General features: G+C 35.9%; 4 protein-coding genes and 1 long non-coding RNA gene across 8 annotated transcripts; 3 read left to right on the top strand and 2 right to left on the bottom strand.

Annotated features, from left to right (window-relative positions):
* Positions 1–2,640: 2,640 nt before the first annotated feature.
* LOC136064042 (uncharacterized) lies at positions 2,641–5,132 on the bottom strand. Its single transcript, XR_010625687.1, has 3 exons — positions 4,720–5,132; positions 4,144–4,237; positions 2,641–3,362 (listed from the first exon to the last, which is right to left on the bottom strand). It is a non-coding gene; the product is annotated as an uncharacterized LOC136064042 (long non-coding RNA).
* A 27,254-nt stretch (positions 5,133–32,386) lies between these two features.
* Positions 32,387–36,717, top strand: LOC112034266 (plasmodesmata-located protein 2). 3 transcript variants are annotated; one of them, XM_024067081.2, is made up of 4 exons: positions 32,387–33,478; positions 33,706–33,816; positions 33,923–33,973; positions 36,353–36,717. In XM_024067081.2, exons 1-3 carry the CDS (start codon positions 32,704–32,706, stop codon positions 33,928–33,930), a joined length of 894 nt encoding a protein of 297 aa, XP_023922849.1. In that variant the 5' UTR covers positions 32,387–32,703; the 3' UTR covers positions 33,931–33,973; positions 36,353–36,717. The 3 variants fall into 3 exon arrangements, with proteins under 3 accessions (XP_023922849.1, XP_023922847.1, XP_023922848.1); XM_024067079.2 differs by having other exon boundaries at positions 32,390–33,478; positions 33,700–33,816; XM_024067080.2 differs by having other exon boundaries at positions 32,390–33,478; positions 33,700–33,816; positions 36,308–36,717.
* A 2,858-nt stretch (positions 36,718–39,575) lies between these two features.
* Positions 39,576–45,067, top strand: LOC112034264 (putative pentatricopeptide repeat-containing protein At5g52630). Of its 2 annotated transcripts, XM_024067077.2 has the most exons (5): positions 39,576–41,500; positions 42,241–42,313; positions 43,457–43,754; positions 43,910–43,973; positions 44,557–45,067. In XM_024067077.2, exon 1 carries the CDS (start codon positions 39,738–39,740, stop codon positions 41,430–41,432), a length of 1,695 nt encoding a protein of 564 aa, XP_023922845.2. In that variant the 5' UTR covers positions 39,576–39,737; the 3' UTR covers positions 41,433–41,500; positions 42,241–42,313; positions 43,457–43,754; positions 43,910–43,973; positions 44,557–45,067. The 2 variants fall into 2 exon arrangements, with proteins under 2 accessions (XP_023922845.2, XP_023922846.2); XM_024067078.2 differs by lacking the exon at positions 43,457–43,754.
* A 7,943-nt stretch (positions 45,068–53,010) lies between these two features.
* LOC112034246 (uncharacterized) lies at positions 53,011–59,928 on the bottom strand. Its single transcript, XM_024067054.2, has 4 exons — positions 59,624–59,928; positions 59,301–59,541; positions 57,338–57,490; positions 53,011–53,968 (listed from the first exon to the last, which is right to left on the bottom strand). The coding sequence occupies exons 1-4, from the start codon at positions 59,798–59,800 to the stop codon at positions 53,268–53,270; spliced, it is 1,272 nt and encodes a 423-aa protein (XP_023922822.2). The 5' UTR covers positions 59,801–59,928; the 3' UTR covers positions 53,011–53,267.
* Positions 59,929–61,208: 1,280 nt separating this feature from the next.
* LOC112034271 (uncharacterized) lies at positions 61,209–65,696 on the top strand. The gene is made up of 5 exons (XM_024067090.2): positions 61,209–61,471; positions 61,586–61,678; positions 63,838–63,966; positions 64,065–64,160; positions 65,260–65,696. The coding sequence occupies exons 1-5, from the start codon at positions 61,456–61,458 to the stop codon at positions 65,520–65,522; spliced, it is 597 nt and encodes a 198-aa protein (XP_023922858.2). The 5' UTR covers positions 61,209–61,455; the 3' UTR covers positions 65,523–65,696.
* Positions 65,697–72,089: the final 6,393 nt, after the last annotated feature.

The raw sequence follows: 72,089 nt of genomic DNA, 5'->3' as shown, positions 1-72,089 counted from the left end.
GGTTCTTCTTCATAATTGAAAATATTAGAGTTTGTTTCACATTTACATCTAGGGTGGTGGGCTCATAGCTTGCATGTCTTACATTCCTCACATTGATTTGTGCCCTTTTAATGTACCTAGATTTCGCAATATGGCACAAGTGAGCACCTACATTATTTACTCATCACAGGGGTGGCTCATTTGATAGAATTGGCTCATTTGATATAATTATATATATAAATTTTAAGTGATTTATAAACACACTTATAACCATATTGTTCATGGTGGGCAAAACCAAACACTATAGGGGGATGATGCACTGTACAGTGCCATAGAATTTTTATAAGAATAAGGTCGTACCAGTAGATGCTGAAACACTTATTGGGTGGGCAGAGCAAACTATAATAGCTAGATGGACTTGACTATAAAGGTAATAATGGTTAGGTTCTTTTTGTTCATTATTACTAAGAAACTGTGTTTGTTTGTATATTAGTTTCCTGTGATGGGACTGAAATTGTAAGTGCAATTTTTTTTTGTTTTTAATTTTTTAAACTGTGAGTGCAATTGGTTACATTATAATATGTGAAATGCTGTGCAATTGGTTACATTTCACAATATGTGCAATTAGTTACGTTATATTGCAATTGATGTTGCTCTAAGCATAACTAGTCCCCTCAGCAAATAACTTGTCCCCTTAGCAAATTTGCTAAGGGGACAAGTTATGATTAAAGCAACACCAATTTTCACACCTATCACCAATTTTATTCAAAATAGTTGAAGTTTGGTAGTGTGAATATATGTGTCTCTAGACTTATTGCTAGATTATTGTTACAATATTCTATGTTGCTCTTGGGGTGCTGAATATGTGTTATACGCGGTATGGGGTTGCAGGTTTCTTGGTATTGGTATCTCATTCCCGGTTTTGTGGATGTTCAAGGGAATTATCTTGGTGAGTAATGCTATGTTAACCCACTCACATGTGGTCTGACATTATTAGTCATGTAAGATTGATATAAGAGGCTAATTATTGATGATTTCATTTTTGAATATTGTGCTGCTATGGTTTTGAAGTAAGGAAGATGTAGGAAAACAAGAATCCAGCTTAACATCTTTCTCAATGTTTTTGGACTCACCTTAATAGCAAAGCTTCAGGCCGAGCAATATATCAGGAAATCTGGTATAAACTACACAATAATAAGGCCTGGTGGATTGAGAAATGAACCTCCTACAGGAAATCTTGTAATGGAGCCAGAGGTAATGCCATACTTTGTTGGAAATTCAAACCATTTCTTCATCTTGGTCATATATTAAAAATTCAGTCACTTCTTGTACTCTCTCTCCTTTTTAGGATACTCTTGTAAGTAATAAATGTGAGAAAAGCCACTGGCTTCACTTATTAGCAAAAAAAAAAAAAAAAAAAAAATCAGAAAAGATGAGCTGACCATGTTATATTTGTAAGAATTTGGAATTTAATCATGAGAATTTGTCACAATGCATTTCCAAAACCAGAACAAAGTAGCATGTTAAATAAATCTCTAGTGTATAAGTTTTATTGCTATATAGACTTCTTGAATTACTTGTGTGACATTATTGGATTGCTGGACAGTAGCATGGGTCATAGTTTTGACATGGTTCTTCCTAGGCACTCGATACTCCTTATGGCAGTTATTCGGTGTAGCCCTCTATGTGCTTGGCCTTGGTTTACTGCTCCTCTCTGATGCAGGCGTGGTGGAGGTGACATTTTCTCTCCCAACTACTTTTTCCATTTTCTGGGTACTTGAAGTAATGGTTGTCTTGTTCTTTAGAATCATGTTGAAGTATCCTAGTGGTAGTGGTTAGTGCCTTGACAGGGAAAGTATTCTATGCATTGAGCAATGTTGGTGAGGTTGGTGAATTGTCTCAAATTAACTTTTGACTAACTGAAGTATGCCATTAGTAGTTATAAAACAAGAAATTTGGAGTAGCAATTAGTAATTAAAGTTGCAATTGTGACAATTGAACTCTTGAACTCCAGAAGTTTGATTTGTGGAACATCAGAGACCACCGAAGCCTGGATTTATTTTTTTCTCACGTTCTTTACGTATCTTTCTAGCAGTTTGGCCTGTATTAGGTACCTGTAGCCCTTCTTTAGGTATCAATATCATGGCTTTCAACTTAAACAGTTTCAATTTCAACTAACACCCTTTTTTCTTTTTCTTTTTTATTTTGGGGCTAGGAGGGGTCATAAAATTGTGAGAATAAGACTGACGTCCTAAGCTCTAACTGATCAACTGAAATTCTTTATAAAGCCTGCTGATTGTACATTTCGGGACGTGCCAGAACATATTTAGCATTCAGATTGATATTGGCCACATTTCAAGGTACTTTGTGAATTTGGTATCTTGACTTGATTTTATTCAAATTATCTTTATAGTCATACCACGTATTTCATTTCACATGCTATTTTTGTGGCAATGGTTAGGGTTGCGTTGGTGCGATTGATGGGGTCCACATCCCCGTGGTCATACCAGATGATGAGGAGCTCCCGTACTATGGTAGGAAGGGGACCACCACAACAAATTGCATGTGCGCATGTGACTTTGACATGAAGTTCACATTCGCATGTGTTGGATGGGAAGGGTCAGCGCATGACACGAGGATTTTTTTAAGCTGCCTCAATAATGAGTGTTACAACTCCCAAAAGCTCTAGCTGGTTTGTAAATATGCCGTCTAATTACAATATTAAAGTATGTATTAATATAGTGAAAATGCTAATGTAATAACGTGTTCATTTGCAGGAAAGTATTATTTGGTTGATTTAGGATACCCTATGAGGAAAGGGTTCCTTGCACCATATAAAGGGGAGAGGTACCACATTGGAGAATTTCGGCCTTCTGAAGTGCTGCATCGTCCAGAGGAGAGATTTAATTATCTCCATTCATCACTCAGTTCGGTCATAGAACGCACTTTTGGAGTTTGAAGTAATATGCACGCATAAAACCCCATACCATCTCCACCATAACCCCATATATAGCACACATTAAAACCATCCATTTGGCTGAGTTCTAAATGGTGGAACAGTTTTCAACTCTAGGGTTCTTTGAAGTAATACGCTGTCTCCATGCATCAAGTGAAGATCGAGCCTTGATAAACAGCTTTGAAGAGCTGGAATCCAAATTGTGCAGCACACACTGAAGCAAGAGATGGCCCTAGTTCAACCTTGAGATTTCAGAGCTAAAGCATTGCATATATTGAGCAAATTCACACTGAATAGGTGGAAGAAGGGATGGGGTAAGTCATGTGAACAACTCATGTCAATGAAAGTCATTGCACAAGAAAGTTAAAACGAGCAGGGATGACATTAGAAAAGCAGCAGAAAAACCATAAGACAAAGCACCAATTTCCTGCACCATATGAAAATAATTAATACAATTGGCTCATTTTTGCATGCAGCATAAACAATTCCTTGAGACAACAGGAAAGTAATCATTTCAGCAAAAATGTTTCTACCAAAACACCTACCTATGGATAATAACTAGAACCAAACAAAATACTCAATAATGAATTCCATTTCCATTTTGTGGATACTAGTGCAATTATCATTCTGAATATTTTTCAGATTTTAATAACCCACCATCAGGAAACAACAACAACAACCATGCCATCACAAAATTTCTGGGTCGACTATGTATCCTAAACAAAGTAGCCAAGATCCACCACATGTAATCATTAGTTGATGAAAATTTAGATCTTGCACATTTCTTTTTTCTTCTCAGTAATATATATAACTAAGCTAGAACAACTCAAGCAACAAACAAAAACAAATAGTTCAAAAATTATTAAGCCCCAACATTAAAGCAACATTAGTAAATCCTTTATTAAGCCTTGCCTCTTCAATCCTGGGCAACCCTATGTTCTCCGGTTTATCCATGTGATTCATACTCTTGGTGATTGATTAAATTCCTATCTACTTTTTTTTTTTTTTTCCTTTTAATGCAAGTACTGAACTTTGCATTGACTGGACCACATCAGATTATCGCTGCAATGGAGATGAGACTGACATTGGAAGAGGAAGGTGTGAAGAGTGGAGAGAGCAGATATCAGAATACACAGGCTTTGAAAAGAATGGCTTTTACAATTATAAGTCCATAATTCAACTATCGCGGTATGAATAACAGCTTTTACCTTACAGCACAGAAATTCCAGAAGAAATGTAGAGCTTTAAGTTAGCACCACCACTAATTACGCTGTCACCTTTCCACCAATCAGCACATAGTACCTGAATTAACAAAAGAGGCCACCATATTAACAAAAACATTAGAATCTTTGCATTAAAGAAAGATGAAACAGAGAGGCTAAATTTATACCTTGTCCATAACCCAAAAGAAATAATCCCATGTGAGTCTACAAATCATATTCATACAATAGATCTAGGTCCCATAATTTCCATTTTCACAGAGGTAGTCTCATGAACCCAGCTTTCAGCGCAAAACCAAAACCAAAAAATTGAAAGAGAAGGCTTCCCTTCTCTTCTCATACGTTTGTTACAAATTTACAGCAAATAATTTTTAAAAAAAAATGAAGATCCAAAACCCAAACCCTCTTCTTGCCAAACAAATTATATACATCAACGGCAAAAGGTTTCAACTTTCAACCATAAATTGCTTGCATCCAAACATATACCATCAGAAATTAAAACAGAATCTATAAAATCATCCAAAATAAAGAGACAAAAAATCAAAATTAAGAATAAACACATACCGAAAAAATAAAAACTCATCTAACAGTAACATCTATGAATCAGAACCCAGATTAGGCCAATCTGACCCACAAATTTCCTCTGGATGTTACCAAAAGAAAAAAAAATGTCAGCTAACAAAGTATAAATTTCCTCTGGATTAGGCCAATCTTGACACCTGAGAATTCTTTGGGATTGTGGGGAAGAAGGAATGGGGCAGGTGGGTGTAGGCTGAGTTGTGTGATCCCTGTTCTGATGTGATATCCCTATTTTGAAGGAAGAGTACACGCCGGCGTCGGACTGGGGTTGTCTTCCTCGTGGATTTCTCACCTGAGCTCTTCGCCGGCATCGGACCGATGTAGGTGTGGAACTCTGGTGGGCGTGGAACTCTCTTGGCACAAGCGTTAGCAAGGGTATGGTGAGGAGTGAATGGAGAAGGAAAGGAAAAAAAGTGTTGAAATTTGGTATTTATATGCTACAGTACTTTCACCTTTGCTATAGTACCTATGTTTAATTACTTCATCCGCGTTTTTCCAATTATTTGCTATAGTGTTTTCAGCAACAAGTTTTCAATTTCAGCAAAAATAAGTGCTGTCAAAACGGACCCATTATATGAAATATATGAAATTGTTTTACTGAAAAGTTAAGAAAAATAGAGGTGATTGTATACCTTAAACTATACCCCAAATTACACTTTGCATCCTAAACTTTCATAATGCACGGTTAGCATCCTAAACTATAACTCGTATTACAGTTTGCACCTTGCTATCAATTTTGTTGTTATTTTGGTCTAAAAATTAAAATTTAAGGTGAAAAGTGTAATCGAATGTATAGTTTAAGGTTGTAAGTGTAATTTCCCCTTTGTTTTTAAAAGATTAAGAAGAGGGACAATTGAGTTTTTTCATGTGGTTCGGTCAAAGATAATGGTAGAATTAATGGCTGGGTGCAAAATGTAACACATGTTATAATTTAAGGTGCTAATGTACATTCTGAAAATTTATGATTCAAAATGTAATTTGTGGTATAATTTATGATAAAAAAGTATAATTTTCCCATAAAAATATTTTAGAACATGAACGTCTAGTCTTACAAACTAAAGTACAACATTTGATAGTCAAGAGTGTTGTGATTTATTGTAATTATTCAATTCTCTAGAAAAAATCATTTGAATTCAAACGCTTACTACCCTACTTGTTAAATATATATATATATATATATAAACAAAATTGAATGAGAATTTCACCATGAAATGGAAAATAAATAACATACAGATAGCATATACATATAATGATGATCGATCAAATGACTTTGTCACCGAAAATGAGAAAGCACAAGAGTTCCTTCAAATTTTAACTTAAGTTATTCTCTAAAAAAAAAAAATCCTCCTAATTAACTCTTCTTACCGATTTTTTTCTTTGGATTAATTCAACAATTGAGAGAATATATTAATTAGTATATAGTACTTAGGTATGTATGTTTTGGCTACTTAACCCTTCCCTCTCTCTCAAACATATTGAAAGAGTGAGAGGATATAAGATATTTTAGTTTCCCTCATTTGTGTTTGGTTGAGGGTGAAAGAGTGGAGAAACTCTTTTATTCAGTTGAGAAGAGATATAAGAGGATATAAAATAAATTTTGTATAAATTTACTATCATGTCCCTATTAGATAAAACAAAAAACAACATGTTATATTTTTATTAAAAAGTTGTGTATGAATGACCACTTTATTTTAAATAAATTTAAAAAGTACAAGGTCCAAAACAATTTTTCTCTCAAAAAATTAAAAAAATTAAAAAAAAACCGTTAAGAAAATAAAGGATAAGCACAAAACAAAAGAAAGAAAGAAAAAAAAGAAAGATAATATCAAAAAAGACAAAATGGCAAAGGATGAGCGCGTAAAAAAAATACAAAAAAAAAAAAAAAAAAGCAAAAGACAAAAAGGCAAAAAGGAAAAAGATAAAAACAAGTTAATAAAAATTTGAATTTAGTTGTGCAAATTTATCCTTAAACCCAGCTCCCTATTTCACTCATGTTCTCTCCCCAATTTGGGGAGATTGAATTGTGGAGAGAAAACTATTAGGCCCCACCATTTTCTCTCATCCATTTCACTCTCAACCAAACACACATCTCCCTCATTTTCTCTCCTCTTTCCTCTCCCCAATTTTCTATCCCTCTAGTTTTCATCCCAACCAAACGAACCCTAAAGGATTTAGAGGAAAATACAATAAATCACCGCAACCAACATATCATGACTACCTAGTTAAGTTCATGAACGCAACACTTATCAATTTATCTAGCTCATGTTCTCATGCACATGCTATCTATCATATATTTATTTCTTGCACTTACCACTCATTTAGTACGAAAATTAACTATTTATGTCATTCGACAAAGTACAAACCCTTAAATTATGTGTTGTAGTTTAGCAAATCCTAAAAAAAATCCCAATATTTTGTTATCCCAAGTAAATAAGTCTCATCTCTCAAAATTATGTTCCAATAAGATGCCTTATTCTCAAATATGTTGATTCCAAGTTTTCATATATTGATTAACACTTTTTAGGTTGAATAATTAAGATATTGGAGGAAATTAATGGTAGAGTATTGGGTTTGTGTTGTACGACAAAAAAATTTGAGTATGTTCTTATCTTGTTTGTTCTTGGTATCATAGGAAAGCTCGCACAATATACAATTCGAAGATTTTAGCTTTATGTAGTTTCGTGCAATCTGATACCAATAATGTACAAGATTTTGTTTATCAATTTTAGTGAGAATTTGGGGGGAAAAAAAAAAAAACTATTTCCCATTGAATTGAAATTAACAATTACAAGTGCTTTGCCTTATATAAGGTGGCAATATCCATCAAACCCAGTTACCATCCAAACCCACCCAATAAAATGAGATTTAAACCCATCTAATTAGTATGCGTTTGGATACATGTCTACGGCAGACGTCTGCGTTTTTTTTTTTTTTTTTTTTTCAATCTCTCATAGAGTGGATCTATTAAGAGGGAGAGAAAAAGGTAGTTTATTGATGCATGTCTCTATTCCTACCACTAATGTCTCTTTGATTTTTTTTGTGTATTCTTTTCCTTTCTCTTTATTCTTTATTTTCTTTCTTTTTTTTTTCCTACCTCTCCTCCCTTCCGTCCCATGTTCCCCCCTCGTTTACTGTTTATAGCTACTCATTTTTATACTATTTGCCATGATGGAATTTACTATTTTTACCCCTCAATTGCTTTTGGCTCTTTATGGGTGTCCTTCCAAGACTACCTACTGGCATGCGGCTGCTCAGCCACTACCATTGCTCTGAATGTGTTAGTTGCACCATTCTCCATTCCCAAACAAAATTGCTTGTCTTGTTTCATATACCTCTCTGTTTTTCACTTCCCTCATCCAGATAAGGATTAAGCATCTTCATTACCTACCTCTATGGCATGCATCAAATGATCTTAGCTCACACTTACCTCTTTTGGGTGAGATGCCATCCCAACAGGACATCTCTCCCCAAAAAAGTTTTAGTGAGAACCCAAAATAGACCCCCTCTTTCTCCTCAATGCTAGACCATATCCTCTGAAAGCCTTGACCCGTGGCCCACCTCCCATGTATTGGATGGATACAAGTAGGTGGTGCCCTAGCCCTTTGTGTATGCTCCACTCCATCTGAACTATATTTCTTTTTGGCCTTCACACCATTTCTACTGCCCCTGTGTTTGTTTGATTTTGTTGTACATGCTGGTTGTGTTTATCTTTTGTGGCGTGAAGGATGTGTGGGCTTTTGGGCTCATATTCCTTGTCTTTTACCCCTTCTTGGACTGGACGTTGCTTAGGCAAAAGCTCTCATCTTCCTGCCAAGCCTATGTTTTCCTTTTCTATGTCTGTGGGCTTTTTGGTTATTGATCCTGCCATATCACTTCGTCGTGCCTGCTATAACTTTACCTTTTCCTTTTATTGCTTGTTACCCTATGGGCTTGCGGACTGATGTTTCTGCTGTGCCAGCCCACTTCTTCATCAATTTTTTGCTCAGGACTCCACATGCCCACTTTTCATATCTTTGCCTCTTTTGGACTTTATTAGCCAACGTGCCTGTTGTTCCAGCCCATTGCTTTATTTCTCGTGCTTCCCCAGCCCATTTACTTCCTCTTTACCTCTTTTACTCCCATGGGTTTTTTGCTAGATTCTTTGGCTTTCTTAGCCCAATGACCATGTCTTTACCTCTTATTACTTTTTTTTGGGCTTATTGGCCTTTAAGCCAACCCATTGACTTTACCAATTCAATTTCTGGGCTTCCTTGACCCATTTACTTCATCTTTACCTCTTATTATTCCCATGGGTTTATTACTTCATTCTTTGGGCTTCCTTGACCCATTTACTTTTTCTTTACCTCTTTTTTATTCTTGTAGGTTTGCTGGCCATCAATCCTTTACCTTATTCTCTATATTGTTAGGCTTCTTCTGCTGTTGGGCCCTATGTAAAAAATGGGTAGCAACAGTCATTTTAGAGTTTAGGGGGTATTGTGGTCGTTTTAGAGGTTTCAAGAGACTTTTGGTCTTTTTAGAGGTTTCTAGGTATTTTGGCCCACTTTAGATATTTTGGGGGTATTTTGATCATTTTAGAGATTTTGTGGGTATTTTGGACATTTGGAGTGTATTTTAGTAATTTTGGTGATTCCAATGGTAATTTGGGGATATTTTGGAGTTAAGTAATTTGGTAAATTATACTTGGGTAATACTTGGTCTAATTGGGCTACCTAGTTAAGACCCAATTAACTTATGTTAATTGAGTTTAATTGAGTCAATACCTGTTTAATTTAGTTACTAAGGGTCCGTTTGGATACCGCTTATTTTGCTGAAAATTGAAAACTGAAATACTATAGCAAAATAATTTTTAAATGTATGAATAGTGCAGTGGAACCCATTTTTAATGAAAAAGTTGTTGAATAAAGAGGTTTGTGGGTCCCGTGAACAGCACACGAGATCCACTAAAAACTGAAAACAGCCATCGAAACGCACTTTTCCNTTATTAATTTACCAAAATTAATTAATTAATACATAATAATCTACCAAACACTTTTAAAGACTAATTACATTAATTAAAAAAGAGTACCTGGTTATTGTGGTGTATGATGGTTTCAGGTTTCTACTGCAGTAGCTTTTTCTTGCAACTATAATTAAAATAAAGACAGGAAACAAACCAAGAGAAAAAAGAAAAAGAAATAGAGGAAAATAATTTCAGATATGTTAGAATGAAGTAATTGATTCCTCTCAATATAATTGGACACTAAAATTTCATATTTTCCAAGAAAACTAACAAAGGCTTTGTTGATATGGGCTGTGTGGCTTGTATTGCCAAGCCCAAGTCAACACAAATTGACCGTGTTATATTAGGAGATTAATGTAGCCGACTTAACATATATTTCTATATATATGTTATTAGTTAAGGCAATAGTGACGATTCCTAATAACCTAGCAAGTGCAGCCGTGTGAGAGACAATTCCTAAAAACCTAGCAGCAACTGCATAAGAAGAAAGAATAGTGTTTTCTTGTCTTATGGTGAGAGGGAGTTAGAATGTATTGGGATTTGGGTTTCTTGAGAGTGTTCTTGTGCACTATTGTATCTCCTATATTTTATAGTAAAATTTCTCTATCGTCCCCGTGGAGGTAGGTAGTTTGCCGAACCACGTAAATTCTTGTGTTCTTTGTGTGTGTTTGATATTTAATTTCCACTTATTTACTGTTATTAATTTGAGTCCTGTGGTGCTATCTACACAACAGGATTCATATTTATCCATGACATGACCTAAGCCTCTCATTAACCCTTGTTTTATATATATATATATATATATAATAAAGTAATCCAATTAAATTCACATTCATAAATACATATATACAGACCATTACTAGGCCAAAATAATATATTATATATATATATAGTCCACAAGCTGAGTCAATTCATGGCCACCCCCCTAAAACCTCACTTAGATGCAATATTATAATACATTAAGGGATGTCTTGGACAAGAAATCTTCTTTTTTGCAGAATTTGAATTGTATTTGAAGGCTTTTTCTGATTGGGATTATGCCTTTTGTATTGATCCAAGGAGATCTATAACAGGATATTGCATATTCTTGGGTGATTCCCTAATTTCATGGACCACAGTGTCTTGGTCTTCTGCAAAGAAAGAATATCGAGCTATGGCAGTGTCAAGTCTGTGATTTAACTTGATTAGTTGCTCTCTTAAAGGATTTCAAGATTGATCATTCTAAGTTAGCCTTGTAATTTTGTGACAATCAAGTTGACTTACACATTTATTCTAATCCAACTTTTCATGAAAGGATCAAGCTCATTGAAGTTGATTGTCATGTTATAGGGGGATAAAGTTCGAGAAGCTATGGTTAAAGTACTTCACATTGCCTCTCAATCACAACTGGCAGATCTATCAACTCAAGCAATCAGTCAACATTAATTTCCTGCTCTTTTATCCAAGACGAGCATTGTTGATATACACAAACTTGAAGCTTAGCATGAGGGAAGTGTGGAAGTTCACAAAAAAAAGAATAAGCATATTAATATTAAATGGCAGTGGTTTAGACAGTCAACTACTTATACTACTGTCGCTTTAGTTAAGTTAATACAGTTATGTGCCAATCATGTGAGTTCAATTCTACGTATATTAAGGAGATTAATTACTTTATTATTATGTAACATATTAGTCAGAGAAAATGTAGTGAGAGAGAGTTAGTTAATTATGTTTTTCTGTATATAAGGCTAGGGTGTCAAATGGGGTATTTTGGTTATTTTATAGCTTTTGAGATAATTTGGTCATTTTAGATGTTTCAGGGTATTTTGGTAATTTTAGAGGTTTCATGATATTTTTGATCATTTTGGGATTTAGGGGTATTTTGCTCATTTTAGAGGTTTTTGTGTATTTTGGCTCATTTTTTAGATTTTATGGATATTTTGGTCATTTTAGAGGTTTTCAAGTTTTTTTTTTTTTTGGTTGTTGTTGTCATTTTAGAAGTTTCAAGAGTATTTTGGTCATTTAGAGATTTCAGATATATTTTGGTCTTTTTAGAGGTTTCAGGTGTATTTTGGTCATTGTGGTGGACCTTTTTGTATTGTTGGGCTTTGATCCCTCCTGTTGTATTGCGGCTCGTGGGTTTGAGGTAAGAGAGTTAGGGCTGGCCTAAATGAGATACACTTTAAGCCAGTTTGTGCACAAGTCAAGCCGTCCCAATATAGACGCGTCTTGGCAAAGGCATTGCAGGCTAAGTGTGTGGTGTGCCCACAACAAGAACAACTGTTACAAATATTATGATAGGAATACAGTATGGCAGAATAACTATAATACGAAACAAATGATACTAACACCGAAATAAAGGAAGGTAGCTTAATAAGGTTATGGCAGAATAATATAACAAATGGCAATAACGTTATAACAGACAGTTTAATAACTGAACGGTAAACTAATCACCCAACAAGCATAAAAGAAAAACTTTTTGGCTAGAATAGTAGGCTTAGCTTCTCAGCAGCTACGAGTCCAACAAGGGAACCAATCCCTAATGTGAGTAACCTCAAGGAAGGCTTCTGCCATAGAAGTTACACACTTAGGAAAAAGGGCCTAAATAGTTTAAGTTTCAATCCTCAATCTCTCATAGAGTGGATCTATTAAGAGGGAGAGAAAAAGGTAGTTTATTGATGCATGTCTCTATTCCTACCACTAATGTCTCTTTGATTTTTTTTGTGTATTCTTTTCCTTTCTCTTTATTCTTTATTTTCTTTCTTTTTTTTTTCCTACCTCTCCTCCCTTCCGTCCCATGTTCCCCCCTCGTTTACTGTTTATAGCTACTCATTTTTATACTATTTGCCATGATGGAATTTACTATTTTTACCCCTCAATTGCTTTTGGCTCTTTATAATTAATTAATTTTGGTAAATTAATAAATTGCAATGATTCAAATGTCTCTTTTAAACGAACAATGCCAACAAGCAAGAAAGTGTTATTATTGTTCTAAAACGTACCATTCTATTATTGTTTTGTTTGTGACACAATCATCTATTATTGCAATGGGTGTCCTAAGTATGTCGAGCTCAACTTTAATCCTCAGCTCGGTTCCTCGCGCTCTCTCTTTTGCCACTGTCTCTCTTCCAAACGCAACGTGGCGGCGATGGGCCGCTACCCAATAATAACATACTACTTTTTTTTTTTTTTCCTGATTGTACTTATTAAGTTATTAATGTTATTTAGAATATTTGAATAAATTACAATTTTTTTCTCTCAAATATGAAGTTGGTTGATTTTTTTTTTCTCAATTTTAAAAATATTTGATTTTTTTTTTTAACTTTTTGAATTTTAAATTTGTACCAATTAATCACTTTACTTCATTTTCCTTTATATTTTATTTAAGTGATTAAGATAAGGATGAGATATTGAGGTACACTGTTTTTTTATTATTTACTAACAAGGTACATTGTGTTTAATGTTCTAAAATCATTTTAAAAGCTAAAAAATAAAAATGCAATATATGAATGTGGCATTACTCATATCTTTTGTTTAGGGGTGTGCATGGGTCAGGATGGGTCGGGTTAAGGGGATTTTTTAACCCAACCCACTATGGTGGGTAAAAAAAAAATTCAACCCAACCCAACCCATCACATAAGTCCAACCCACCCCACATGGGTCAGGTTGGGTCAAGCTGAACCTATGAGTTGGACAAAATTATTATTATTATTATTATTAAATTGAGTGGAAAAAAAATATAAATATATTAAAAAAACTCAAAGATTAGTATCAATGTGACTCTTTAAAGGCAAACAACACTAATGACTAAACAATAATAGTAATTTACTAGAGTTTGTGTGAACTAATTGGCTTTTATATAAGATAAGAAGAGCTAGTTATTTTAAAAATTTTATTAATGATATAATATATTTTAAATATATATATTAAATATATGGGTGGATAGGGTGGGTTTGGTAAGTTTGAAATTTTATGACCCAAACCCAACCTAACCCGCTATAAAAAAAAAAAAAAATTGTAACCCAACCCAACCCACTAAGCCCTAAAAATCGACCTAACCGGCGGGTTGGGTTGGGTCGGGTCGGATCGGTTTTGGCGGGTTAGTGGGTTGGCTGCACACCCCTACTTTCGTTATTAAAACTAGCATGTATCCTGCTTACATTTCTACATAAACTAAGATTTTTAGATCCTTTACCTCAAAAAAAAAAAAAAAAAAAGAATTGTTGATCATATGTTTAGCTATAGTATTTTGTTATTTTAGGTTTTTTTTTTTTTTTTTGGTTTTAATTCTCTTTCTATTGTAGCTTACATGTAACTTAAATCATGATAATTTTATGTAATTTTTTGTTAGTACTTATTTTATATATTGGACAAAGTTTAGTTACAAAATTAGTTGTAGCCTAAGGCTACAACTTCCCTTAATAAAATTAACATTACTACATATTTTGAAAATCTAACCGTTGAATTGCATGTTCTTTACCCTCTTAATTCATATGTCAAATTTTGTGTCAATCAGATATTATTTAATATATGATGTATAAATTTATATTTTATGCATAATTTCAAATTTTCCTTGAAAGCACTATGTAGTTTCAAGGAGGATTTTTGTTCCTAGTTAGCCTATATATACATACAATTTGGTCAATAAAAAATATTTATCATTTTTTTCGGTACTAAAATGAAAATTATTAGTTGCCCACATAGTGCTTCTAGCATAAATGCCACATATTATCCCAATTAGGTGGTTTAGATCATAGGTATTTATACCAAAAAAAAAAACAAAAAAACAAAAAGAAAAGAAAAAAAGATTAGATTAGGTGTATGATTGTTTTTTTTTTTTTTATATGTTTCATTTAATATTGCACTCTCTTTTTTCATTGAATAATTAAATTGGCACAAAAATTAATCTTAAATTGTCCATATGGCACAAAATTGGACCTCAATTAAAATCAAATTTAGAATCTAATTAAATTTTCTTTTAGTTTTGACTTTATATATATATATATGATTGAGCTTGACGTACTTTTATTTTTTTATTTTTATACAAGATAAAAATTCTACTTTAGCCTAATTTAAGTGTATATGTGTGTAAAACTCTTTTCTAGAGACTTGTACCCCGGCTCTTACTCCTCACACCCCAGAAACACTTATACTTGTGAGTGACGTACTTACAACGCCCATTGCAATAATAACATTTTCTTGTTGGCATTGTTCAATTGATTTGAATAATTTCAATTTTTTAATTTACTAAATTAATTAATTAATACGTAATCTGTCATACACTTTTACACAATAATTACTTCAATTAAAAAGAGGAGCACTTGGTTGTTGTTGTTTCAAGTTTCTGCTATTGAAATAGAGACAAGAAAACAAACCAACCAAGAGAAAATAAGAGAGGAGAAGAATTTCAAATTTGTTGTATCAAGTAATTGATTACTCTCATTTCTAAATAATAATAATGGAAAAAAGTAATTGATTACTCTCGATATAATTGGACACTAATAATTTAATATTTTTCAAAGAAACAAACACAAGTTTTATATTTATCTATGATAGGACTTGGTCCTTTTGGATATACACCACTGTAAGTTTCTTTAAAAAAATATTCTCCCATCTTCTCGTGTATGTGCGTTAAAAATACTTAGTATTCTAAAAAAAAAAAAAAAATATCTATGATAGGACCTAACCTCTCATTAACCCTTATTATTATTTTTTTTTTTATAAGTAATCCAATTAAATTCACATATATATATATATATATATATATATATATATATATATATATATATATATGTAAGGACTGGATTTGAATCCCGGCCCAAAAGGTAATTGGATTCAAGCTCAATAAGCCCAAAACAATAAATTTGTAGAAAGTGGGTCGAAGAACTGGGCTCCAATGAATGAAACAACAGCTAGACTTGGTTTATAAGACCATCAAACAAAATAAGAGTATTTTGAATAAGAAAATTTTTTCTCAGCACAGTCCAAGGAGCTCTGCTCTTGTATATATTGAATAATAATGGTTACAGAAGTAGTTTCAAATTATTACTGTCTTCCTTCCTCCCTTCCTTTTTTTTTTTTTTTTTTTTTCTCTTACCTTATATACTACGTTTCCCTTTCATCTTCACCATCCACGTGTAGGTCAGATTTGCTGGTGTTGATCTTTATCCCATCAACCCTTTCCCAAAGTTCTTAGGTAATAGCTGTAAGGCTGAAAACCACTGTTCAGGCATCACTTCCTCATTAATGCGGCTAGAGTGTTAGTTGTAGGGCATTTAATGCAGAGGTAGCAGCTTTTCCTGGAGATATTTCATGGCCATACTCTTCTTTGTTTATCTTTAATACTTATCTTCCTCCACAGAATGGTCTAGAAGGTTGCTCTCGTCAGTAAATCACATCTTCGGACCTCGGTGTTGGTAGTCGAGAAGGAACTCGTCCTCGGCAAAGCTTCCTGGACTACTATGACCAACATTGTTCTCTCCACCTATTACCATGAGCCCCTTTTACAGTACTTTCCCATCTTTGGATGATTCCTTATCCTCGGCTTGGGCCTCAGGCCACCACATATGTGGACATGTATTCTTGGGCTTTCTGCCTCTACAATAGCTCCTCAAAATTTTGCTTTCTAACTCCTCGAGTAGAAAGGAGGATTTTCATATCCTCGGGATAGTCTTTGGCCTATTACGTCTTATCTAATGATGGCACAGACACATTTTTAACTGCCCAAGGCACGCTCCTGACGCTTCGAAGTTCGAGGCGTTCCTTCATTAAATTTGTGCTACTCCTTGTCCCCACGATCTACGACTTGATGCAAATCTAACGATTGAGGATTCAGTTGGGAAATGGGCGGGATTTCTCCCGCGTGTAATTCTTACTTTGATATAAATATCTCTTAATTCAATCATTCATACCTTGAATCTCCAAACCTCTCCAACTCGTTCGTGCCCCTATAAATACCAGAAACCTGTCCGAGGACACCTTTACTCTTTCCGTAAGTCTTCCTGAACTTTTATCTTTTATTTTCCTGTACAATCATTTTTTCTTTTTGTGTCTTCTCCTCCTCAACTCTATCTCCTTTTCTCGATTTGTTCAACTTTTGTCAAATTTTTCTAAGGATGGGTAGATTTAAGTGTTTGGTTGACTCTCTGAAGCTGTTAGAAAATTCAAAATCCAATATAGGATTCCTTCAATGGTAGCTATTATGTATTGTGTAGAAGGGCAATGGTTTGAGGATAGAAAAGAAGGGGAAGTAGTTATACCCATGATAGACTTCATAGAGGGGGGTATGAGAGTCCTTATGGGTACCATGACTAGGTATTACCTTAGAGCTCATAGGTTAGCCCGAACTCAGTGCGCCCCCAATATGTTTTAGATTTTAGGGAGTATAGAAGCCCTCAATGAAAAAATGGGCTTAGGGTTAACCCACCACGACGTTAACTTGGTTTACAATCTCTACCATCTTACCAGGCAGGGGTATTACCTAAAATCTAGGTACCTTGAGGTCAGACTTATTCAATGCCTACCAGAGTCCAACAAAGGTCTGAAAAAGGACTTTTGGATACTGTTAGGGGAATGGCACGATGGCCTCCCTTGTCCGACAAGGGAGGGGAAGCCAGGTAGGGTTCTAGGTTTAGATTTTTTAATTTCAAAATAGCCTCCTTTGAGTTATGTTTTACTAATGATATTCCTTTTTTTGTTTTTCTGATTGATTTTGTAGATCCACAAGCGGCCATGCCTCATTTCCACTTGGTAAACCGAGAAGGTTTGGACAAAATCTTGAAAGCTGAGGTGTTTGTACATAGTGACGGTTAGCTTAGAGCTGCTCATTGTATCCTCGGTTACGACGCCATATCAAAGAGTTTCCAAGCACCCAAGTGTGTTGTCAAAGCTAAGGATCCGCTGCTATAGAGAATCAGTGTTGCTGCGGCGGGTTTCCTAGCCAGTGGTCCAATCCCAAAGGGCACTCAGGTTACAGCCCTTATTTTCGAAGGCGTGCCTATAGTAGGAACCTCTTCCTCCCATCTAGTAACTAAGGAAGAGGAAGAAGAGAAAGAAAAAGAAGAAGAAAAAGAAGAAGAAGAAGTTGTTGACCTGTCCGACTCTAAGGACAGTGTCGACGTATTTAACCGACCATTATCTCTAGAGACCACTTTGGGTGATCTCAGCCACTCCTCCACAGCTTAGTCCAGTTAACAACAAGAAGATGACCCCCATTGAGGTGACATGGGTATTCAACGCAAGCAGAAGACTAGTCTTCTAGACTTTATAGAATCTCAGCCGAGGAGAGAAACACTCGGAAAGCGACTTAAAACAAACCTCCTCCTTCTCCTTAAAACAAACTTCCTCTTCCTTCTCAACTTGCCTAGCCCATCCAACCTGAATTTGCTGGATTGAAGAAAAAAAGAGACGCGAAAGGCAAAGAGGTGATGGATGCTGGGAAGAGTCAGCTCGCCCAAGAAGAAGAGGCCCAAAGGATAGCTAAACAGTCCAAAGTGGGGCAAAGAGGCGTTGAGAAGAGGAGTGGTCCTCCTACACCTCCAGTATGGATCCTTGCTTCCATGTTGGATGGGGAACCCTTGCTAGCCAATGCCTCCATTCATGACTATCAAGGAGGGAAGGCCAGCTATGTGGCCAATGTGGTGGAGCAAGGCCTACTATTCCCCAACGACATGGGACATGGTAGAGTTAAGGAACTTGAGGAGGCACGAGGTCTTCCTTAGTTTGAAGAGGTACTTAGGCATGCAAGGCTTTTAACTTAGTTTTTTTTTTTAAAAATTTTTTTTACTGTTCACCTTATGCTCTCAATTTACCTTGTGTTTCCCTTACTTGATAGGCTGTTCAATCAGGGTAGAAGAGGTAGCCAGCCCCTGCCATAAACAAATGAAGGAAGAGGAGGCTAGGCACAACGTAGCTGTTGAAGCCTCTAGGGTTGCTGATAAGACTATCAAGGACCTCAGAGACAAGCTACTAGAGGAGGAGAGGGAGAGAAAAAGTGCTACTGCTGCTTTGGAAGGTGCTAAGAGGCAAGTCGAGAACCAAAGAGTTCTCTTACACAATGCCGAAGACCAGCTAGCTGCTACCAAAGCGCAAATTACCTCTCTCAAGAAAAAATTAGAGGAAATGGGGAAGGCCAAAGATGATGTTGAGAGGGCTCGGGAAGAAGCGGAAAGGGCTCGGGAGTAGGCTGAATAGGATGGATATGACATAGGGATGGCAAAAATTGAGGCCAATCTTAAAGCCGAGGTCCTAGCGGTATGCATGCTTTACTGCTCCCAAGTATGGAATGAAGCCCTCAACCAAGTTGGGGTTGAGGTTTCATCTATACTTAAGAAGGCAGAGAATGTGTATTACCCCCCTGCCATCTGAGTGTGTGTTCCTTCTGGCTCGGGGGCTGATACTGCACCCAAGGTGGTAGAGGAGATCACAAATAGTGCTACCAATGCTCCAGTTTCTTTTGATCTGTCGAGAAGGCCGAGGAGACCGAGCATTCTAGACTAATAGAAAAAGAGAAGAACATTACTCAGGGAGTAGCCCACAATGCTGTGAAGCCTTCAACTGATACCTGAGTTCCTTCTGTTGAGAAGAAAGCTCCTGAAACAATGGAGATTGTCCTAGCTTCCCTCACTGTGCCTGTTAAAGCTGATTTGGCAAGCAAAGGCCTTGAAGCAGCTTCTAACCAACCTGTCCATGGACCTTCCAAGGACAAGATTATAATGAAGCAGAAATAAATTGTAGTGTAGTAGATTTTTTTTTTTTTTTGTAATCAAATTACTTCTTTTGTACTCCACCTATTTTGTTTTAAGGTTTCATTTAATGAAATTCAGGCATGTTTGCTTTATTCCAATGATTCTCATGTTAGTGTTGACATAATTTATACCTTATTCGATACTTAATAAATGTAATAATAAGACCAAAGTCTTCTCTCTAACTTGTATGGGTACTTGGAAAGTGATTCTATCAGACATGGTCAGCCATAAAATAGGTTAAAAATTACTAAGTCCACAATAATTGTTAAAACACACCTCTGACCTCAAAGTTTAGACATTACAGCAAAATTTTTAAAGACATCATTCTTAATAAACTTTACTGATCTTAAGGAAATGCTCAAATGTTGACCAAATAACAGATAAGTCCAATGTACCTTAAAATGCTTTAAGTGATGCTCATGAACTTGTATTTGTTTACATCTTTGTTGCATGTGGACAAAGCATATGATCCGAGGAACCATACATGGCCAATATCTTGTATGATACTTAGGAAGATAATTTGAAGTGTTAATTTCCCCAAAGCTTGTGGTCCGATGAGCCAAGCAAGACTTAGGTTTTTTTTAATACTTAGATAGATGTTAGAAGTTATTAATTTCCCCAAAGCTTGTGGTCCGAGGAACTAGGCAAGACTTAGGTTCTGTTTAATATTTAGATAGATGTCAGAAGTTATTAATTTCCCCAAAGCTTGTGGTCCGAGGAGCCAGACAAGACTTAGGTTCTGTTTAATACTTAGATAGATGTCAGAAGTCATTAATTTCCCCAAAACTTGTGGTCCGAAGAGCCACGCAAGACTTAGGTTTTGTTTAATACTTAGATAGATGTCAGAAGTTATTAATTTCCCCAAAGCTTGTGGTCCGAAGAGCCATGCAAGACTTAGGTTCTGTTTAATACTTAGATAGATGTTAGAAGTTATTAATTTCCCTAAAGTTTGTGGTCTAAGGAGCCAGCCAAGACTTAGGTTTTGTTTAATACTTAGATAGATGTCAGAAGTTATGATAGATGTTAGAAGTTATAATTTCCCCCAAAACTTATGGTCCGAGGAGCCAGGCAAGACTTAGGTTTTGTTTAATACTTATCAAGCAGGCAAAAACACACAACAAATAATCATAACAAGTCAAAATATAGCCAAGACTGCTTTCATTAATAATAATACATTTTCAGGTTGTTTACATTCCAGGGACGAAGTATAGTTTTTTCATCTAGATCTTTCAGATAATATGCACCTATTTCTGCCACTGAAGTGATGTGGTATGGTCATTCCCAATTAGGTCCTAACTTTCCCCAGGCTGGGTTATTAGCAGTGCCCAAAAATTTTCTTAGCACCAAGTCTCCTGGAGCGAGTGGCCTCAGCTTCACATTGGCATCAAACCCTTATTTGAGTTTGTGTTGGTAATAGACCAATTGGACTATTGCATTTTCTCTTTGTTCTTCAATTAAATCTAAACTCTTCCCTAGTAGCTCATCATTGTTGCTCAGAATGAAGGAACTTGTTCTCAGCGTTGGGAAGCCAGTTTCAAGAGGAATGACAGCTTCAGCCCCATATGTCATCGAGAATGGGGTCTCTCCCATTGACCTGTCCAGAGGACGTGTGAGAGCTCTTCCACCAATTTTCCCTTTGCATCATCTAATCTCTTTTTGAGTCCATTCACTATGACCTTATTGACAGCCTCGGCCTGTCCATTTCCTTGGGGATAGGCTGGAGTGGAATATCTATTTGTAATTCCCAGATCACAACAGTACCCCCTAAAGGCCTTGTTATCAAATTGAAGACCATTATCCGAGATGAGTGTGTGAGGGACCCCAAATCAAGTAACGATGTTTCTCTAAACAAATTTCTTAGCATCTACATCCTTGATGTTAGCTAATGGCTCAGCCTCAACCCACTTGGTGAAATAGTCTGTGCGGACCCATAGATACCTTTTATTCCCTACTGCCTTGAGGAAAGGGCCTATAATATCCATGCCCCATTGAGTGAACGGCCAAGGGCTGGGAAGAGGATTGAGGAATCCTCCTGGTTGGTGGATGTTTGGTGCAAACCTTTGGTATTGGTCACACTTTTTAACATACTCTTGTGCTTCATTTTGCATGCCCGGCCATCAATATCCCTCAGTAAGGGCTCGGTGAGATAAAGATCTTCCTCCCGTGTGACTTCTACAAATTTCTTCATGTAGCTCTTCCAGCAATAGTTCTGATGTCTCAAGATGTATACACAGTAAATATGGCCCAGAGAAGAAACACTTGTACAGTTTTTGATCCTCGGACAACCAAAACTGAGGAGCCTTTCTTCGCACTTTTTCAACCTCTAACTTCTCTTTTGGCAAAATGTCATTTTTAAGAAACATTACTATAGGATCCATCCAGCTTGGCCCTATTATGATTTGATGGATCTGAACCACATCATTTTTTATCACAGTTAGCTTGCATAAATCTTCAACAAGTATGACCCGAGGCAGGTCTCGTGCCGAGGAGGTGGCAAGGGTAGCTAAGGTATTTGCATGTGTATTTTTACTTCTAGGAATATGTGACAAGTTAAAAGATTCAAACTCTAATTGTAAGCGTCTCACTTGACTCAAAAACTCCTGCATTCTCACATCTTTGACCTTTAATTCACCCTTCATTTGGCCCACAACTAACCTTGAGTCCGAGAATATCTCTATTGTCTTTCCGCCCATTTTCTGAACCATAGCCATTCCCTCCAATAGAGCCTCATATTCAGCTTCGTTATTTGTGGCTGTGAATCCCAATCTTAATGATTTTTCAATGGTAATTTTATCGGGTGATACTATAACTAGCCCTACTCCAAATCCTCTATGGTTGGCTGCACCATCAACATATACTTGCTTGTGTAAAGTGTCTTGCAGGGAGATCATGCAAACCAATTCTCTATCCATGTCTTTGCTTCATTGCTTCTACTTCTAATGTGGGTTCAGCAAACTCGGCTACTAGATCGGCAAGGACTTGGCCCTTTACAGAAGTCTGAGGCATGTACTTGATGTTAAAAGCCCCTAGAACCATGCCCTATTTAGCAATCCTCTCTGTATAATCAACACTTCAAAGTACAGACTTGAGTAGAAGCTGGGTTAGGACAACAACTGTGTGTGCTTGGAAGTAATGGAAAAGCTTTCATGTAGTATGTGCCACCGCTAGAATGGCCTTCTCCAGTGGCAAATAACGAACCTCGGCCTTATGTAATGACTTGCTCACGTAATAAACTGGCCGTTGTATGCTACTGTCAACTCGTATCAACATCAAGCTTACAGCATGAGGGGCTACAACAATATAGGGTCCGTTTGGATTGAACTTATTGTTGCTGAAACTGAAAACTGAAAACTGAAAACACTGTAGCAAAATAAATTTTAAATGTGTAAATAGTACCGTGGGACCCATTTTTAATATTTTTTAGTTCGTGAACAGTGCTGTGAACAATGCTAAACAGTGCATGAACAATGTTTTTTGTCTCTAAATAGTAAAATCATGTGATTTTACTGTTCACTGGCCGGGAAAAAAAAAGAAAAAAAAAAGGAAAAACTCAAACGTGGACGCACACTGAAAACGCAGAGGCCAAACGCCCTCATAAGCAAACAAGACCTCGTCCACCTCAGGATTGGACATAATAGGTGGCCGAGATAGATATTCTTTAAGTTGTTGGAAGGCCAATGCACATTCCTCGGTCCATTCAAATCCCTTCCATTTATTCATCATAAGGAAGAAAGGTCTGCACCTATCCTATGACCGGGAAATAAACCGATTCAAGGCAGCAATCATTCTAGTGAGCTTCCTGACCTCTTTGGGATTCTGAGGTGGCTGCAGATTGTAAACAACTTTGATCTGATCGGGGCTGACCTCAATTCCTCTGTGTGTTACCATATAGTCCCAAAACTTGCTTGACCCTATACCAAACGAGCACTTGGAAGCATTGAGGCGCACTTTATGTTTCCTTAGAATTTCAAAAATGTTTTCAAGGTCTCTTACATGCTCGGAAACCACCTTACTCTTTACCATGTCGTTTATATAGACTTCAATACTCTTGCCCAATTGGGGTTCAAACATTCTAGTCATCATCCTTTGATAGGTAAATCCTGCATTTTTTAAACCAAAGGGCATCACTTTGTAATGGTAATTTCCAATGGGAGTGATAAAAGCTATCTTTTCCTGATCATCCAAGACTAGTGGTATTTGGTGATACCCCTGAAAGGCATCTAGGAAGCTCATCCGAGGATAGCCCACAGTTGCATCCACCAATTGGTCTATCCGAGGCATAGAGAAATGATCATTTGTGCAAGTTTTATTCAGATCGGTGAAGTCTACACACACTCGCCACTTCTCATTCTTCTTCTTCACACCATAATGTTAGTCAACTATTTAGGGTAGAAAACCTCTTTGATAGCCCCTGCCTACTTGAACTTTATCACCTCATTTCTAACAGCATCAGCATGTTCCTTGGATGTCGTCGGGTGGGTGTTTTGGGAGTAATGGTATAGTTTGACATATAAATGATGACATATGAAGCTTGGATATACTCTCGGGGATTCATAGGTGTCCCATGCGAATATGTCAACGTTTCCTAGAAGAAACTCTATCAACTCTTCCTTCTCTTGAGAAGGCAGCTGAGTCCCAATCTAAAAGAACCTCTCCAGATCATCACCAATAGCAACTTTTTCTAGATTTTCACGTTTAGCCTTCTCGGCTGATCCATTGATAGGCAACACCAGAGCTTTGATTGCTATAAGTATTTTTCAGCAGAGGCCAAGGACTCAACTTTAGGCCGATGTAATATGGCAGCCACCAGGCACTACCTAGCCGTGGATTGGCTCCAATGATCTCCTCAACTCAACCCCTGGACGGATACTTCACCTTCTGATGCAGAGTAGAAGAAACAACTCCTAGGGTATGAAGCCAAGGCCTGGCCACAATGATTGTGCATGGGGAATAAAAGTCCACCACAATGAAGTCCACCTCCACCACCGCTGTGCCAGCCTATACGGGTAATCTAATTTGACCCCTCGGAATGACCACTTTCCTGTTGAAGCTCACCAAGGGAGAGTCATAGGCTGTCAGATCCTTGGGTCTTAAGTTTAACCCCTTGTACAAGTCAGGGCTTCTTCAGCTCTGAATTAGACTCCTTGGCTGGCAATCGAACCACAAACATCACCCTAGAGGGACAGGAACTGGTTCTCCTTGAAGCAGCAAAGATGACATTTATCGTGCCAATAAGAGGCCTTATGAACGCATCTCTTGTGGGATCTGGATTCGTTTGGCCTTGCTGACCACTGGAATGATGCAAAAGATCTTTTAGTTTTCCTTCCTGGACCAATTGGTCCAAATGATCCCACAGATGCCTATAGTCTTCAGTGGTATGCCCTTGGTCTTAGTGATATTGGCAATAAAGATTCCGGTTACGCCTCATGGGGTTTCCTGCCATCTTATTTGGCCACTTGAAGAATGGTTCATTCTTAATCTTCTCTAGCACTTGGTGCATTGGTTCTCGAAACCCAGCATTATCCAACCGAGTGTTGGCAGAGCCTAACTGCCCAGCAAAGTCTCTTCAAGGTTGGTTGTTGTTGTATCGGTCTGACCTAAAATCCCTCCTTTCCTGAGGGATAACCTTAGCTTTTCCTTTCCCTTGCTGCTGGTCTTCCTCAACCCTCTTGTACTTATCAATCCAGTCCATGAGTTGACGAACACTAGTGAAGGTTTACCAGTCAAAGATTTCCTTAAATCATGCTCGGCTGGGAGGCCGACCTTAAAAGTACTGATGGCCATGTCGTCAAAGTTACCATCTATCTCATTAAACATCTCTCAGTATTTGTCCGAGTATGTTTTCAAGGTCTCCCCCTCTCGCATGGACAAGGATAATAGTGAATCCAAAGGCCGAGGAACTTTGCTACACGTGATAAAACGTGAGCCAAATGCCAAGGTGAGCTCCTTAGAGAAATTAATGGAATTTAGCTTTAGACCGTCAAACCATCTCATCGCCACAAGTCCCAAACTGGATGGAATACTTTACACATCAAAACTTCGTCTTTAAAATGAACAGCCATCCTCTGGTTGAATTGGCTCACATGCTCCACAGGGTCCATTCGACCATTGTTAATGGTGAACGTGGGTTGATGGAATCACCGAGGAAGTCTTGCCCCCTCTATCTTTCCATGAAAGGTGACTTGGAAATTTGATTCAACGCTTGGCCCATAGCATCATTTCCCAAACCTTTACGAGGCTGGCTCTTATGTCTACATCTATGAGGGTGTCTTCCTTATAGGAGAAGGTCTCACTTGGTGAAGTTCTTGACCTTCGCCTATAATTGTTGTCCTCCTTATCATTGGAGGACATGTCAGAATGGATGGAGTTCGCTTCCACTATGTATGGCGTAGTTGCTTCTTCAAATTGTCAATCTTCGTCTACATGTCTTTTGTTGTTTTGCCTTTGAGAAACATGACTTCCAACTCGAGAACGGCTTTTGCTAGTATGTATGGTGTGCACACTACCCTCTCGATATAGTTCACGCTCACGGTTTCTTTCATATTCAAGATTAAGGAAATCATCTTGTCGCTGAGAACCTGTGGATTCTACTCGGTGTGGATTTCCTGGTGTGGACTTGATCCTACCATAGTTAACCTTGCACTCACTGATACACCGATTCTTCCCACAGACGTGTCAATTGTAAGGACTGGATTTGAATCCCTGGCCCAAAAGGTAATTGAATTCAAGCCCAATTAGCCCAAAATAATAAATTTGTAGAAAGTGGGTAAAGAATTGGGCTCCAATGAATGAAACAACACTAGACTTGGTTTATAAGACCATCAAACAAAATAAGAGTATGTTTGAATAAGAAAATTTGTCCTCGACATAGTCCAAGGAGCCTGCTCTTGTATATATTGAATGATAATGGTTACAGAAGTAGTTTCAGATTATTACCGTCTTCCTTCCTCCCTTCCTTTTTTTTTCTTACCTTATATACTATGTTTCCCTTTCATTTTCACCATCCATGTGTAGGTCAGATTTGCTGGTGTTGATCTTTATCCCATCAACCCCTTCCCAAAGTTCTTAGGTAATAGCTGTAAGGCTGAAAACCACTGTTCAGGCATCACTTCCTCATTAATGCGGCCAGAGTGTTAGTTGTAGGGCATTTAATGTGAAGGTAGCAGCTTTTCTTGGAGATATTTCATGGCCATACTCTTCTCTGTTTATCTTTAATACTTATCTTCGAGTAAAAGGTTACCCTTGACGGTAAATCACATCTTCGGACCTCGTGTTGGGTAGCCGAGAAGGAACTCGTCCTCAGCAAAGCTTCCTGGACTACTATGACCAACATTGTTCTCTCCACCTATTACCATGGGCCCCTTCTACTGTACTTTCCTATCTTCGGATGATTCCTTATCCTTGCCCCATAAATATATATATATATATATATAAACTCAACTTTCTAAAGATATCTACTTTATGGTTCATTATTTCAGATTTGGTAAGCTAGAAGTTTTGGAAAGTAGTATCAAACTTAAGTTTTTTTATCCCAAAATTCCCATTTAGGTATTTTTATAAATTCTTTTTGTTCAAGTGAGATTCGTTGTGATCTGAACTTCACTAGATTGAAGCTTGTCATGAGACCTTTCCACACCTTATTCGTTCCAAACCATGGTTGTTCGATTATGATGTAATGAAGATTAAATCATAGTCAAGCTTTAGGACCTTTTTTTTTTTTTGGCTATATATTGCTTGCCTTATGTCTGATCTAGGCTTGTGAGCAGTCATTTTAAAAGGGATTTAGTTATCTATCACAAGAGCTTGAATTTATCTCGATCAAATTATCAAATTTTCAGTCAAATATTAGTTAAACTTGGGAAGACATTGTTTTAGGAGATAGATTTTGGTGTGAACAACACTAAAAGAAGAAAATTATAAGGAATGAGGAAAGAACCTACCATCTAACGGGCATGAGCTTTGATGCCTAGGGGAGCAAAAGAGAGAAATTGGTAGTACCATCGAATCCTACCATGACACTGTAAAAGGGGTAGGCAGCCAACATCAAAGGGGCATTCGAGAATAGTGGAATCATAACAGAATCATTGAGAAAACTCTGTCAAAATTCAAAAGAAATAGAAAAATACCTCCCAGTATCCCATAAACAACCACTAGTATTTACTTGGATTCAAGGGGATTCAAACTTTGCAAGTCTTAGAAGCTTGGATAGCCATCTAAGTCTGTAATTTTTGAGCTCATTTGGACCTTGTATCATGTTTTAGTGGGCATACTGTGATCCATAATTAAAAAGATAATCAAATACTTCATATTCATTTGGGGATCCCTACTAGTCTATGAGCACATTGTAATTCATAAGAAATATCTCATATTGATTTGAGGATCTCTAACAATTATTTCACGTATTTCTTTATTAAATTGTCTTCCTTTGCTGTTTTTCTTGCTATTCAATACATATATTCTTGCTTGCCAGTGTATACGTATTGTAGGATCTTTGCTCTACGCATAACCTGATTCGTAAACAGCCCATTTAACTGTGGTGAACCAAGCCCAGTCCTTTTAAACTATGACAAGAGGGTTTGGGGTCCTTGCTTAAGCTTGAGCCAGGATACCGTCAAAAAATCGACCCTCACAATGTTTTAATATTTACGTTGTTTATATTTTTTAATTGTTGTATTGCTATGTTTGAATTGTTTTTGTATTTCTTATTACTTTTTTTAGAGAGTTTCAACTTATGGTGTCCGCCAACATCAAAGACTTTTGATGTTAGCGGGGATTGAACCCCAGATCTCTTTTACAACCATCAAAGACTTTACCAGTTAAGCTAGTTGGAATCCACGTATTTCTTATTACTTGAATTGTTGTATTATTATGATTTGAGAAAGTTTTGTAATGTTAGAACTTGTTTTTTTTTTTTTTAATGTTTCATGAGTTTTTTCATGAGTTTTAATTTAATGCGTTAAAAATAAACTTTCAATAAATTATATATATATATATATATATAAAATTTGAGTGCGGCAGGATGGGTATCCACAGGCACTTGCTAGGACAGGGCAAGAAAAAAACCCACTCTAAAGTGGAAGTGGGGCTAGGGTAGGGAATAGGAAACCCATTCCATACCAAACTTGTTGCCATTCCTACAAATTACTTCAGTTTTTATGATTATCTTGGCCTTAGGATTTAATAATGTCATTTAAAGATTTTTCAGGATTCCATTTAAAATGACAGTTTTAACAAAAATTAAGAGCAGAAAATTTGGTATCAATAGTTGTGTCGTACAAATCCCTGCTACAATTCCCCTCAAATTTTTGAAATTTCTTCCTATCTTACTCAATCAAAAAGCTTTTTGTCTTTTTTGTTTTTTATGTTAGTTTTTTGTTTCCCAAATAATGTAACATTTCAGTAATTTAAAAATAAACTAATTTTTAGTTTTTTGACACATATTTTATCATGAAAGTTATAAAAAATTATGAATAAACTACAAATTTGGTCTCTATTTATCACACTATATTTCAATTTGGTCATTAAACTTTTAATTTTATCAATTTAGTCCCTAACATTTTAGTGTCATGTCAATTTAGTATTTGCCGTTATTTCTTATATAAGAATTACTGATGTGGTTAACAACCAAAATAAAAAATTAATTTTTATTGATGTGGCAAAAATCCAATTTTATTTATTTTGACTGTTTGTTACGTCAGCAGTTTCCATCTAAAGAGATAACGACATGTACTTGTAGGGACACAATTTGCAGCCCAAACCCAAGATGTGTGGGATATTGGCCTAGTGAGCCCAGTACAATAAATTTGTAGAGAGAGGGTCAAAGAACTAGGCCTTAATGAATTTAACAACAGTTAATATTGATTTAAAAGATGATCAAGTAAAAACAAAGCACATAGGACTAAATGAATTCACTGTCCGAGGAGGCAAGTCTTAGTACAAATCAATAGAACTGATTACAAGTACAACTTTGATTGCTACAGTATTTTCTCTCTCTCTCTTTGTTTTTCCAATCCCCCTTCTTTCAGGGATCTCTTACATTATATATCTCATTCTTAGTGATCTTGGCACTCCATTTGTCACTCGTCCAAGCCACTACTTGAGTGCCCGTCCCATCAAACACCCCTTCTGGCTCTCTGTGAGTTGCGGTAGCCAAGAAAACACTATTTAGGGGTTTTCTCCACATAAATGCAGTTAGAAAAGTAGCTACAATGCATTTAATGCGGAGGTAGCAACTTTTCCTTAGATATTTTTGGGTTCCTTTCCTTCTCGTGTGTTCATAAGGCACGCTTCTAACATTGAAGCTTCTATGGAGGTCATTTTCGTCATTGGAATGCGTATCTGAGCTATATTTGTCATGGCCGAGGAGGAATTCCTCCTTGGACTGCCTTCTACTCATTTCTTACTCATGAGACTCTAAACTGGAATCCCTCATAACTATTTGTCCCTCCTCGGACATGCCAATGTCCTCAGATAAGGTCCAAGGCCCAATGTATAATTTTGGGCCGTTATCCCTACAGTACTAAATTGACATGACACTGTAAGGTTAGAGACCAAATTAATATAATTGAAATATTAAGTATCAAATTGAATTATAGTGTAAAAAATATGAACTAAATACATAATTTACCCAAAAATTATATTTTTTTGATAAATGCAATACAAGGAAGGTGCCGAAAATAAGTAAAGGCCAAACTTATTGATACCCTATGCTAATTATTGACACCTATAGTATTTCAGCTGTTAATTTCAATGCTACAATTCTGAGAATAATGACCAAAGGAGGAGAAAGAAACAAAAAAGAATCTGACTGCTAGAATGGCGAATACAGCTAAACGTCTGCTCCTTAATTTTTATACTTTCCATACTTCAGTGATTTTTAAAAAAATTTTGATAACTATTTTCCCTACTTTAGTAATTTTACTATTTTAAACCATTGATATTATAAAACAATAGGGAGTATTAAAAAAAAAAAAAAAAACCTAAACTTTGTTATGTGCTTGCTGCTACCATGTATAAAGTAACATTCACTCGAAGGAATAAATTTATAAAACACACACACACACACAGTGGCGGAGCTAGAATCTAACTTGAGAGGGGGCAAAAATTACATTTGACAAGGACATTTATACACATGCAAGCGAACATATACATACAATATTTGAGATCAATTTGCAAAATAACAATTCACTCGTGTATGCTAAGCCATATTTAAATGCAAGAAAATTCTCAATAAAATAGCATATTCATTATATTATATTTATCTATTTAGGAATTTATTTACATGAATAATCCTTTTAAAAATTTTAATTAAAAAAAAAAGTTATAACTCTACTTACAAATTGAAAGATTTTTAGTTGTTAGATAGACATAAAGTTCAACTTATGTAAATTTCTATTATTTTTGTACAGCTATATGTTTTAGGTCTATTTATTTTAGCTTAACATGCAAACTTATTTTTGAAAAGCCATCCTATTTATTAACCATTTATTTATACTACAATACAAGAAATGCACTTAAAAAGTTACCAAAGAAAGAGAGTAGAAAAATCAAACAATATGGGGTTATAAGTTAGACACGCATCAAGGTATCTGTTCGTTTGTTTGGTTTTTTTTTTTTTTAATTTAATAATAGAATTGGATTATGTTAATATAGGATGGGCTTATATTTTAAGATGGCAAAAGTGGGCTATGCTCCCAATTATCTCATGCAAGCAGCTGATTGTTTGTTTACCATTTTATAACTTCTCATTAGTAATAGTTCTATTTTTTTACCTCAAATGTATCAAAGTAAGTTAAGTAAATATTAACATTTTTTTTGGGTGGGGCCAGGGGGGGCAAGTGCCCCCTCTCGACCCCCCCTGGCTCCGCCCTTGCACACACACACACACACAATTCATATCCAATTCAATTTTGAAACCTTAATCTTTACCAAAAATACCAGTTTGTTGGACATTGGAACACAGAATAAAAAATGAATCAAGAAAAGTTTAGCAATAATTTATCCAAAAATCAATCTCCTAACTTTGTTTTAATATTCAACCTAACTGCTAACTGTGATCTGCTAGTAGTAAATGATTCATGTAGTTGTCATGAGTTGCTTCTCCAAGTTAAATATTCTGGGGCAAATGCTAGGCTCCAAATCTTAAATGGCATCATCACCTGTTTCTTGTACTCAAGACCTCACGTACTCAAAACTTAAATTAGAACAAAAAGAAAAAACAATAATCTCGACCCCCCCTGGCTCCGCCCTTGCACACACACACACACACAATTCATATCCAATTCAATTTTGAAACCTTAATCTTTACCAAAAATACCAGTTTGTTGGACATTGGAACACAGAATAAAAAATGAATCAAGAAAAGTTTAGCAATAATTTATCCAAAAATCAATCTCCTAACTTTGTTTTAATATTCAACCTAACTGCTAACTGTGATCTGCTAGTAGTAAATGATTCATGTAGTTGTCATGAGTTGCTTCTCCAAGTTAAATATTCTGGGGCAAATGCTAGGCTCCAAATCTTAAATGGCATCATCACCTGTTTCTTGTACTCAAGACCTCACGTACTCAAAACTTAAATTAGAACAAAAAGAAAAAACAATAAACAACCCCATTATTCAATTCATGGTTCAAAGTTCAAACCGTAGCTGAAATATGATGGACTTCAGTCAAACTTCATGCACTTCTTTCCCATAAAATCAGATTCCTATGAATTCAATTCACGCCCAACACGTCTCCCTATTAGTCTATTACCGTATTACATGAAAGAATTTTGTCTTTTTCTTTAAGCATTAGTTAATTTTATTTTTAGTGTGTTGTTTAAAACATTTTTGTTCTCATTCTCTGAACTGAATCTCTTCAAATATTAAAAGCCAACATTATTAAACCCCAAAAAATAGTTCACTGTTCCAAAAAATAATATATTTTTATCAATTGTACACACACACACACTGTACTCTGCGGGGAGTGGAGATAGCACATATCACACACCTCAGTCTCTGCAGCTGCGTATCTGATATCTCTTAAGACTTAAGAGGTAAGAATAAGGAGTATTCAAAGGTAAAGTGAATCCCATCCAAAGCACCACAGAACCAAAAACCAAAACCAAATTCCAAACCCTTTTTGAGCAAAAAGCAACAGAAATCAAAGAATCAAAAACAAGACCTTCAAATCTTTCCCACAGTTCCAACCACAAGAACCACTCCTCAAAAACCTGCCATGATTTGATCCCTCAACTCCACCCCCAATGGGTTTTTCCTCAAAACCCTTTTCCCTTTTCCTTTATTCTCTGATTTTCCTTACCAATTTGGAGCTTATCCCACTTGCCAAATCTGTTTCTAATACAGATTTAGTTTACAAGGGGTGTGCAAAGCAAGCCTTTTCAGATCCAACTGGGGTTTACTCACAAACACTCTCAGCTCTCTTAAATTCCCTTGTTTCACAGTCTTCAAAGGCCAGGTACTTCAATACCACCTCTGGTACTGGCCAAACCACCATTTCTGGTCTCTTCCAATGCAGAGGAGACCTTAACAATGCTGAGTGTTTCAACTGTGTCAACAAACTGCCCCAAATGGCTAACACTCTCTGTGGCAAAACTGTAGCGGCTAGAGTCCAGCTCCTTGGCTGTTACCTTCTATATGAGGTTTCTGGGTTTGCTCAGATTTCAGGGTATGAAATGCTCTACAAGACTTGTGGCTTAACCAACGTGGCTGGAGTTGGGTTTCAGGAGAGGAGGGACAACGCTTTTACTGTGTTGGAAAATGGGGTTGTCAGTGGCCATGGCTTTTACACCACGAGCTATCAAGATGTGTATATGTTGGGTCAGTGCGAAGGGGATTTGGGGGACTCAGATTGTGGGGATTGTGTGAAGAGTGCTGTGCAGAGAGCTCAGGTTGAATGTGGGAGCTCTATTTCAGGCCAAGTCTATCTGCATAAGTGCTTTATTAGTTATAATTACTATCCAAATGGGGTTCCTAGGAGATCTTCTTCATCCTCCTCGTCTTCCTCTTCATCTTCACCAGGTAAAGTTCCTGTTTATACCTACAAAATTTTGATTTTCATCTAGATTAATCATGTTTTCTGCTTTATTTATTTGTTTATTGTTTATTGACTAATTTATGTATGGGGCTTTTTTGGCCTAATCCCAAGCCAGATTAGTGGTTAAAACATTGAACTTTTTTTTTATTTGGGGTAGTTTTATTAATATATTGATGTTGTGAGATGTGTTTTAAATTAAATGTAGGGACAGGTGGAAATACTGGAAAGACAGTGGCTATAATATTAGGAGGGGCGGCAGGAGTTGGGTTTCTAGTTATTTGCTTATTATTTGCTAGAAATTTGATGAAGAAACGTGATGATGGTATGTATGTGTATCTGGAACATGAGGTGGATTTTTATTTTTTTACCTGCTTTTTCTGCTTCTAATGTTGCCAATTTGAAATTTTTTTTTTGGTATTTTGGTGCAGATCTTTGATAGGAGAAAGATGAGGTTCAAAAGAAGTAAAAGTTCATCTGAGGTAGATTCTTTCTACAATATTATTTTTGTTTTTAGCTAAAGGAAATGGGTTTTTGTGGTGGATAGAAGTGGGAGAGTGAGAGTGAGAGAGAGAGAGAGATTAGAGAGGGGTTTAACTTTAATGCTGGGGATTGTTATTACTTACCTACCGTTTAGGTAAGCATTTGTTAAGCTAAGTGAAGGAATGAAATTAAGAAAAATGTTTACAAAAGCAAAAATTGTAAGAATGAATGTTTGTCATTTTGGGTGGTGGATGTTTTTTTTTTTTTTTTTTTTTTTCTCCCACCTGATTACCCTAAACCGGATTAAAAAAAAAAAAAAGTCATAGCCATAGCCATGTGGGTGTTTGTCTCTTTTCTCTAATCTCCAGATGAATGCATCTCCATTTTCTTCACACATCTTTATGCTTTTTAGAAAGTTGCAATTGCAAACCTCTCTCTCTCTCTCTCTCTGTCTTTTTATTTTGAAAGTACATAGACACGCTCCCCCACACGCATTTGAGTATATTTGTTAATTTGGGTCTGATAATGACACTGACAAACGTTTTAGAGTAAATATCACAATCTTCTGTACTATGGTAAGATAAATTAATCAATCACTTTCACTGCCTATGCCTTTAGCTCTGGCTTTCCATGCACTACCTTGATTTGAGTGTTACTAGGACCTGGTGATTTGCTTACCCTCCATTATATTAATGAAACTTTACAGAATGATGGTACCCTCTCCATTGCATTTTAATAGTAAACATACGAATTTCTATATAAAATGCTTTTAAATTATCTCTCGCATGCATTTGGGATTTACTAAAATCATTCTAATATTTATTTCAACAAAGGACATCTCATCTATAAATTTCATTCAGGTCCATTTAGGATTAGTTTATTTTGTTAAAATTGAAAACTTTTTGCTGAAATTACTGTAGATAAAAATAAAAACGAGTTGAAATACTGCAGTAAGACTTATAAGTAGTGGCAAAAAATAACTGAATAGTAAAATAAGTTAGCAAAATTAAGCCATGCCAAACACACACTCAATATGATATTGGTGTACTCCATATTCCTTTTGAAACGCACACTCAATATGATATATGTGTACTCCATATTACCTTCGAATCGGTGGATTTCAAATATTTTTTGTTGATGGACCTCAGCTTCTAGGATTTTTATATGCAAACGCGATATGTTTATACACTAAAAAAGATGCTAAAGAAACAAGAACAACGGATCTGCTGAAATAAAAAAAAAGAACAATAGATCCGCCTTTGCTTTGGGTAGAGGAGCACCTCAGATGTGGATTAGGAATCAAACTCTGATGAATCTCATTTTTAATGAAATTGCTATCATCTCAATTGAATTTCCTTTTTATCCAACACAAAAATATCTTGGTGAGCAATGTTGGAGATACAAAAAAATATTACTAACTTATTGAGATGCTGTAATTAGTGTAACACCATTTTCATGTGATTTAATATACACTATTACAAAGGCACAGTGGTAAAAAAAAAAAAAAAAAAAGATGTGACAATGTTTTATTTTAGTCTCTGTGTATCGTGTTAGATGCCTAAGAACTTTAAGGTCATATGGTTTTAATCAACTATGTCTGTGTATTGTTTTATGTCGGGTCTTATTTATTTATTTTTTGATAAATATGACAAGTTTTGAATGTGTGATGTTTGTTCCTTTATCATGAGGCCAAAATATTTGATTTTTGGTGTAGGTAGGATTTAAACTCAAATTCCTTATTTGACGATAAAAAATTTCACCAATTGAACTGATATCTAGATCTTAATTATCTTTAGAACACTTTATTATGAAGTGCTTTTAATTATCTTTAGATCACCCCGATTATGAATTGCTTTGTGCTTTTGATTCTTTATTCTGCATCGTGGAGGCTGGGATATTTGTATTAATAGAAGCCAAAGAAAAATCAAAACTCAATCAAGGTCCGCCCCAAATATCAGCTCATACTGCATCGTAAATTAAAACAATTTCATTTTTTTTTTTTTTAAGTAACTCATAATCTGCTTTTCTCAAGTCGTGATAATATAAGAAAATCAAGCATCAAAAAGAAAAAAAGAATCAAGGATAAGATATCTATAGCCTATAGGAAGCACACACAACTAACAATAGATATGAATGCTGCTAAAATATTGACAATGGAAGTATGATGCACTGAACCAACATGACCTGTCCTCTCTCTCCAATTATTTTTCGACACCATAAGTGTTTAAAACTTTAGTAGGTTGGGATTAATGTATTAATTTCCCATCTAAAATTATAAACTAAAGATATTGATATGGAAGATTCGTGACGCTCTTTGTGTTGTGCATTGCAAGATGATGATGATGATTAATTGATAATTGATGCTCCTCCTCCTTCAGATTTCAGAGCTCCCTACATATGATGACAATGGATTTCACGCGGAAACACAATTGGACAGACGGTTTTATTGTATACCTTGCTTTTATGGATGTAGCAGTAGCAATGATTGGTCAAAGCTGTAAACGTGCACTATTTCAGAATGCCGCTATGGGTCAAATATTCAAGCTGTATACACACTCTAAGTTAGCTGTATACACCACAAAAGACAAATACAATACAATACAGTTCATGCTGAATCAACTCCTACGTACACAAAATATATGTGGATCCCATTCTGTTCATTTATTTATTGTTCATTTATGCTGGATGAACTCCCAAGTTATTGTTTAAAACTTGGGAGCTAAGACTGCTTTTTAGCCTAAAAGCTCCTTTTTGCTTTCGAGTTTAGATGAGTGTGCTAAGTAAAGTCCTATCTTCAAGCTCTAAAAGCATAAATAAATAAATAAGGATAAATGGTATTAGGATCTCCTAAACTTTTATCTTGTTTAAAACTGTCCTTAACTTCTTCTTCTTCTTTGCCAATTTGGTACATGAAACTTGGATGGTGTACCAAATAAACCTTTCTATTAGTGTCTCGTCAAATTGTTAATGGAGAGATCACATGACTTGAAAACAAAAAGAAAAAGTAAAGAAATGTAGAATTTTTTTATGGGCAATCAAACATTAAATAAAATATACCCAATCCCCAATATCACGGCTAAACGAAGGTTGAAGTTCACCATTCAACCATTTCCAAATTCATTCACTAAACCATCACCAAACATAAAAAAAAAAAAAAAAAAAAAACCCACAAGTGATGTACTTGAGGAGATCCATTTTTCCAAAGTATTCGAAGTTGATATGGTCAAATCCCCACAAGTCTAGCCAACTAAAATTAGTAGTGTGACAAATTAACGTGTTGTTTGACAAGTATGGTGTTAAGAATCCTGTAACTCAATTGACACATCTTACTAAATAAACTTAAATAATTTATTGATAAAAGAAAAGAAACAAATTAAAATATAAGGGAATCAAACTCCACTCTTCCCAATTCCCAAAAGAAAAATCTGTAATGGAAGAAATGAGAATCATTCCCTCAAGATTACACAAAAGAGCCCATCTAGCTACATTACGAGCCACTAAATTCACCTCCATATAGGTGTGATTTACAAAATATTTTGTGAAATAGTTCAAAATGAGCTTAGTTTCGTCGAAAATTTGTTCAATCTATCAATGAGGAGATATTGAGTTTTGAAGTGGTAGAATGACGTTTAATGCATCTCCTTCACTAATGACATATTTGTATCCAAATTCTACTGCATTTGTTACTCTACCCTTGTTGTTTTGGCTTATGCTTTAAGATGATCTTGATCATTTGTCAATTCTGGCCATGCGAATATAACTTCTTTGTTATGATTTCTACCTATTGCTATTGGGCATGTTTTCTCTTCAAAATTTACTTTCACAAAAGGAGGGAGGTGTATCCCATGAATTTTTTCGAGTTCTTCTCACTTGTATAATCCCAAGACATTAAAATGTCTAGGGTGTATTTTATTAATTTGACTACATAACACCAGAGGATCTGGTAGTTCCCTTTCATTTTGCTTTATGATGTGATTTCTTGTCATCTATATTATATTACAACATATAGCTATGAATAATATGAAACTTCTTTAGTGCTTTTGGCACCTTCAACTTTGCTTTTGAATGTAGAATAGTTTTGAACCATCAGGTATGGAATTAAATTGCATATCATAGAACATGATTGGCCAAGGAGACAAAAACAAAGGATTTTTGCAATTAGGCATTCTATAAAGAGATGTGTTCGAGTCTCTTCTTTGGCTTCGCATAAAACACATCCTTTATCTTCAATGTCCATTCTTGTATTTTGAGTTTTCAAAAATGCTTCCAGTCTTTGACTCTTTGTTTTCTAAGGTACTGTCTTTTGACGTTTTTTAGAGAGTTGAATTAGTTGATAGACCAACCTAGTTGTGAACTTGCCCAAATGGCTAGGGACTCGTTATAGGGAAAAATTCAAATCCTTCCCCTCTCGACTATCAAAGTAAAAAATGAAAATAAAAATGTGAAAGTTACACTTTTTCATAATAAACTATATCATTTTTTTTTTATAACAAACATAAACTTCATTAAATAGAAAAAGTCATAGATACATCATGGGGAAGAGCTTGTTCTAAAAAACAAGGACTCTCTTCAATCCAAACACAATAATCATCAATGCCATAAGCATGTCTAGCTAAAAGATGAGCAAGTTTATTTCCATTACAACGAACATGAGAGAAATTTACATTCTGAAAATCATGTACAGCTACTATAATTTCATAAACGATTGAAATACACTATATAACCTATTGTCATATGTTTTGATGTTAAGTCTAATAAAATTTAATATTAAAAGACCAATTCACCGGTCCCTCCAAAACAAACAATAGAGGGTTTATTGGTCTTTTGCAACTATATTTCATTATACTTAACACTAAGACTATGTTTGGTTGGAGTGAAAATAGGGGGATGGAAAATAGAAGAGAGAAAATATGAGAGATTTTAGGTGGAAAGAGTGTTTGGTTTGAGTGATTTTGGAGGAGAGAAAATAGTGAAACCTACCTATTTTCTCTCATGGCCCACCATTTTTCAGCTCCTCCAAACTGGAGAGAAAATGGAAAGGGGAAGTAATTGAATGAAAATGACATTTCTACTCCTTCTACTCTCTTAAGGTAAATTCAACGTTAATACTTTTTTCTTTCCCCATTTTTTTTTTTTCTGCATTTTTTTTCCTTTTATGGGTTCTTTGTCTTATGTTCAACCTTGTTTCTTTTTCCTTTTTCCTTTTTTCTTTTTGTTTGAATTTTTTTTTTTTGGCTCTGTCTTTGGTTTCATTGAACATTTTTCTTATTGGGTTCTTTGCTACCCGCATTTACATAGAACCAGTTTTTTCTTTTTATTTTTCCTTTATAAAATATTTATATAAAATAAGTTATGTAATAAAGGCATGAGAGTAAATTTATACAAATTTTATTTTCTATTATCCTATTTTTTCACCCTCTAACTAAACACAAATGAGAGAAACTAAAATCTCTTTTATCTCTCAACCTTTTTATTACTCCTCCATTTTCTGTCCTCTCACTTTTTCATTCTCCCAACCAAATAGAACCTAAAGTCTAAAGCAGCTATAAAAGTTAAAAAATAAAAAATAAAAAGGGCATGTGCATTTTTGTCTTCAACATTTTTTTTTTAATTAATTAAACCGATTTGAGCTTCGCGCTTCTTCCTCGGCGGAGTTCAGTCACCATTTGGACAAACAAAATCTTCAGTTTCTGCGTTCAAACGCAGCGGAAGAACTAAGAAGACACCAAAAAGCTCCTTCATTCCATTTCCATTTCCATTTCCATGGGCGATGCATTAGACCCACGCATACTCCATGCCCAAGCCATCAAATCCATCTACACAGACCGTTTTGTCTACAACAACCTCATCACACTCTACTCCAAGTCCAACATCAACAACCTCTCCTTTTACTCTCTTCGCCTCTTCCACCAAATCCCATCTCCCAACGTTGTGTCATGGACTGCCCTCATCTCCGCTCACGCCAACTCCCTCTTTTCTCTCCAACACTTCGTTTCCATGCTCCGCCACCCCACTTTGCCAAACCAACGCACTTTTGCTTCTCTCTTCAAAACCTGCACCTCACTCCCTTGCTTCTGTTTCGGCCTTTCACTCCATTGTCTTGCGCTGAAACTTTGTATTTCTAACGAACCCTTTTCTGGGTCTGCGCTTATTAATTTTTACTCTAAATATCGGCTTCCTGGTGATGCTCGTAAGGTGTTCGATGAAATTCCTGAAAGAGATGAGGTTTGTTATTCCGCAATCATTGTGGGTCTCGCGCAAAATTCACGCTCTATTGATGCATTGTCAATGTTTGCTGATATGAAAGCTTGCAATGTGGCGTCCACGATGTATAGTGTATCTGGGGCGCTTCGTGCAGCTGCGGAGGTTGCTGCATTGGAGCAATGTAGGATTATACATGCCCATGCAGTTGTTACTGGTTTCGATATGAATGTGATTGTGGGTAGTGCTCTCGTTGATGGGTATGGAAAGGCGGGTTTTGTCTTGGATGCAAGACAGGTTTTTGACGAGAATTTGCTGGGAATGAATATCGTGGGGTGGAATGCATTGATGTCTGGTTATGCACAGCAGGGGGATAAGAACTCAACCCTTGAACTTTTCAATTCGATGGAAGCTCGAGGGCTTGTACCTGATGAATATAGCTTTCTAGCAGTCTTAATGTCGTTTTGCAATGCGAATTTGGCTGTTGAGACTGAGCAGTGGCTGACCCGGATGAAAGTAGATTATGGTTTCGAACCAGGGTTAGAGCATTACACATGTTTGGTGGGTGCATTGGGACGAGCTGGTCGATTACAAGAAGCTGAGAGGCTTGCAATGACAATGCCTTTTGTGCCAGATGCTGCAGTGTGGCGGGCATTGCTATCAAGTTGTGCATATCATGGTGAAGCGGACATGGCTTGGGCTATGGCTAGACGGTTATTGGAACTGAACCCGCATGATGACTCAGCTTATGTTATTGCTGCCAATGTGTTATCAGCTGCAGGAAGGTGGGATGAGGTTGCGGAAGTGAGGAAGTTGATGAAAGATAGAAGAGTGAAGAAGGAAGGTGGGAGGAGTTGGATCGAAGTGCAAGGAGAAGTTCATGTGTTTTTGGCTGGGGATAGAAGGCATGAGAGAACAGAGGAAATTTATGAGAAGTTGGAAGAGTTAATGAAAGAGATTGAGAAATTAGGTTATGTGCCGGTTTGGAAAGAGATGTTGCATGTGGTAGGGGAAGGGGAGAAAAGGGAAGCACTTTGGTATCATAGTGAGAAGTTGGCAGTGGCATTTGGAGTGGTGAGTGGAGCTGCACCACCAGGGAAGGCCCTAAGGATTGTGAAGAATCTAAGGATTTGTAGGGATTGTCATGAAGCTTTTAAGTATATGAGTAGAGTATTGGAGAGGGATATCATTGTGAGGGATGTAAACAGATACCATAAATTTTTAAATGGTAGTTGTTCTTGTGGAGATATCTGGTAAATTGTAGGAAATGAGCCTCTGTAATGCTGCTCAAGGGAGAAAGAATGCATGCCCTTTAAATGTTACGGGTGTGTTTTCTGTACTTTTTAATTTTTTATCATTGTTCTATCATTTTTTAAGTTTCACTGATAAAGGTGTTATGGTCATAGTATAACAGTTGACTTATACATTACTTTCACGTAGTGAAGTCTTGTTTTGTTAAATCCTTTGCCACATGGGTATCCATCAGGAAGATCAATTATTCAACATTCTTCTTCTTCTTCTTTTATTTTATTTTTTATTTAAAAAAAATCAAATGGTAGAGGTCTCCCCTAGAATCCCTCGTAATAAATCCCTTCCTTAATATGTTGAACCCCAGACCTTCATGTTGCTGGATGTGAAGCTTATGTTTTACTGGAAGTAATATTTCAATATGTAGGTTCTATTATAGAATTCACTAGCGAACCCCATGCTGGCTTTGCAAACTTCTTGTGCACCATCTGCATGATCAAGTATAAGGGATACCTTAGAATTTGGTTGGATGATTCCGATAGTTTTCCTCCTTATGTATGTGGAACACATTACATGCACTCCAGCAACCTGTTATAGTGATGTGGTGTGCGGCCTGCTAGTTCATGGCATCACTTTTTGCTTTATTTAAATGAGTTTTTCCATTGACCGTTTTATTAAATAATGAGCCTATAATTTTTGTGGCTTAAGTTTTGCACTTTGATTCTATCATTGAAGATGATTATTCTTTTTCTGTAGTATTTGAGTTTCTCTTTAGTGGTCGATTTTAAGATTTGTTCCTTTCTTTCCATGCTTATAGGAACGAGATGTTGTGATGAGAGATGCTGTCCAATTTTGCATGGGAAGAAAAACTACATACAGCTTGGCAAGAGGTAGTAGCAACTAGGTTATATGCCCAATAATTTTTGCTTCACATTCTGAATTTTGTAGAAGATTTTAGTGTCAATTGAAGCATATTATGTTTCTGGTTTTCATTTACATTTTTCTTAATTATTTAAATATTGTTGTCACAATGTGCAAGAATCCTTAAGCACTTTTGTCCCTATTCTTAAATGTTGTGATGGAGTCCTGACATTCTGAAATCTTGTCCTTAAATTAAAATGAAAGCTCTGTAATTATAATTATAAATGTGCATTTTAGAAAGGCCTTAAGTTATTCTGAGGTACCAGAGGAACTTGATATTCAAAACTAATCCCTGCTTGGAATTGAGCCTGTATTGTTCCCAAGCAACCATCTTTGTATCCCTGCTCTGGTGTACTGTCCAGTGGTTAGTTTCTGGTTGGATGTTTATCAATTGGTGGTGATTACAAGCACCCTTAGGTGGTGAAGTCTAGGTTTTTTTTTTTTTTTTTTTTTTTTTTTTTTTTTTATCCTTTATTTGTCTCAAGCTACACCTCAATTATTTTGCTGGGTTGATGATCATTGACATACAAAAATGTTTATATAAGAATTGGATGGAGGGGCGAGGTTTTGAGATCAAGACCTGTTCGCTGTGTATGCAACTTACCAGTCAAAATAAAATCTGTTTGATGTTTATTGATTTTTTCACACCGCCAAACTTCTTTTGGCGGTGTTATTGCTTCTATGTCACTCATGTTTTTTCTTCTTTACAGAATATTTGCTGTTAAGAGTATTTCAAAATCTGGTAATGCACAATATGCCTTTTTTGGGACTAAGGCTTTGCTTCTTGTTGTTGGTAATGCACAATATGACACGCTTTTTAAGGTTATTTTGGTTCAATTTTGCACTTGTAAGGAACAGTTGTTAAAAAAATAAAAAGCAGATGTGAGTTTCAGCTGCAATAGTTTTCTAAAATCTTCTACCAAAATTTTTCCCAGCCTCTCATGCTTGGTTATTTATGTTGTATATAATTTACTCCGTTGTCGCTTTATAGAAAATTCATATTGAAACTCCTTTTCTTTCTTTCTTTTTTCCTATACAGATTTAAACATGCATCTATAACTTTCATGGTTTCATCTAGAATTTTTTTTATTCAATCTGTCATATATGGGCAGAATGATGCTGCTTGTGAAAATTGAAAAGCAAGCAATGAAGCAAGGTCATTACTTGCTCAGGCTGAAATGCAGATACCTGTGTCATCATCAATGGCAGTTACGGCCTATGCTCCTATGCTTAGTAATGGAAAAATTGGTAACCTATAGTACCATTGGACTTCTGTTAATGTCATTATAGCTGCTGAGATATGAGGAGTTGGGTCTGGCAGAAAAAGAATATGTCCTTAAAAATCTGTTAGTATTATTGCTGAGTTGATTGACTGTAACATGGCACTCACATCAGAGCAAAAAGCAGCAGGTATTGGTTATGATGTTGTATCACAGAGATTGCCTTGATTTAAGTACTAACTGATCTGTTCAAAGGATATTGTTTCTCTTCCCTACCTTTCAGCATATGTTTGTCAATTACTAATTGCTGTGATCCCCTCATTTTCTCATTTGATTTGTTTTCAGATACCTTCAACACTGGCTAACGTTAATATCCAGCGTTGTATCTCTTGATATCCACCATGACCAGGTATGACTAAAATCTATTTCTGCTTATTGCGGATGCTGACTTTCACTACATGTTTAGTTCGTTAGAGTAAGTAGTCCAACATGCATTGCGTGTTGTGGTATGAATATCTTAGCAAGTGGCTCAACTCATGGCTGCTCTGGTCTTATGCTTCTAATTTTGTGCATGTGTTCCCCTTTATGTAGTACTGGTGCATTGCTGTCTTACTAGTATCAAGTATGATTATATTGCCAAGCTGCGCCTGAAAAACAAAATCTGGTGAAATGCAAAAAACAATAACTTAAGTAGAGAATGGGTGGTATGGTTCTTTCCAAGTTATTCACCTAGAAACTGGCTTAGATGACACTGATATACATGACCAGGCTTGCAGCATCAAATTCCTTTATGTTTGGTTTAAATCTCTAGACAACCGTGATGAAATTTAATAGCAGAAACAAACTGATCCATTATTTTAATGTTCTTATGTTGTAAGGTTCAATATTCATTGACCCTAGGATACAGTCTCCTTGTTTTTTTATTTATTTTTGTGCTATTTTCATTTTGTTATTCAACACTTTTTTTATGCTAACAATGGTTTGCATTCTAGATGGTGCTGACAATTGACTCAATTAGACTGAAACTCACTGAGATACTGCACAAGCAAAAGGACCTGATAAAAACTTCTTACCATTTCATTTCTCATTCCTCCTTGTCCATGTGCGTTTGGGATTAGATTATAATCAAGCTTATAGCTTCTTTTTCTTTTTCCCCCCTATTGTTTGTGGGTCCCACATGGCTCCTACAATAAAGGCCGGTTTTTAATTTTTTTTGGGTCCCTCTATTATGTTTTTGGTTAAAAAGTCAATACAATTAACTTATTGCGGCTCTACATTCGGTCCTACTTTACCTTAACGTAAAGTTAATCTCAAATATACTGTATGATATAACTCCCAAAAGAAAAAGAAGCTATAAGCCAGCTTATAGCTTCTTTTTCTTCCCCCTATTGTTTGTGGGTCCCACATGGCTCCTACAATAAAGGCCGGTTTTTAATTTTTTATCTTTAATTTTTTTGGGTCCCTCTATTATGTTTTTGGTTAAAAAGTCAATACAATTAACTTATTGCGTGAAGAAAGCCGACGAGAGAGAGAGAGAGAGAGAGAGAGAGAGAGAGAGAGAGAGAGAGAGAGAGAGAGAGAGAGAGAGAGAGAGAGAGAGAGAGAGAGAGAGAGAGAGAGAGAGAGAATTTCGTGCTAAGTTACAGAAATAGAGTGTGTAACTGATAGGTTGCTTCTTGTTTGAATCTTCTTGCTATGTGAGAGATTTGCAACAATGGAGACTCTTTACATTCCTAGGTTTAATCGGTTTTCTCTCTTCAAATAGTGGCAGCCTCACATTCAAGTTAGGGTGTTTCTATGAACATACTGACTTGCAGAAAAAATGTATATACTAAACTAATCTATTTTGACCATCTAATAAAAATGATGAACACCCTTACTAGAGAATCATAAGAATTTGGACTTAACAAAAATAAAAATAATGCTACACCCACAACATCTTCACAGTAATTTAATAACAAATCATATGTAGTAAGCTATTACTAATTCTAATATGAGCCCAATACTAACATCACGTTTTTACTCATTAATAACAGCTTGTTGCATAAATTTTATTGTGAAAACGTTGTGGACGTAGTATTACTCCAAAAATAATTTTATCCCCCAAACAAAATCCTCAACACCCCTTTANAAAAGTCAATACAATTAACTTATTGCGGCTCTACATTCGGTTCTACTTTACCTTAACGTAAAGTTAATCTCAAATATACTGTATGATATAACTCCCAAAAGAAAAAGAAGCTATAAGCCAGCAGCTCTTTCTCCCTCCCCCCCCCCCCCCCAATTGTTTGTGGGTCCCACATGGCTCTTGCAATAAAGGCGGGTTTTTAATATTTTTTGGATCCTCTATTATGTTTTTGTTAAAAAGTCAATACAATATTATTATTGCAATTCTACATTGGGTTCTACTTTATCTTAAAGTAAATTTAATCTCAAATATGCCATATGATATAACTCCCAAAAGAAAAAGAAGCTATAAGCTAGCTTAATAGCTTCTTTTTCTTTTTCCCCCCCTATTGTTTGTGGGTCCCACATGGCTCCTGCAATAAAGGCCTGGTTTTAATTTTTTATCTTTAATTTTTTGGGTCTCTCTATTATGTTTTTGTTAAAAAGTCAATACAATTAACTTATTGCGGCTCTACATTGAGTCCTACTTAACCTTAACGTAAAGTTAATCTCAAATATTCGCATGATATAACTCCAAAAGCCATTGACCCAACTCTATGTATTAGTTGGCTTGTCAAGTCCAAAAGAAATAATCATTCATTCAAACTCTTGCTATATTAAATGTTCGTAATTAGTACCATATATCATAAAAACTGAGACTGATGAAAAGCTAAAATTGCGATTGAGAGAGTGAGAGTTAGTAACTATAAGTCACAAGGGGGAGAGAAATTAGCCTTAGCTTGGAATTTTTTGAAGGAAGTAGTATATGAAGAAAGCCGACGAGAGAGAGAGAGAGAGAGAGAGAGAGAGAGAGAGAGAGAGAGAGAGAGAGAGAGAGAGAGAGAGAGAGAGAGAGAGAGAAAAAAAAAATTAGCCCAAATAACCCAAACAAAAAGAAGATTATGCCAAACAAGAAGAAGTGAACATATTAAATATTATTCAAAAAAAAAAAACCCATTCAAAAACAATAAATAAATAAAAATTCCTAATTATCAAATTTGTTGTCATAGCGGTTCGTTGGCGATGGCGTTTGGAGCGATGGCTGGTGCTGATGGGCCGCACTACCAGAAAAGGTTCCAAGGATTGTGAAGAAATGAAGGATTTGTAGGGATTGTCATAAGAAATTTTTGGTATACGAGTTAGTGCTAGTATCAGGTTAGGCATATGGGTTTCCTAGCCTAGCCTATCCCAAAAATTGCCCACATCCAAAAAATGTGAAATTTAAAGTAAGTGCTGCAACTGAGCTCGCAACATTCTTCCTTGATTAGGAGAAGTAACAAATGGAGCACGAAAACTATCAAATGATTTGATAAAATCATGTACAACTATCAAATACCCGATGGCTAAATGCTATCCCATTATCATGAGCCGAAAAACAAATTCTATCCCATTATAAATCTTCCAAGTTTAGAGATCCATTCATTCAGGCAACCTTTATTAGAGATAACCAAAATCCAGTATCCTTCCCCTCTCTCTCAATTCCAAAGTAACCAATTTTGATGTAAAATGGTTGACATCAATTCAGAAAACCGTTGTTAGATTATTCTAAAATGCCAGAACCTTCTCCACCTCACAATACCTAAGTAATCACTTTTGTTTTAAAGTGTTTGAAACATGTCAGATAAATTATCACCCCAGATTTAAATGATCTCTTCCTTCTCTTCTACTCTAAATTCTTATCTACTTTGGCTTGTTTCGGGTTTCTCAACTGTTTCAGCTCAGATTTACATTGAATTTTTCAGATTTAAAAGAGATGATAAAAACAAGCCCAACCAAACTATGAATCACCTGAATTCTTCGAAAGATTAAAGCTTAAAGTTTTAAGAACTAAACGATGATACTTCCATGCTGAACTTTGAAGAATTAAATTTATACATACATTGAGCTAACTATTAATATTAAACTAGCATGTAATCTGTATTGTCCTCATCCAGGTGGCTTACACCCTCACACAGATCTTGATTTTCATTAGATCTACTAGAGTTCGGTTCAATATCCACAAGACCTTTCAGGTCCTTACCTCGGATTGCCATCCTCAATATCATGGCTCACCCAACAAGATAAATTGGCACAACTGACTGATCGAATCATTGACATAAGCTTCAAAAATTGGTCAATAACCTGTATCTTCTCAATCGATATCAGTTGGAATTTTCTCAAATCCAAGATGATCGGGTTGATTGGTGAATCAGCTCTCAACCTGAATCCAACTAACTCATGAGCACTGCTAAAAGATGTGCAAGGTCAATTTAATCTCCACAAATCGTTTAGGATTCATTCCTCATCATTCAATCCCTAAACAAACATAATCTTTTTCTTGAGCTTGAGCATATATATAGGTTGTTAGCCAGCTACCTAAAATTGATTTTGAACCAACTTCCAAGTTTCAGTTGGGAAGGGGTAAGCATACCTCCCATTTGAATTAGTAGTGTAAATATCATACTATTTCAACTTCGCAAAATGCCAAATACATTTGTCACGGATAACCGAGGTGTTATACTAAACTGTAACAAATAAGCTTCAAGATCTCCATATGCATCTAGGTAATCATAGAAAAAAAAAAAAAAAATTCAAACAGAAAATAATGGATAAATATCCATTCTAGTGACATTTTTAAAAAATGGGAATTAGACACATCTAATAGATATTTAGGTATTTATATAAGGTGGGAGTGGGAGATGGTGTTCGAAACCTAGACACCAGGCAGCACAAAAGGTGGCAGTGCCACTTGACTATTAGCTCGAACCCACACCTAATAGTTATTAAACCTATGACCTCACACTCCACCTAGCTCTAGTTACAATAAGCTCAAGGCATGATCTTCATAAACATCAATGAAAATTACTTGACAGTGTCAAGTTCAAACCTAACTCTATTCATTATCTTCTCCAACCTAAGGACTATTGTTTCAGCTGAATAGCTTCAAATCCATTGCATAAAGCATCCAGAGAAGTAAATTCCTAACATAAAGTAGCATACTTCAAATAAGTGAGAACAAACAACAGCTTAAGAATGAAACAAAGAACTTCTCAATGGAATCTAGTTCAGGTTAGAAGTGTAACAGCAACTTAATACCCATTCAGCTAAAATTGAAGGGTTCCAACTTAATTACTTTTAGCCCAAAAATTAACCAAATTTAAAGGTTTACATGCTGGTGCACAGACACACTCAATTTCAATGAATGCATCTATGCTATCAGGATAAACTACAGTTCAATTTGAATTTGGGGATCTCCATCAAGAACAATTTATTCAAATTCAATTCACATTCTTAGTGCAAGAGAAAACTTCAAAGCATCATACTGAAAACAAAAACTCATAAGATCAATCAAACAAAAACAACTCCATATTTACTGAATCAGCATATCTCCAGTTCAAATATTGCCAATGCAAAATTATAGCCTTAATAATTCTTATTGAACAAATTTTCTTTTACTGTTTTTTTCTCAGCCACCAAACAGCAGCATAACATAGAAAACCCAACAGAACATATCCAAAATAACAACTAATAACTTCATCGGCATCGATTTGCAAAACAAATATCCGAACCAAACTCCACAATCCGCATAACTTAAAACACTAACAATAATAATAATAATAGTAGTAGTAAAGAGAGAACAGAAACATAATCAGGAACCAGAACCCAAATTAAAAACTCTCTCTCTATCTCTATCTCTAAAAAAAAGTCTGAAACTTTTCGAAAACCCTAATTGAAAAAGAAATAAGCAAAAGGGTCTCTCTCTCTGTGTCACACTCACTTGGGAGTGGGAGTGGTGCCGAGGAGGCTGGCATTTTGGAGCTCGATTTCGGTGAGTTGTTGGTCGCGGTCCATCTCGATGATGAGTGGCACAGCCAGGATGAGGAAGGTGGTGCCGGCGATCCACGCCGCCTTGCCAGTGCTACGGAGGAGCTTCTTGGACACGACGGCGGCTTCGGAGGCGGCGCGCTTGGCGTGGATGACGATGGACGACTGGGACACGTTGCGGCTCGCCCTGGATATGAGGGACTGTTCGCTTTCCTTGCCTTGGGTCACTCGCTTTTTCCCTTGAGACGACGCCATTCCAAGGACCTGTGTGCGTGAGACAGAAAGAGAGAGAGAGTGAGAGAAAGGGTTTTATGGTTTTGGTTGGGTCTGCCTTGCTTTGTGGTCACGGTCAAGGGCAAACCAAACCAAATTATAGAAAAAATGTCTCCAAGGGTTTCGAGTTCGGCTCGCCCTGGATATGAGGGACTGTTCGCTTTCCTTGCCTTGGGTCACTCGCTTTTTCCCTTGAGACGACGCCATTCCAAGGACCTGTGTGCGTGAGACAGAAAGAGAGAGAGAGTGAGAGAAAGGGTTTTATGGTTTTGGTTGGGTCTGCCTTGCTTTGTGGTCACGGTCAAGGGCAAACCAAACCAAATTATAGAAAAAATGTCTCCAAGGGTTTCGAGTGTAACTTAGAAATAACAAAATATTGGTTTTCTTTTTTATAATACGGAGAAATGTTAATAAATGTTTTTAGGATAATGGTTAAAATATTAAAAAATAATGCTATTGGAATACTAAGTAGTATACTAACGATTAACACTCTTTAAATTTAAATTTACGGAAATTTTGATATTGTTTATCGAAATACAAAATTTTCTTATTGTAATTGGTTGAACTACAACGTTCTTAACCAAGTGATATAATTTTTTCATTTCACAAAAAAAGTGATATAATTTTAATAATTTAAAACTATGTCTTTTAAATATAAAATATTCACATTGTTTTTTTTCCTCTTCTTCTCCAATCACGATCAGCATGGCTCATACAAGTCCCATGGTCTAAACCTTATCTCATCTACGACATTGCAACTTTGCGTTTCAAAATGCATATCAAAAGACTTTTTGAACTAATTTTGGTAATGTCAATTGAGAGAATTAAATCTAAATTTATGGATGACAAATAAGGGTAAAAATACATTAGGGTAGTTTTTTGTTTTTTTTAAGTATTGAATTTAAGTTGGCAAAATTTTCAATCCAAGACACTGTCAATAGCTTAAAAAAATATATATGTATTTTAATTTTGTTAATTTGATTTACTTTTGAATTTTGAGACTTAGCTTAATTTTTTAGTTTGATTTATTTGTGACTTGAGACTTAATTTTGATCAAATTAGAATATTATACTCTTTTTTTTTTTTGAGAATCTAGAATATTATACTCAATTGTGTAAATTGCAATCATTTATTGAATAATATGTTTAAATAGTTGAATGAAAGTCCAACTGATTTATTAGGCATGACAAAATGATCCCAACTCAATGACCAAACCCATTTCTTACATGTTGGGATGAATTGGTTTTTATACTATCATGAATTGTGTTAGATTGGCTTAATTGTGGATTTCTCAAAGTGAGAAGATCAAATCAAGTTGATTTTTTTTTTTTCAAACCCAACCTATTTTGATAGATAAACACCCTCTACAATCATGAATGTCTCAGAAAATGGACTATTACCTATAAAAAATATATATATATATATGTATTTTAATTTTGTTAATTTGATTTACTTTTGAATTTTGAGACTTAGCATAATCTTTTAGTTTGATTTATTTGTGACTTGAGACTTAATTTTGATCAAATTAGAATATTATACTCTTTTTTTTTTTGAGAATCTAGAATATTATACTCAATTGTGTAAATTGCAATCATTTATTGAATAATATGTTTAAATAGTTGAATGAAAGTCCAACTGATTTATTAGGCATGACAAAATGATCCCAACTCAATGACCAAACCCATTTCTTACATGTTGGGATGAATTGGTTTTTAGAACTATCATGAATTGTGTTAGATTGGCTTAATTGTGGATTTCTCAAAGTGAGAAGATCAAATCAAGTTGATTTTTTTTTTTTTCAAACCCAACCTATTTTGATAGATAAACACCCTCTACAATCATGAATGTCTCAGAAAATGGACTATTACCTAAGATCTAGTCCAACTAAACCAAAAAGGTCTATTTCTTAACCCAAGTCAAGTTTTTGCTATCCAAATGCCAAAGGGCTTTGTATTTTGTACTATGTGGGGAGAGAGCTTGCACATTGTGTGGGGATGGTATTAGATTGGTTATATAGCCCATCCAACATCACCACGTGTTCAAGGCATACCAAAATAATAAGAAAGGGAGAGAGATAAAAGCTATGTATAAATGAGAAAGTATGTAGCCATTAGTTATTGTCTACGTATCTAAGATGATGGGTAAAAGTAATGCCAAAATCAATCAAGGACTATTACAACTACATCAACAAATTTCAACCATATGTTACAAGGTTTGGCCATATTGCATAGAAATACCAAATGCATGTTGTCCTATTTTGTCAAGACTCTACCTTGTCATTCTTCAATGAAAAGACAACACCTTACCCAATAGAAAAGTGATATATGCATACACTACTATTAAAGAATGATGGACCTAAGGAAGAAAAATCAATCCATCGGAAGCCCTCTCCCCTTTTCTCCTATTATTTCATACTTTGTTGTTTCTCCTCTCTCTTTCTCAACTATAACACAATACTCCATTATAACCATTCTAAAAAAAATAGTGGAATATTCAACTGATTTGTGCTTGTGGTTTTCTCCCTCTCCAAACATAGAGGGTTTCCATGTTAAAAAACATGTGTCTATGTTCTCTTGCATTTTTAATTTCTGTAACTTTACTTTCTAATTATCAAACGCCAAGCTCAGTTGGTATGTAAATGACAAGGTAGAAATCCAGTGCGTTGCTAAATCAAAACTATCACGCACACACGTATATTGGAAATGAAACACAAAAACAAAATGCACCACTTTAGGCATGTCAAGCACATTAGACCAGAAATGGTTCCAATTATTTTACTCCAGATTACTAACACCCAATCGGATCTGTCAAGAATGAATTAGAAGACTATAGGGAAAGGGGCAAACCAATTAGGGACAACATAACCAATTTTCTTTGTTTTCGGTTTATATTTTTGCCATGTCATAGAATCTGACAAATTAGGACTAATGTAGCATATTTAAATTATTTTATTTATTTTTCTTTTTTCTTTTTTTTGGGGGGGGGGGGGTGGGGGAAAGAAAACTAGTTCAGAATTGAATGAAAATATATTCCCTTAAAAACTAGTTTTTAAATTTTGATGCTTTTAAATGCAGATTCCCCGCATGCATATTTCTACCCAAAAAAAAAAAAATAGTTTTAATTTTTAAATTTGGCATTTTTCACATACATTTGTCCACCAAAATTGATTCTAAACTAAGTCTAGACAAACTAGATACTCCGTATTAGATAAAGAAAATTCAATTTTAGCCTTCATTCATCTTATATCAAAATTGATTCAATTCTGTAATTTGCCATACTCTCCCATAAAGGAATGGAACTACAGAACCCTACAGAGTCCAAGAATGGGGCATGGATGGAGCACCCAATAAACATGTGCTAAATTTCAAATAAAGTTGAATAGGAGAACCAAAAAAAAAAAAAACCAGATACTCTTGCAGTTTGCTAAAATTGAGATAACTAACTTTATAATACTCAAAGATCATTCAACTAATATAAAACCTCTCTTTATATACTGCAAGCATGAGAATGGTAAGTTTAGAAGATTTTCCACTTCCAGGGATTTGGATGAGATAGTGTTCATAACCAAATCCCTGTTAGAATAACCACCACTTGTTCGAAGACCTCTGCACACAACCAGAGATGTATTACACACCCAAGGAACTGAAACAATAAAACCCAAACCAGAACCTTCTTTCCCACAACTTCCACTTCCAACCAGCACATCCTTGTACGCTCTGCCTATTCCAGAAACATACTTTCCCATTGGCAAAATTTGCTGAAGAAAAGATGGAGCAGACCCAACAACATCCAAGATATCGGAATCTGAATGAAGGTTCACCACCACGGTGCCATGTCTAGGGTGAAGTTGAGTACTAAGAGATTTTAGAAATTGGGAACTTGGGTCCCAAAGCTTGCGAGGGAAGATGTCTTCACCATCATACGCATCAATGAAGACCATATCATATAGATTTGTGTTGTCAAGTACAAATTTCTCAGCATCTGATTCATAGAGGTAAAGCCTCTCATGTATGCCTTTCCACAGTACTTCATCAATAGTACTAGGTTTGGAGAAGGCACGCTCACCTGATGGGGTCATAACTGAGAAAGCAGGAAAACCCATAGCTTTGATTGAGGCTGAGATGACAAGGGGATCAATTTCAACTATGTTAATAACAGCACCTGCAGTGAGCACAAAAACTGTGAGTCAAGTATACAGGGAACAGCTGCCAATCATTCAATACAAAAATATAATGGATATCCAGTGTTGGTAAAAGTGTCAAGCATACTTAATCATACAGGCCTCCTAGAACCTAAACACATAGCACAAGTGCGAGCTTGATTGCAGTAAAGAGTAGATTTTCTAAACATAATGCATAATAACATCTAATAGAAATATTCACAACATATACTAAAGAAAAGTTAAAAATTAAAAATAGTAATATATTTTTCCCATTTAACTCAAATGGATAGTGCAATTGCACAAAGCTTGTAAGTTCAAATTTTATGTAAGTCATTCCAATTTCTTAAAAATTTTATATAGTTATTTGAAATCAATAATCAATGGACAATATGATAATAATCTATTCACATTAAGTTTAAACATAACATTTTATATAATTCTCTTATACTTTATAAAAATAATAACTAAGACAACAAATCAAAATGGAGTATATCTTTCAATCAAAATATATTCAAAACACAAACACCAAAAAGCACAAGAATTGTAAATTATCCATGTTTGTATCCTTTGATAGGTAAACAAAAAAGGTATATGTAGTAGATAGCATTTATATAATAATTCAAAGGTCCATGTCTTTTCCTTCAAGATCAAGCCGTAAAATTTAATTGCTCATATTTTTTAGCTAAAAATTAAAAAAGCACACATAGGCATGCTTTGTGCTTTTCCTTCAAGATTGGGCCGTAAAATTTCATCACTCATATTTTAGCTAAAAAATATAAAATTACACATAGGCACATGATTTGTGCTTTTTCAAAAAGCACTAGAAAAGAATGCTTGAGGCACGATTCATTTAACAAGCTTCACTTCATGCTTTTACAAAAAGCACTAGAAAAGCATGCTTGATGCATGATTCATTTAACAAGCTTCACTTCAACCAAGTGTGCTCTTAACCACACTGTGTATGACAAAGACAATTCTCACATACTTCTCAAAATAACAAAATTACACAAGTATGCAAATGCAAATTTATTTCCAACACAGCATCAGAGGTTTTTCTCTGAGCACCATTTGGATGTCAAGAGGACATAAGGAAAGAAAATCTACAGGCAATATTATGAAGCAAAGTCATAACATATGTATAAAAACTACGTATAAAATAAAACAGCAAGTTCCATTTTCCTACCACTTTGAGGATACGTAGCAAACAGTTAAAATCCCTCTTCTAAAGTAATTAATCAATAACTTTGTCTATGTTCGTGCTTAGTGCCATATATTTTGTTCACAACCAGTTTCAAGTCCAGAAAAAAGGAAGGTTATGGTAAGTGAATGGTTAGAGTAAAATTTAGTCACTATATCATGAATATAAGGAAATTTGTTTAAAGATAGGGATAGCTTGTATTAATGAAATGATGAGGGAGAGTACCCTTAATATGGTTTGATCACGTTTAGAGGAAAGTGATTAATGCACCAGTAAAAAAGAGTAAATTGATTCAAGTAGAGGGAATGACAAAAAAAAAGAGTAGAGGACAAAAAAATGACATATCATTTAAGGAAGTAATGAAAAGTGTAACTTCGGATAGAATAGAACGACGAAAAGGAATACATGTGGCCAACACTGACAAGTCTATTTAGGATACATAACCAACCCAAAAATTTGGGAACTAAGGCTTGGTTGTTGTTGAAAAGTAATTACTTAAACATAAAGACTTCAAGTTTATTGAGTGACAGGCACCTGGCATCTGTAGTAATGATCAGAATGGAAACAAAAGAAGAGAAGAGAGATACATCATTGGACATAAGTGTGGCTTTCAGAAATTGTGAACCTTTTTGAAAGCTAAAAATTTGCATATAATAATGTCATTTGTGCAGCATATTAACAGATCTCAGATTCATTTCAAGAGTACTGAATTTGAGAATAAACTAGTCCTCGTGAATTGCAAAATATGATTCAGACCACCTTTTAATGTAAACCATACAAATCCATCTTCTATTTTTTCAAAGAACTAATATTAAAGCCCATTTGGTTGCTTCCTATGTATTAAAAATTAAGAAGGAAAGGGAACTAAAAATTTTACTTTTCTGGAACCTTTTAGCTCAACTGCAGGTTTCCTCATTCAAGATGAAGGAGTTCTTACTGCAGAATCTTAGTGCTTTAAACATCCTATATCCAAACATTTGGAATATAGCCTGTGACAATCCAGCTTCACACAGGCAGAGAGATAGAACTGGTTCAAGTTCTTTTTAGACTTTTCAATGTTTTATGGATGTTTGAATTCACTGCTTGCAGTTCAAAGCAACAGAGCCAGGAAAAAAAAAAAAAACATATTTTTGGCTAAAAGGTCAAGTTGTGAATCATTATCTAACATAAAATGTATTTTTAGATTTCCTAATAACCTCCCAAGTGGGAAAAAAGAAACACAAATAATTCAAAGCAATAGAGCTTCAGAATAGACACTTTTGCTGCTGCTGAAGTTCTACATAGAGCTTTTTGGTTGATAAGTTATAGCAGCACTGCAAGTTGGTTAGTTTTGTTTGTGTAAGTGCAGTGGGGAAACGGTGAGTCATTTATTGCTTCACTGTGATTTTACTTCTGTCTTGTGGTGTGAAGTCTTCTCTTTGTTTAGAGTTCATTGGGTAATGCCATCCTCATTATTTGGGTGGAAGAATATGTTTGGCAAGCACTCCTCAGTAGTTTGGAATTTAATGCCATCTTGTTTGATGCGGTTAGCATGGAAGGAGCGCAATTCTCGCATGTTTCAGAATGTCAAAAGATTCCTCAAACAGTTGAAATTATTATTGATTTGCAACCCATTTGAGTAGTCTTGGGTTTGGGGCTTTACTTATTGTACCCCCGTTTTAGAATTTCATGATTCTCTTAGCTATGCTGTGTAATTTTTTTTTGACCCTTTGTGTTCATCATCGTGAACATAAAGTGTTTGTTCTTTTTTCAATTAAGCAATTATACTTACTGATCAGAAAAAAAGTTACAGCAGCACTAAGCAAGATCCAACAGCTCCTTTTATTTTTGTGCTTGCTGTATAGAGCATATGCCCTCAAAGTCATAGCAATGATGCTACTTTCGAACAGACACACAATTCGACTCATTCATCTAGATCATGAATGTTTGGAATCATATTATGCAAGGAGATATTGCTTTTACTAATTCGTATTGAAGGGTGATGTGAAATCACAGTAGAATCAATACACTCAAAATAAAATATTTGATGATTTTCTTTTCTTTCTTTTTTATTTTTATTTTTATTTTTAACTTCAGAAAAAACAAAATGTTCATTAAATTTCAAACTACCTCTGACACCAATAGAAGAAAAGCACAGCACATAAACAATGGGTAAGTGATATTTTCTCACCTTTGATTTTACTAGCCAAAAATAATGGTAAGCTTCCCCCACCATGACCAATACATAAGATATTCATTGTTTTCTTCCCATGCACTGCATTAATGATATCATAACCACAAGATGCTATAGTTGACAACCCAACTGATACCATACTCTTCAGATCTGCAAAATGTAAAGAGACCAAAAGGTTACTTCAATTTCTTTAAAAATTAAAAAGAACAAATTCTGACCAAAAAAGGTGTAGCAATGGTTCAATTCATTCAGGAATCTTTATTTGAAATGTAGGAGCAATCAACATCACATACAGACGCAAAAGGTACCATATTGTCAAACTCTATTGAAGATAAAGACAATACCGTAACCAAAGATCAACTAGCACATCTATCATGACAAGAAACAGAGATCTATAGTCTTTGATCAACACACACACAGAAAAAGATTTAAAAAAAAAAAAAATTCAAAGCACAAATAAGTGCAGCATCCAACAAATAAACTGCCTAGATTTCCAATTTGCCAAAATTGTACCAGTTTCAGAAATGAGAATGACTTCCCTCTCGTCATATACTAATTTCTATCAGTGAGAGTACTCCATACTCACTCACTAACAAATCTTTATTGCTCATGCATTTCATACAGTATAGCACTAACAGTAGTACAGCTTGAATCGATAAATAAACACACCCACATGTATCTAAGTACCAAGACTTTCAAATCAAGGATCTGTAGAAATACAGAAACTTAACCTCAATCAACAATCATTCATTATTCTGCAAATAAAGCAAGGGAAAAATAATCAAAATAGATCCTCAATCATAGCCAAACATGGGGTTTTCCGACATCTACTTTTTTAAGTTGTACAAACTATTACAGACCCACAATGTGGCTGCTAGGTTTCTTTTCTTTCCTTTCTTTCTCTTTTTCTGAGAATATAACAGTGATATTATGAAAGGAAAAGCTTATTTAGGAGCCATTAATATTTGAGGTTCAAATTCAATAAGGTGCATAAATGCTACAAGTAATTAACAAGTGTTGATGAAAATACAATCTGCCTGCTAAAAAGAGAAAAAATAAAATAAAATTCCAAGCATAGTACCTATCAGATACTCAAGTGTTAAGCATGCATATGAGATTGAACAGAACTGAAAATTTGTTTATTAAAAGCACATCTATTCACTTTCTCCATTTATTGATTAACTTGAAACAGATTTTATCTTTTTCTTCTTTTAAAGTTTAAAAAAAAAAAAAAAATTCGAAACGGATGAGAAGATATAGAAGACAAGGAAATGAAGAAGAAACAAAGAATCTAAGAGGACAGAATCCACTAAAACATGAAGGGGAGGAAAAAAGCCACAAAGAACAAGTGAGCAACTATCACAGACAGAGTTCCTTTATAGTCTGGGGTTACACCAACTAATGATTTTGCAAATTCAGACTTTCAAAAGAATACTCCAAAGGTCTACAGATGATGACACAACCGCTCTAACACACTCCACAACTACATTTTTAATCTTTTGGTCTATCAATTGCTTTAGAGCACTCTCCATTCTCCTACAATGATTTACCGAGCTAATTTAGTATTTTGACAAACCCCTAAAACCTATTGCAAAACCTTCCAAGTCTGCCCTAACAACTTCACCAATACCAAAAGCGGTCCAGAAAACCCAAAATGCCAATATGTGAACCACCACAATAAGACTTAAGGGTCATTTGCAAGAGTCTTGTAGCAAAACTAGCAGCTCCTGACGTTTCCCACAAAAATGGCCAGGGCCCAAACCCCTCCACCCCCATTGTTGTAACTTAGGAAGCACGGAAACGGACACAAGTAAGGGTATGACACGGCAACACAGGTAATTTCTGAAAATTATAACATGACATGGGTACAGCACCCTAGTATCATAGCTATCTAATCTTAACCATTCATTTATTATCATCGAATGTATATATATACACACACAATAAAAAGGGTATTTACATGGAACAGCAAGGCAATGTGGCTGCTGCATAAGGCAGATTGAAGCGGGTTCGGATTGGCGATAAGCAGACATAACTTTGACAGTGCTCTGGCGAGTATCATCATTAAAGCGAAGAGCGCGCCATTGGTAACCGAGTATCCGAAAACGCTCCTCATCTCCACGTCCTGATCCTGATCCTGGACACACCTCTGCATACCTTTCCTGTAACCATCTCTCCATTCTAGGCCACTGCACTTCACTCTGCAACCAAAATAAATTTAAATCAAGTTTAATTGTTGATCAAGAGAGAGAGAGAACGAGAATGAGAATGTGCAAGGCTAACAGGTTTAGAGGAAGGGAAAGCGAGCACGGAGACGACGCCGTTTCCTTTGTCGGAAGAAGAACGGAAAACGGTGTGACCATGGGACTCCGATCCCCACCACTCTGATGAGAATGACCAGTCCCTTCGTCCTCTACACGCTGCCGTATTGCTGTCGAGAATCTTCGCCGGAAGTTCCATGCCCACCTTGACCTTCGCCACACCATCACCCCAAATTCTCTTAAAATTTGGACTAAGCTAAATGGCCAACGGTCCCTAAACCCTAAACCCCTAAAAAAAAAAAAAAAAAAAAACTCAGGGTTTTAGTTGACTAATGAGCATGATTTATGATTTTTTTTTTTTTTTTGGAGCTAAATGATAGAATGATTTATGATTTTTACTTTGTTTTGTTTACTGTAATTTAAATGATTTCATTTTGTATTTTTTTTTTTTTAAGACGGCTCTTTTTGATGTGGAAAAAATCATGAAGAGGTTATCCAATTTTATCCAAAAAATATACCAATTCTATTTTAAAAGGTGTGCTTTAAATGCTGTTAATCCTATTTGAATGTTTTTTTTTTTTAATTTCAAAAAAAAAAAAATTCTCTTCTCTTATTTGTAACCTTTATTATTGAAGATGTTCAAACATTACCCCATATATATATATATATATATTTGTTTGTTTGTAAATCATGTAGAAGTATTTAAAAAAAATTGAATATGTTGCATTGATTCGGTACCTTGTTCTTCCGTCAATTTCGTACCAAATGCAACATAGAACACAAATTTAAAAGGGTTCATGCTATTTCCCCCCCTCCCCAAAGTATCAAAATAAACCTTTAGTCTCATATCGATTGTGGTGATGTGCGTTTGTGGGCTTATATACTGTTCTGCGGTACAAATTGCCGCATGCAGTTTTTGTATTGACTTGTAGTGTTGAGTTTCATTTCCTCCCTCCCCTTTGAGTATTAAAAAAAAAAAAAGGTTCATGCTACAATAATTATGAGAAATAATAATATAAGGAGAATTTTGTTTTTGTTTGTATGAAGATAATAAAAGGGTATTCTACACACTAGTAATAGTTGAAATAATAATTGCTGATAATAACATAACAATTTTTCTCTATTGAAGACACACTTATCGCTTATGAAATCAAAGAAGCACAACTTTACAAACAATCCGACAAATTATAAAACACACCCAAATCAAATAGTCAACCATGCAGCGACATGTGAATCTGAAAATTTATTCATTCAGCCAGCATTTAATGATTGTCCCTATTATTTTTTTAACTTTTATAGTAAACTAAAATGTAGTCAGACAGCACATAATTTTTTTTATAAAAAAAAAAAGAAAAAAAAAACCAGTCCTATATGGTTGATGATTCTAGAGAGATTTGAAATTGTACATCTTGATTGAAAAAGTTAGTGTGAATTCAGCCAGAAATAAAAAGAGAGCACAGAACTACAAAAGCGTTGACATTTCCATTTCCATTTGGGAGGCTAAATAAGCCAAAAGTTTAAAATTTTAAAAGAGAGCAGGCGGAAAAGGAAGGCGTCATTTTGGCGTGTTGAGTTTGACCCAACAGAGGAGTGATTCGATTCGTTTCGTATTCTATTACTATTTACTATTTCCTTTCCTTTCCTTTCCGCAATCATCAATCAAAACAAAGACGCAACAAAAAGCACAGTTAGTTCCAAATTCACACCCTTTCTCTGTCGAATATCCGCACCAGTCAACAACTCTTGCTTTCCGTGTTTTTGGCTTTCTTTCCCTCCATACCATGCTTTTTTTCTTGGTTGCTTAATATAATAATAAGCTCAAGACTCACGACTCTCAGCACCAACCACCAAAAAATGGAAGAAACAACAAGTTTGGTTTTTTTCATCTTGGTCTTCTTCTTTTTCTTTGGTTTTTGTTTTGTTTGTTGTACAAGTTTTCTTGAATACTGAATTGGGTTTTGTTGTTTTATTTGGAATCTTCAAGTGTATCCAAAGGTGAAAGTCAGGGAACAAGACGATCAAGAGGATTTCAAGGGACCTTCTTTGCTTCCATTGAATGATGATTCTTCTTTTCCAGGTATTACTTGCTCCTCTCTTTCCTATTTCTTCTTTTTAAACTTCCTTTTTATTATTAACTTAATTTAATCCTATTTTTAGTTTATTATTATTATTATTATTATTGAGTTATAATCGCCTTGTGAAACAGCCCTGAGATTTTTGGTTGTTTTAAAATTTAGATCATCTATATGGGAATTGGTTATTTGGGTGAAATTTGAATAATCTTGTTTTATCTTTTTTCTGCCAAGGTATGATGAAGACAGTATCAGCTTCAGTAGGACCTTTTGACTTTTTTAAAAAATAAATTAAAATAAATCCAATTACCTTTTGACTTAGTCAAAAGAATCCGATGGATCGAGCAACGTAAAGTTCCATCTAAATATTATCTTGTGTTACTGTGCCAACTCTATATTGCATTTGCTATGAAATTGACTGAAAAATAAATAAGAAACATCAGAGAAACATGAGTACTAACCATTTTGTTTGGAAACATCCCGGTTTTAACTGGGCCCTGGTTTGGCAGGTAGTTGGGAAGATTTCTTTTCTTTTTTTAGATAATTGGATTGGGGGAGGGTGGATTAAAACTCTGTATATCTCTGTTGGAAACATTGGGAGATGCCAACTATGCGGGAAGATTAAAAATTAAAAATTAAAGCTTGTGAGAATGCAATGCAAAAGTACTAGAGAATGAATTACAGAAGTCATAGGTGAGTGTATTAAAAAACTTGGAAGTGCAGTAAGGACGCAGCACAGGTGTTTTTCTGCTGGTGTACTAACACCCTGCCAAGAAAAAACTTAGTACAACCAAGGCCAACCTGTGGAGGAGGCTGGCCAAGGAGGCCCTAAAGGTTAAAGTCAGCAAAACAGGTAGAGCCAATAGTGACAGGGGAATTATCCCCCAAGATCAGGCTTTTTGGCCTGTCTGTTGATTGTTCTCTTGGCCTTTCGGACCTTCGGACCTCAAAACTGTAGGCGCATGGAACAAGTTCAATCGTATTAAATGTGATTGACAATTGGTAGGGCATGATAAAATGCCGATGTGAGGCCCTCATTTTGAGGGGGATCAGAGTATCATACTGACCGGCCAAAGGGAAGATTCCTACAGGAGTACAGTAATGCAGTTACATCCTCCTGAGATGGGTTGATCGTTGTGGCCCTAGGACCCAGTGACCGAAGAAGGGTCAGTTGCCAAATGTGCATTATGAGGATCTTTTTGGCCCAACCCCTTCTAAAGTAATTATGGTATATAAAGAAAGGTTTAGTTACCATATTAGTCCTAACATTTGCACCATATTTCAAAATGGTTCCTAACCTATTAAATGTGTTATTTTAGTTCCTAACCTTTTGTTCTTGTATCAAAGTAGTCATTATTGAAAAGTAGTGGATGAAAAAGTCTGATCTGACAAGCAGAGATGTACTGGATTTACATTAGTAAAATTACTTGATCACAATTCGAAACCTTATTGCAATCAACGAGGCACACTTCCATCCACTACTTAACAGCAATTACTATTTTGACACTAAGAATGAAATGACATTTGAAAGGTTAGAGACCATTTTGAAACATTATGCAAAGGTTAAGAACCAAAATGGCAATTAAATCAAATAAAATTTACAGAGGTAGTTAACATTAGGGAAATTTACTGTCACTAGTTTGTGTAGTTTCTTGCATCAAACTTTGATCAGAGTGACTTACAGGTCCCATAAATATATTTTCCCTTAGCAGCATCTCACAACCAGACTAGCCAGAATGTTTTATCACTTGCAATCCAAGAAATATTTTCTAAAATGCTAAAGGCAAGTGCAAAGTCCTCCTGTGGTTTACCTCCTGAGACAAAGCTTTGATACATCTTTCCTGATGATATTTTATCCTCTTTGGAAGTTGAAACAAAACTAGCCTTGGTTCAAATGTCACTGATTTCTGTCTGAACACTGATAATTTATGAGGTCAATTGATACATGAAACCAACAATTTTAAATTGAAAAATTATCACAAGAGTATTGTTTTAAATTTAAGACCTCTAACTGCTGTGATGAAGTTTGTTAAACTTCTATCTTTTCTTTTTTTTGGTAAAACTATATCTATGTTTACTTTCAGTAGATTGAATGGTAGTTGGGTTTTAAAATATAATCCTTAACTTCTTTTTCTTATTCTTCTTCCTCTCCTCCCCATTTCAGCTAACGAACATGAAGAAATTTCTCCAGCATATGCTGCAAAAATTCCAAAGTCTTATGTACCAAACGTACTTGTGTCAACAACTTCTGTATCTGAAAGTTTGATTATGCCCACAATTTCTGCATCTGAAGGTTTGGTTTTGCCCCACAGATTTCTGGAAAAAAATCCTGCATGTATTTTTGCATAGAGATATCTTACAGTTATGACATCCTCCTCTGTTGATCAACAGAAGCAGGGGAAATTGACAAAAAGATTGATGAGGATGATAAAATAAGTATTAGAGCCAGCTCAATCCTGCGTCCACGTGCTGTCTTATCTAGTCCAGGTAATTTCACATAACTACTTCATTATAATTTTACTTTTTCCTTTTCTTTATTTATCTATCTCATTCAGTTCTTGCAATTAGGTTCTATTAGTTATTAATGACCTTATATGGACAATATGGGAATAATTTCTCCCAAATAAAATTCTAGAGAATTTTTAAGAAATAAAATATAATACAGAGGGAAATTATTATTATTATTATTATCATCATCGTCATCATAATATCTGGCAGTTTGTGTAATCACAATTTTTCATTATGATACTTTCTGAATTGACTATCTTAGGGGAAGTTTTTAAAAAAATCTAAACAACTAGGTGTTTGCACTTTGTAGCACAAGATTGTTATTATCTTCATCACAACTTCTAAAATAGTAAGATCATCCCAAAACAAATCAGGGACATATTTTTCTGTGTGTGCAGCACATAACAACCATCCATGTTTCACGATAACTTATAAATTCAACCAAAAACTACAATAGATATGGCATAGCGACATCTCACAATGGTTAAGGTTTGCTTTTAACTGCAATGATAGAGACCTTTGAAGAATTCTTCACTGGAACATGTCAATCCGTATGCAGTGATGAACTACAATTGTGGGAAGAATCTTTGGCTACATACAGAAGCCTAGAGAGAGAGAGATGCTAAGATAATTCACTTTTTGTAGATGGAAGCTAAGAGTCCAATCATTTTTCTTCTGGTGGGGATAAAATTTTAGGACAAAGCTTGGCTTTTCCTGGCAAATTATAATACAATCCATGTCTAATATTTAAATCAGTCACATGACTTTTTAAATCAGTCATGTGACTAAAATTACAAATGGATGGTCTCTTTGATTGCCATGTTATAGGTTGGAGCAAGATAGCTTAAACATGTTTGGAACCAAACTTTTTCCAAAGTTTTATCATTATGCTTTAGGAAGAGAAAGAATTAACTTAAGGAAATTGAATCTAAAATGTACTTGTTGAGACTGCGGCGTAACTTATTTCCTAATGCAAGTGTCATCAACATCAACACTCACACATTGAGACAAATTTAACCTCACCTATGATCTATTTGCAGCCTTTTTAACTCTTGGCATTTGGTAAATTTCTATTCAGATAATGACATGATGATTGGGAATAAAAATAGCATCAAAGCAAAACGACCTTCAGGTTTGAAGAACCACAACTTGGTTCAAAGCAGACATGCACAGTGTAAGATTATCTCGAGCAACATCACTGAATGTACTGTTCACACAAGGAAATCCAAGGATGCTGATGATAGTAAGGGCGACCTTAGAGGAAAGAAAGGGTCCACAGTAGCAGTTCCAAGTCAAAAAAGATACCTCAGGACTAGCAAACCAAGCTCTGTGAAAACTTAGTGTTAGATTATATGACGGTTGGTGCTTGAACTTCAGTAGATTGTACTGAAATGCAGGGGTTTTTTCTCCTTTTTCTTAAAAAATCTCATGCTTTATTGTAATTATCCTTCACATAATACAATTCACACAATGGCAAAGTTTCACACCATCTATAAATCACTTCATTTTCATTTCCTTTTTCCCCCTTCTCTTTCATTCCAGTGTTTCTGACATATTTAACTGTCTTTGCTTTGTTTTAGGTGCCAAGAGTGAGCAGTTTATATTGTACTAACTAAATTAAATTTTTTTATCTAAAAAAAAAAAAAATTCTACAGTCAGCACTAATTTTCAATTAATCTATTATATATACAGTACCATATAGATTAACATAGAATTATTGAACCATTCATCCTAAATTATAGGAAAATTTGCAATGTAACCTTAAAGTATGAAAATTTTACAATCAACATTTTAATTAGAAATTAATCTACTTACTAACTTGTTAATTTAGATACTAATTTGGGAGTGGGTTTTAGTTAGTTTAACTAGTAAAGTTTCTTATTGTCGAATAAAAAATCTGAAGTTCTATCCTTGCTTACACCAAAACCCAATTGGTGTTTTAATCTATGACAAAAGGTAATCATCAATGACAAATGCTATAGATTGAAACTCTACCTCATCCAAAAAAAAAAAAACTAATTTTGAATGGTGGAGTGAACATTAATTTTGAATTAAGCTGTTAATTGTAGGACGTACTTTGCAAACAGCCCCATAATTGTTTGTGGATACAAATAACCATAAATTTTAAATGGTTCCAAGAATAAATACTAATTTTGGATGGTGGAGTGAACATTAATTTTGAATTAAGGCGTTAATTGTAGGATGTACATTGCAAACAGCCCCATAATTGTTGGTGGGTACAAATAACCGTAAATTTTAAATGGTTCCAAGAATTTGAATTTGTTTAGGAATTTGGTCAACTACATTTTTTTTTTAGAGGTTGTTTTAACTTATAACATCCGCTTCTAATGATTTCTCTTTATTATTAAACCAAGACACTAATTAGTTTTTTAGTATAGATGGCTAACTACTAATTTGGTTAGCAATATTCTAGTAAAAAAATAATCATTACGTTAACAAATAGGCAAAAAAAAAAATAAAAATCTGATTTTTAATTTTTTTTTTGTTTTAAAATTATTTTGGTTGGGTAATTTTTATTTATTTATTTTTTTGAGGAAGAAGTAAGTGAGTTTTATTGGATAATATCAGTATGGAATACATCATCCACATCACTGGGTAGCTCTTCTACCCAAACATCAGTATCTGCAGTTAGAACTGCTCTTCTAGCTAGGGTATGGGCTATTTTATTACCCCCCCTACGAGTGAGTACAAAACAACTACTAACTAGAGGAGAACCAAGACAACGAATCTCATCTATAATATGGCCGAACAGAGTGTGGCATGCTCCCGTCGAGTTTATGGCTGCAATTACCTTTTGGCAATCTTCTTAAAAAAACCATTTGAGATAGACACAACTCCCTGGCCAGTGTAACAGCTCGACTTGCCGCTAGAGCTTCAGCGTGCTCTACTGATTGTGGCAGCGAGATTCTTTGGCTCAAAGCTCCTATCACAGTGCCGTTACAGTCCCTTACCACCACTCCAAGTTCAGCACAATTGCAATGCTCAAACAACGCCGCATCAAAATTTGCTTTGTAAACACCCACTGGTGGTGGGGACCAGCCAACCCAAGTTGATCGTGAAACTGGACTAGGGGCTTGTTTTTGGACGTCAAAAAACTCCATCACCATCTTCTTTACTCGTTTGTTGATCTCATGAAGGGGCCACGTTGGCTGTTGCTCGCGAAGTTTATTCCGACGCTGCCATAGACTCCATGCGGTTGTGGTGAAAACAACCACGTTGAAGACAGACCCAAGCTCGAAAACAGCGTCAAAAAGATCCAAGAAAGATCTAAAAACCCTCTGATACAGTTTGGCGAAGCAGAAACTCGATTTCCAAACCGCCTTCGCATGGTCACATAGCCATAGCACGTGTAAAATCGTTTCCTGGTGTTCTTCACAAAGTGAACAGGTCTCGTCCACTGGGATTTGCCGACATACCAGGTTTTGCTTTATGGGTAGTGAGTCCTTTGCTGCTCTCCAAATGAAGTGCTTGATTTTTTGGGGAGTTCTGATCTTCCGAATTCTTTTCCACACATTCCAGCCATCCCATTTGAGGAAGAAGGAGAAGAGTTAAGCACCTTAGATGCAAGCATGTGGTAAGCTATTTTGACCGTGTAGCTTCCATCAGGAGACAAAGGCCACACAAGATAGTCCACTTGATGCAACTTGCTCACATAAATCCTCCTTATTGTCTCCACTTCCCATGGATAAAAGGAGCTCTCTAGCAACTCAATATTCCACTCCATAGTATTAGGATAGAAAAGATCAGAGACTTTCTCTACACTTGCATCCAACCTTGGTGAAACTATCTTGCCTCTTCCAGGTTCAGGAAGCCATTTATGCTCTTAAACACTAATAGAACGCCCATCCCCAACCCTCCAAACAACACCTTTTAGAATCACCTCTCTAGATTGTAAGATACTTTTCCACGCATAGGACCCATTCGAAGAGATAGGGGCCTCCAAAATGCTACCCTCTGGAAAGTATTTAGCACTTAGGACTTTGTATAATAAAGTATCCCTTTTGTGGTACAACCACCAAACCTGCTTTGCAAGCATTGTCTTATTAAAATTTTGGATATCTCGAAAGCCTATATCACCAACAGATTTGGATGAACACAAAGTACTCCAATTCACCCAATGAATCTTCTTTATCTCCCCTTGCCCCCATCAAAACTTCCGAATCACTACCTCAATGTCTTTACAAAGGCTTACCGGAAGCTTAAATACACTCACTGAGTATGTTGGAATTGATTGGATAACGGCCTTTATCATAATCTCCCTACCGACTTGTGAAAGCAACTTTTCTTTCCATCCTTGCATTTTTGACCAAATGTGTTCTTTAATTTGTGTAAAGCATTCCTTCCTATTCCTTCCTACAAAAGAAGGTAATCCCAAATACTTCTCATAATGCTGAATTGCTAGAAGGCCTAGAGATTCCTTAATTGCTTCTTGGGTAGCATCACCTATGTTTTTGCTGAAGAAAAGAGTAGTATTTTCCTTATTCACTACTTGACTTGATGCTGCTTCATAGGTGGCTAGGAGTTCTTTTATTTTCTCACATTCCTCCAAGGTGGACCTACAAAATAAAAGGCAATCATCTGCAAAAAAGAGATGGGTTAGCTTCGATCCCCTTCTGCAAATTGAGAAGCCATGAATCTCCCCATTATCTGCGGCTCTTCTTAATGTAGAGTTTAGACCTTCTGCACAAAAAAGAAATAGATAAGGAGACAAAGGATCCCCTTGTTTAATTCCTCGAGTTGGTGAAATCATTCCTTGTGGCTCCCCATTCACCAAGATGGAATAAGATACAGTAGAGATGCACTCCATAATTAGCGACACCCAAGATCTATGAAAACCCATCTTCAACAGAATTTTCTCCAAGAAAACCCATTCCACCCTATCATACGCTTTGCTCATGTCAAGCTTTAGAGCCATGAAATCTATTTTTCCTATACAACTTGTCTTCATATGATGCAATGATTCATAAGCAATCAAAATGTTATCAGTAATCAACCTCTCAGCAATGAAAGCACTTTGAGTTTCTGAGATGATGTTATTTAGCGTAGGTTTTAACCTATTTGCAATAACTTTACTGACAATTTTGTAAATCACATTGCATAAACTTATAGGTCTAAACTCTAACACTCTTTCTAGATTTTTTACTTTTGGAATCAAAGCAATAAAAGTATGATTAATTGACTTTAAGATAGATCCAGAATTAAGGCAAGATAACATAGCTTGAGTAATATCCATTCCCACATCTGACCAATAAGTTTGATAAAAGAGTGGAGGCATACCATCCGGTCCAGGGGCATTTAAGGGAGCAATTTCTTTTATGGCACATTCCACTTCTTCTCCTGTGTATGGGGCTGTAAGCTTGGCATTAATCTCCCACGTTACCACTTCTTGGACACCTTCTAAAATGCTCTCTAAATTATGTGGATTGGATGTTGTGAATAAACCCGCATAGAAGTCAACAAGCATCTTTGAAATCACTCCTTCCTTTGTTTGCCAAACTCCACTATTGTCCCTGAGTCCCTTGATGAAATTACTTCGTTTTCTTTGAGTGGCTATTCCATGGAAGAACTTGGTGTTCCTATCTCCACTCTTAATCCATTAAACTCTAGACCTTTGATGCCACATCTGTTCTTCTTTGTCATAAAGCTTGTTTAGTTATGCCTTTAGTGTTACCACTTCCTGATAGTTCCCATCTCTAACCGAATTAGCTTCTGCCTACCAGAAAAGTTCTTTTGTTTCCTTTATCTGTTTCTTCACATTACCAAAGTGGAGCTGACTCCACTTTTTCAACTTCTTCTTGCAGCTTTTAAGCTTCACAGTAGCTATATGCATAGGAGTGCTATCCACATGAGTTGCCCATGCTCTAGCCACCGTGTTTTTGCATCCCGGGTCTACCGTCCACATCGCTTGAAACCTAAATGGCTTACGCTTCCATTTTTTACTCTCCCCATTTGGATCAAGGGTAAGTAGCAAAGGTCTGTGATCAGACGTGAAGCAATGGAGGTGTTTAACTCTACCCATGGGAAATCGATCTAACCATTCGTAGTTGGCAACACCTTTGTCCAGCTGCTCCCATACCAACTCACCCCTCCGTCTTCCATGCCACGTAAAATCCGGTCTTGTGTACCCTAAGTCAACGAAACCACCTTCATCTAACACTTCTCGAAAGGAATGCATGAGATTATGGGACCGTGGCACCCCCTTCCACTCTTATCACTCACCTCCAATAGTTCATTAAAATCACCGAAAACACACCACGGTAGTTTTGGTTTTGAGCAAAGCATGCGTAACATATCCCACCCTTCACTTCTTCTAGATGTCTCAGGCTCCCCATAGAATCCCGTCAAGTGCCATGCACTCACCGTACGCCCATGCACAATGACGTCAATGTGATAATTTGAGAAGCTGTCAACCCATACTACATCTCCATCCCTCCATAACATAGCCAATCCTCCCCCTCTTCCACCGCTAGAAACTGTAAAACACCCATCAAACTTTAACTGACACCGAACCCATTCCATATGTTCTCTATCCGACCATGTTTCCGATAAAAACACAATTGTGGGACCTTTTGCTTGCACTAAGTCTATAAGCTCACCAACTGCTCGACGGTTCCCAAGTCCCCGGCAGTTCCATGCTAAAAGAATCATTGGTGTCGGCGGGGTTGGGAACCAGCCTCCACTGTTGTCATTGTATTTTCCTTGGCCACCTTCTTCTTACTCACCTCCAGTACACTGTCTTCCTCTTCCTCGTCTCTATGTGTTCTTTTTGTTAACAGAGATAAACTTTGCACTATGGGCTCACTAATAATTCTAGCTCCGCGGACCCAGCCTCTAGATTTTATTTTTCCTTCATCTTGGGCCATAACCGCAATTAAGTCTAAACCCAATGACTTAAGCCCGCTTAAAGTTTGCTTCGTTGACTGCCCGAGCCTTCCTCTAAAGTGGTCACTACCTCTGAGCCCTTAAATCCCTCTACGTGATCATATTTCTTCAACTCATCATCAATGCCCTTTAACTGCTCCTAAAAATCCGCTTCTTGCACGTTGTTGACCAAATGTGAAACTGTCAGACTATTCAAATTTGTTTCCATATCTGTATTGGTCCCATTACTGCCCTCCGGATATTGCAGAATCGCATTAATGATAGGGAGGTCATCCATCGGACCGACAACAGACTCCACTCCTTGTTCCGTATCATCACCTCCGTTTCTCCTCAGCATCGATTCCATCAGTTCGTTATCTCCCTTAAGATCACCACCCTCACTGCGTTCATCATCCTTTATCCCCGCCACTCGGATCACTGTTCGCCGTGACAGGTTTGGAGTTGAAGCACGTAGCCACGCCCCAAATTGCTGGTCCCTTCCTCTCAAAGTACCTCTGCTTTGTTCCCACAGTGGACAATCTTTGTCACTGTGCGTCAACTTGCCGCACTGGTAACATATATTAGGTAGCCTCTCATACTTAAAACTTACCCATCCTTCCTTGCCATTTGCCATTGCAATCTTGCGACCTCGACAAAGAGGTTTGGGCGTATCCACTGCAACCCTAAGCCGTATGAAATTAAAGGCATTCCCACACCCTTCCTCCGATGCTCTTGAATCTACATTACCGGCTATTGAAACGATCTCCTTCGCTACTGTCAATGAAAAGCTTCATAAGGGTAAATCATGAATCTGTACCCAGAAGCGAGTCACACTAAAATCCAGCTCTCTAATATCTTCATTTGTATCCATCCTTTTCAGAGCAACCAAATGTTTGTCGAACGTCCATGGCTCCCCAAGTAGAACCCTTTCAATATCTGACGCCTCAGGAAAGACAAACAAAACCATGTGATCCCCCATATCCCTAATTTCAAACCCCTTTTTGGTCTTCCATAACAAGGTGAAAG

This window comes from Quercus suber, unplaced genomic scaffold (assembly GCF_002906115.3).
Source record: "Quercus suber isolate HL8 unplaced genomic scaffold, Cork oak 2.0 scaffold_614, whole genome shotgun sequence".
In the NCBI taxonomy this organism is placed as follows: domain Eukaryota; kingdom Viridiplantae; phylum Streptophyta; class Magnoliopsida; order Fagales; family Fagaceae; genus Quercus; species Quercus suber.
Note: the sequence above shows the minus strand (reverse complement) of the source record. Positions and strands in the feature narration are given on the sequence as shown.

Excerpts from the sequence above, each read along its gene's own strand:
- LOC112034271 (XM_024067090.2), top strand. Across the intron at positions 61,679-63,837 it reads TGATGATTCTTCTTTTCCAG|CTAACGAACATGAAGAAATT; the intron begins GTATTACTTGCT and ends TCCCCATTTCAG. Across the intron at positions 63,967-64,064 it reads CACAATTTCTGCATCTGAAG|AAGCAGGGGAAATTGACAAA; the intron begins GTTTGGTTTTGC and ends GTTGATCAACAG.
- LOC112034266 (XM_024067079.2), top strand. The coding sequence starts at position 32,704 with ATGGGTTTTTCCTCAAAACCCTTTTCCCTTTTCCTTTATTCTCTGATT. Across the intron at positions 33,479-33,699 it reads TTCCTCTTCATCTTCACCAG|GGACAGGTGGAAATACTGGA; the intron begins GTAAAGTTCCTG and ends AATTAAATGTAG.
- LOC112034264 (XM_024067078.2), top strand. The coding sequence starts at position 39,738 with ATGGGCGATGCATTAGACCCACGCATACTCCATGCCCAAGCCATCAAA.
- LOC112034246 (XM_024067054.2), bottom strand. The coding sequence starts at position 59,800 with ATGGAACTTCCGGCGAAGATTCTCGACAGCAATACGGCAGCGTGTAGA. Across the intron at positions 57,491-59,300 it reads ACATTGCCTTGCTGTTCCAT|ATCTGAAGAGTATGGTATCA; the intron begins GTAAATACCCTT and ends TACATTTTGCAG. Across the intron at positions 53,969-57,337 it reads TTTGGCTAGTAAAATCAAAG|GTGCTGTTATTAACATAGTT; the intron begins GTGAGAAAATAT and ends TGCTCACTGCAG.